The sequence below is a fragment of the Grampus griseus genome (assembly GCF_964374135.1).
Source record: "Grampus griseus genome assembly, chromosome: 20".
Classification (NCBI taxonomy): domain Eukaryota; kingdom Metazoa; phylum Chordata; class Mammalia; order Artiodactyla; family Delphinidae; genus Grampus; species Grampus griseus.
In genome coordinates, this window is record NC_139014.1 from 38,354,606 (window position 1) to 38,424,201 (window position 69,596).

General features: G+C 60.5%; 1 protein-coding gene across 10 annotated transcripts; it reads right to left on the reverse strand.

Annotated features, from left to right (window-relative positions):
- Window positions 1–693: 693 nt before the first annotated feature.
- On the reverse strand, window positions 694–48,753 carry PEMT (phosphatidylethanolamine N-methyltransferase). 10 transcript variants are annotated; one of them, XM_082679705.1, is made up of 8 exons: window positions 48,733–48,753; window positions 39,195–39,302; window positions 10,249–10,364; window positions 6,038–6,183; window positions 5,355–5,414; window positions 4,174–4,285; window positions 1,252–1,326; window positions 694–954 (listed from the first exon to the last, which is right to left on the reverse strand). In XM_082679705.1, exons 2-8 carry the CDS (start codon window positions 39,285–39,287, stop codon window positions 897–899), a joined length of 660 nt encoding a protein of 219 aa, XP_082535831.1. In that variant the 5' UTR covers window positions 39,288–39,302; window positions 48,733–48,753; the 3' UTR covers window positions 694–896. The 10 variants fall into 10 exon arrangements, 9 of the variants coding, with proteins under 9 accessions (XP_082535831.1, XP_082535829.1, XP_082535824.1 ...); XM_082679703.1 differs by lacking the exon at window positions 48,733–48,753 and adding an exon at window positions 48,184–48,237; XM_082679698.1 differs by lacking the exon at window positions 48,733–48,753 and adding an exon at window positions 47,773–47,946.
- Window positions 48,754–69,596: the final 20,843 nt, after the last annotated feature.

A 69,596-nucleotide genomic window follows, 5' to 3' on the forward strand; every position in this document is an offset into this window, starting at 1 on the left:
GCTTCCTGTCCCTGGAGGTATGTGAGCAGAGGCGTTGGGTAAGATCAGCCTCTGTGCCTCCTGTGGCCCCTCGAGCCCGGAGACCTCTGGAGCCCAGGCACCAAAGGGCACCCTTGAGGCGCTCCATGGCGGGGTGGGGGCCCAGCAGCTCCGGTGCCCAGGGCGGGCACGGCTGTGGCAGCCACTTCACAGGTGAGAACGCAAGGCTCAGGGCCAGGCGCACACAGAGTACACCCGTCTGCCATCCTGAAGGGAGGAAAGGCGAGTTCTGTGCCCTTGGAGGGCTGGGGGCTGTGCAAGGGAGGCCGGGCCCAAATGCGGGTCCTGCCCCGTCCCTGTGGCTCTGTGGTCTGGCCCGGCAACCAGCCCCGGATGGCCCCACAGCTGCTCCTTGTGGCCACACGAGGTCCACGAGGGATTAGGAGAGAAATGTCAGTACCCAGAGACACCAGGTTCAGCAGGGGGATGGGGGAGGGCCCAGTGCTTCCGACCCAGGAAGCCGAGGCAGGGCCGGTCCCGCTGGCCCCCCCCAAGGGGCAGAAGTGGGGTGAGGCTGGTGGCACAGGAGGCCCAAAGGCCTGGGCAGTCCCCCCCATTCAGCGTGGATGGCGGCGCCGCTCCTGGCTCACGGACCCCCTCCCAGACCCCAGCCTGCCCCTCCCTGGCCTGGACAGACAGAGACCAAGGAGGGGCTGGGGTCAGGTGCCTTTATTGGTCAGGATGTGGTGGGTGGCAGGGCAGGGGGCTCTGGGGCCACACGGCACCTTCCAGGCCCCCAAGCCACGTTTCCAAGGCACTGGACGGCCCAGGCCAGGCACCGCTCTCCCCCTCCCCTCGAGGGGCGTGTGCTCGGGGCAAGCCCGAGGTGGGGACCCCCACGGAGTGGCCGCAGTCCGTCAGCTCCTCTTGTGGGCCTGGGAGGCTTTCTGCCGGTAGATCTCAGCGGTGAAGGGCCTGTGGGGGTGGGAGAGAGGCTCACTCAGCTGGCGTCGAGGTTGACGCTGCCACCCAGGCCCCCCACCCGGCGTGGACAGGGTGAGGGGTCCGTGTGGGAGCAGGAGGGTCCAGCACCACCTGCCCGGCACCCGGGCCACCCTGTGCCCACTCTCAGCTGCTCGTCTGCCACCCTGACGGTGACTCGGTGTGGCCAGCTGCCCAGGCCCCAGGAAAGGCCTTGGAGGGAGAGGCAGGGCTGGTGCAGGTGACGCGTACGGTACACGGCAGCCCTGGCCCGAGACGGCGCCTACTCACTCCTCGTACAGGATGGCGACCGTGTAGGTGAGCGCCACCACCGTGGTCAGCAGCAGGCCGGCGGGGCTGGCGTGCCTGCGGGGAAACGCGGGTCAGGGGCAGGCCCGGGTCCAGCCTTCTCTCGGACCGGGGTTCCACGGTCCAGGCCCTGACCCGGGGACTAGCTCGCCACTGCCCGTCCAGGCCTGGTTCCTTGTCCACAGGCCTCCAGCCCCAGTCAGGAGCTCAGAACAGTGATGTGAGGAGGACGGAATGGCTGGCCTCCCCAAATCACTTGAGTGGTCAGCGTGTCTTCTGCACAGGAGGCTGTCCCGGGGCAAAAAACGCTCTCCTTGCCCACCAGAGGTGATGTGCTCAGGCTGTTTTCTAGAAATGGGTCCAGGGCCGCCAAAGCCAGGCGGAGCGTCCCTTGGGCCCCTTCACGGGCTCTCTCCTGGTGACTGCTGTGGGGGCTGAGCCCCTGCATAGACAGTCGGGGAGGAGAGAGGTGGGTGAGCTGGCTGGTGGAGCCCAGGAGCCAGAGGGGAACGTGAGCCCCAGGCCAGGGGCCCCGAGGCACAGGGGCTCGAAGACACACGAATACCCTTTGGGGACCCTCTGCCCTGCCCACTCCCCTCCCGCTGGGACATCACACTGTCCATCTGGGGGCTCCAGCAACAGTGAAGGGTAAGTGTCCCCTACGAAACCGCCAACTCCCGTTCCATGGGCTCCATTCAAATCAAGCTTGAGAGGCGGACTGGGCCGCTTGGCCTTCGGCACTGCCACGTGGAGATGCCAAGGCCACAGATGCTTTGGGGCTGAAATGAGATCTGCCCTCCTGAGGCTCTGCTCACTGGCCCTGGTGCTGTTTCCTGAGTGGGCAGGGCTTCCCCCGCACAGCCAGGCAGCCCAGGTGCTGGGGAGGGGCAGGCTGGACCCCCCAGGGAACCTCAGGGCCAGGGCTCTGTGGCCACTGTATCCCTAAGGCTGACGGCCCCTGCCTGGGAAGCCGAGTTAACTAGGCTCTACGGAGGCGAGGGTCGGGGCAGCCGGTGCCTGGTCAGCCCCGACATGGGCCCTTCTCCGTTCCGTCCACGTGAAGTTTCCCACCTTCCAAGACCTGTCGCACCTAACAACCTATGTGGAGATGATCATCCCACACTGCAGATGAGGAAACTGAGGTCCACAGTGACCCACATGCCAGAGCCCAGGCCTGGCCCCGAGCCTAGGGCAGGTGGGGTTGGTCCCTGGGACCTGGCTGTGCATACTGGGGAGGGCGCGTCTCACTCGGGCTGACAGGCCCAGAGACAGAAGGCCCGGTTCCTGGTGCCCCCAGAATCTTGCTGCTCTGGGCCTTCTGGGGCTCCCACACACCTGGTTGCTTGGGTACCCGGAAGGCCCACCCGTGGGGCTGCAGGTCGGGGACAGATGGGCTGCGGAAGGCCTGGGGCAGCCCTGCTGGGTCAGCGTCTGGCGCCCCGGGTAATGGCTTGTCTCTAATGAGCTCTCAGACAGAGGGCTCCATCCCCAGCACAGCCGAGGCCCCCTCCTCATCACCGCATGGCTGCTGTCCTCCTGAGGGGTCTGTGGGAGCCTGGCCCCCCTAGGATCCCTCACGTGTTCCTGAGAGCCTGGCCTGACAGCCCTGAGGAGGCAGCGACCTCTCACTTCTGGGTGCCAGGCACTGCTGGGGCACAGAGAGGACCCACTGTGTGGCTCTGCCCTTGGAGGCCCCGTCTGAGCACAGAGACGGGACGTGAGTGTGTGTGTGTGTGTGTGTGTGTGTGTGTGTGTGTGTGTGTGTGTGTGTGTGTGTGTGTGTGTGTGTGTGTGTGTGTGTGTGTGTGTGTGTGTGTGTGTGTGTGTGTGTGTGTGTGTGTGTGTGTGTGTTGGGGGCATGTGGTCAGGGAGGACTTCCTGGAGGAGGGGACATCTCCAGTTGGGTTTGGAAAGACCCAAGTGGGAGGGAACATTGGGTGTGCTAGCAGGGCAGGCTGCAGGGGGACCTGCATGGGGTTCACCCTGCCAGTCTCATGTGGGAGATGCTCTGGGGAGTGGGTAAGTCAGGGATGTGAATGAAGCCTGCCCCACTGGATCCCACTGCCTGAGTCCAGGTGAAAGGGGCCAGGCTGAAGGCAGGTGGGCAGGGGCTGCCTGGTCTGAAGTGGGGCTGGGGTTGGGGGGTGTCCCGCAGACCCACACATGCCCCTCTAGCTCCTCGTCTCTCAAAGCCCAGTGATTGGATCCCGGGCCACCCCCGAAGGTGGGGCTGGGAGGGGACGTCTCGCTCGCTCCAGGCCTTCCACCATTGATTCATTCCTTTGGGTCCTGTCGCCCTTCTGGTCTCTGGGAGCACTGGTAACCTTCTAGGTAAGTGGTTTTCAAGCAGAACACTTTCTACAAAAACAACTTTCTATGGAAGAAGTCCTCATCCAGAAAATGGACGAACGGGAGCTGCTCTGGGGGGCGAGCGGCGTGATGCCCTGTGCCAGCCTCTTTGACGGCGGGCCGCTTGCTGGCATCCATAGCCGGCGACGCAGACGGAGGTCGGCTCGGGGCCTCATCCGCAGGGCGCGGATCCCTGAGCCTGGCCGTGGGCAGGGAGCCTCCCAGCCCAAACGTTCCAGCACCGAGTCAGCAGCCTGCAGGCCCCGGGCCAAGAACAGCTTTTACAATTTTAATTGTTTTAAAAAATCAAAAGAATATTTTGTGACTCGTGAAAATTACGGGAAATTCTAATTTCAGTGTCCATGAACAAGGCAGTGGGGTCCCCAGCCACGGCCATTCCTTCACCTGCCTGCAGCCCGGGGACCTCCCACTCTTGTAATAGGGAGTTTACCGACCCCAGTTCTAGGAAGGGGACCCTGACCAGTGCCCTGGGCTCCACGGTGGCACGAGAGCTGACCCATCGCCCAGGAGGCACAGAGGGAGCCCGGGACTTACATGATGGCCCAGCCCAGGTAGTTGGCTGTGCTGCCCCAGTACATGGGGTTGTCCAGGACGCTGAACGGGAACGTGGTCACTCTGGTCTCCTTCAGGATCCCGAAGTAGTCGCCTGTGCACAGGGTGGGCAGGACGGGGGGGGGGTCACACCCTGGCCACCCCATCCCAGGCGAAGGGGCCTGGGGTCCCCAGGGGCCGCGGCACTGTGAGTCTCCACGCCCACCTGCTCCTGCCTCTGTGCCTTTGCACACGCCGTTACCCCTGCCTGGGGTGCCTATTGCCCGCTCCCTGCACACCTCTCCTCTGCCATCTCCCTCAGCTCACATCCCCTCCTGTAGACCCTTCCCCCCACACTGTCCAAGGCAGGCCTGCCTGCTATTCACCGTCTCTGCCTCCATCTCCGCCCTCCGCCCCCCACCAGGCTGCCCCCCACCCCGGGCCCCACCAGCCGGCCTGGAGCCGCTCACAGGGGAGCGTGTGGCCGCCCCGAGAAGCCTCCCTTAGAGGCATGAGACACAGGCACAGTGTCCGGCGCAGCACTGCTCACTAAGGCCCCCTCTCCCCGATGTTCCTTGAGCTCCAGGCACAAGTAGGGCAGAAGGAGTGGCAGCGGCGTCATCGCTGTCTGGGGACAGAGGGCTCGGGGCCGGGGAGCCGCGGGAACCTTTCTTCCCGGTGGCACAGAGACCAGCTTTGGGGTGACTCACGGAGGGAAGCGGCCGCCGTGCCCTACATCCCAGAGTCTGTGGGCCCCTTGAGTTTCCACACCGTTTCTCCGCGGCAGCAGCTGGTATCTGGGCCCTTCCCCCTCCCTCCTCCAGACCCTGCGCTGCCCCCGCCTGCTGCCCTCTGCTGTGGGGCTGCTCACCCCGGCTCTCCTGACCTGAGGCGACAGCACCACCCTTCCCTCCCCCTCCATGAGGCCCACACCGTGGTCCCCACCTCCTCCCTGCCCCCTAGCCCAGCTCGGACCCACCGGTCGCCTCCTCGTTGCTGGGAGACCACGCCTGTGGCCCCCTTCTCCCCGGGAGTGACACCTCAGTCCCCTGCATGGCTCTCGGGACACGTGCGACGTGGCCCCCGGCTGGCCTTCCACTCTGGCCCCACTGGCCCTTGCACACCAGCCACCCTGCCCTCCCGCCCGCAGCCCTGCACCCCACCCCTCCGGGTTCCGCCTGCACCTGCACACCCTCCTCTAGCACCGGGCTCCCTCCAGCTGCTGCCAGGTCCTCGCCCAAGTGCTGGTCCCCAGAGGACGACAAGTCTCATTTGCCTTCCGAGGGTCTTCTGTGGGACCCCTGCTGCAGCCCGCAGAGCCCCAGGCCGCCCCAGGCACTGCAGGGAATGGAGGCCAAGACTCCACAGCTGGCTGGGGCGAGGGGAGGAGGACCCAGGAGCCCCTGACCAGGCCGTCAGAGCCGGGTCACCTCCCTGTGCCCCGTGTGCCCGGAGGGCACTCTCTGCGGCAGTGGCCCCCTCCCCCTCCCCCAGTCCCGGGGCTGCCCTGGCCCCTGCAGCCCCCACCCCGCCCCCGGGCTGCTCCCCTTCCCGAGCTTCCAAGCTGCTGGGAGTTGACGTCAGGAGGACATCCAGCCAGGCCAGCATTGGGCTCCCAGCCCCAAAGCACCGGAGCCGCAGGCAGTGGGGAAAGCAGAAGGCGCAGCGCCCCCCATGGGTTGCCAGCTCCGGCTCGCAGCCCGCACACAGCGAACAGAAATCCCGGCCTTCCTGGCGGCCAAGCAGCTGGATGGGGTTTGAGAGCCCGGCCTCCCAAACGCAGCAGGGCAGACCAAGGCCTGGAGGAGCAAAGGCGGCCTGGAGCTGGCGGTAGCCGGGCCCCGGCCCCCCGCCCTGGGGGTCTTACCTAGGAAGGTCCCTGTGAAGCCCAGAGCCAGGAAACTGGAAAGGACAAACACACCGCCCACTCCCAGGAGTGCCAGGCCCACGCGGTAGGCCAAGGGGTTGTCCAGGCTCTGCATCCTGGGCTGGCTCAGCATGGCCTGTGTGAAGCTGCGGGGCAGGGGACGGGAGAGACAGGTCACTGCTGTGCAGAGGGGCCACCCTGCCCCCCCCCGCCCCCACCCCCTGGGGTCCCCAGAGTAGCCGGGCCAGGAGTGTCGAACTCGGTGCAAGGCGGGTGCCGAAAGCGAGTGAAGTGGGCTGCAGGGGGCCCCCGAACTACATTCAGCCCGTGGAGAACAGCGGCGCCTCCTGCCCCGAGCATCCCCCTGGCCCCAGCCCACGCCAGGCAGAAGGGGTCCCAGTACGTGTTCAGTAGCCAGAGGAAAAGCAGCCCCCTCCCCTCGCCTCCCCTCCCCGCAAGGGAAGAAGGGGGGCAGGGAGAGAGGGAGAAGCGTCTGTTTGAACAGCAAACAGGACGCCGTGGGCAGAGGCCTGCATGGTGACCTGTCAAACAGTGGCACACATGTGTCAGGGCACACCTGGCCACCGGTCATGCTGCCCACACCCCCTGCTCTCCACCCACCCCTCCTGCTGCCCGGGCTCAGGGTCACCCTGCAGCTCCAGGCTGAGCCGCTGGGATTGGCTCAGGGCCGCGCACACGCAGTGTTGTGCTAGGTGGCCGAGCCGTGCCCCCCTCCCCACCCCCAGCTCCGAGAGACCAGCAGCCTCCGCCCCTCCCCCTCTCCTGTCTGCAGGCAGTGGAGTGGGAGGGGCCGGGCATGGGCAGCAGGTGGGCCCTGGCCCAGCAGAGCCCACCTGCAGGCCCCTGGCTCCTTGGCCACCAGAGTGCTAGGGACCACGCGGCAGAGCGAGTGTGCGTGAGTGGGGTGGGGGAGGCGCTCAGGCCTCCACGCGGATGACCCACTTCCGCTCAGCCCCCGCCCAGGCTGACCCCCGACCCCCAAACCTAGGGCAGCGAGGCATGCCAGGCCCCCCCCCCCGTCCATCGCTAGCCTGCGGCCCCAAGTTCTAGTGGGGGCACCGCATGGCGACCCGATGGAAGCGCCGTGGGCTCAGGCAGAAGAGTGGCACTGGGTTCAGACAGGCCTGGGTGCCCCAGGCTCAGTTTTCACCCCTGTGATGGTGACACTGGGAGGTATGTGACCCGCTGCGCTCTGCCCACAGAGCTCAGGGACAGGGGAGTGAACTGAGGGTGACCCCATGAGATGAAGCAGGACAGGGACGCTGGGCGGGGCCCGAGCTGTGAGCCCACGGAGGAGACGCGGTTTCTTTTGGGGTTTTCTGTGCTGGGGGTGCGAGTGGAGAGCCTCATCCATGTCTCTAGTTCTGCTTTTAAAACCTGGACTGAGCTTTTGGTCACCAATGTGACAAAGCTGTCTGCATTCTGCTCCCCAGAAACCCCGGAACATGGGTGGAGATGGGGAGGGGTGTCCCACTTGGTGCCCATTTCTATCCGCAGCCGATAAACCCAGGGAACCCCAGCCGCTCGGGGACGTGGCCGCGACACCGTCTCGGGCTCGGGGCACTAAGCTCCCGGTTCTTCAACCCACACCAAGCAAAACTGTCCACGAGAGTAGCATCTGACAGGCTCACTTGTGTTTTCTAACACACATTAAAATAAGCATACAACCACAAAATCAAAAAAAATGTTCACAGGGGTAACATTTTCCACCTGTGAAGAACCATGTGGAATTTAGGGCTCTGATGCTGTACTGATTCTGTACACTTGATCAACACATCACCTTTCCAAAGTGTTCCCCAAACCCATCACAGCCAAGAGAGGGTCTGTGGTCTTACAAATCCGCCCGGTTGGGGAAAGGAAGGGGGAGGAGCCCAGGCTGATAACCAGGCTCACCCTGCTCTGCATAACCCCACAACCCCTCCCCTGGAGGGTGGGCTGCCCTGTGAACACCAGGGGTGCCAGTACCTGGTGGTGCGAGGTCAGGGCATTTCACCGAAAATGTTACCCTGGGGCCCTTTCAAAGAGGCTTTGGAGGTCAGAGAGACTCTCCCGCTGGCCTGGAGGAAGGCGACCGCCTTGCTGTGGGGAGGGCACAGACTCCAGGATGAGCGCCTCGGTCCTGCAGCCACAGGAGCTGAGTCCTGTCCCCCGCCCATGAGCCTGGGGGAGGCCCCACCCGATCTCTATGTGCTCCCCCCGCACCGGCTGCCCGGCCTGCTCTGCAGTGAGCTGTTCCCGTCTGTCTGCCCCATTCACTGCTCCTTCGTGCGGCCACTCAGCCATCAGGCCTGTCCTGACCATGTCCTTGAGCAGCTCCAGCTGGACTCTGATGCAGCAACGGCTGGCACCCAGATGGCCACAGGGACAGAGCCACCCGTGCTGACACCCCGCCAATGCGCTGGTCCACACGCAGGGACCTGCCCTCAGGCAACGAGCACACAGGTGTGGGCGGAGGCTTGCTCCCCCCAGCACAGCCCGGCTCCTGTCCGCTGCGCCTCAGCCCGTGACTGACGGACACCCATTCACATGGTGAGGTCCTGAGCACCACAAAACTACACCTTAAGATGGCTGAAACGGGGACGGACACACACACACACACACACACACACACACACACACACACACACACACACACACACACACACACACACACACACACACACACACACACACACACACACACACACACACACACACACCTCTGCAGGAACCACATAAAGCGACAGGTGAAGGGTGCTAGGGAAGGGGGCGGGACTCCCACAGAGCCCCTACGCAGAGCCCCAGCCAAACCACCCAGACCTGTCAGCAGGGGGCAACCGGGAGGAGGAACCGAGAGGGGAGAAGAGGAAACAGGCCTGCGGGGGGCGGGGGGGGGGCATCCTTTCTCTCCCCCCAGATTCCCTGGGTGGCCAGCTCAGCCACACACCAGGCCTGGCCGGCACTGACACAGGGGCCTGGACGGTGGGGAGGGCGCTGGACCTGGGGTCACTTCCTCCCAGGCCTCCTAAGGGCCCAGGACACAAGAAGAAACAGGAGGGACAGGAAGAGGCCGTCGGCCCTCAGGGCTTGGCCCTCAGGGTACAGAAGCAGGACGGACAGGGAGAGGGGCTCGTCTAAAGCCACCTGCCTCTACGGAGCGCTGGCAAAGGGGGGGGCTTGGGTCGAGGCCCCAGGGGGCCCCCTTCAGCCCTTGGGCCGCCGGGCTCTCCATCACCTCACCCTCCGCCCCTCTGCTGCCCTGGCCCCCGCCTGGCTGCCCACCTGGGCGCAGCCCACCTGCAGGGCGGGAGGGACTGTCAGCCTCCACCCCCCAGAAACAGCAGCTGGGGCTGGCCCAGGGTTCTGGGCCAGCAGGTACCAGGCTGAGGAGAGCCCGATTGGGGTTTTCTCTTTACATCTTGGACTCAGGAAGCCAAGAACGCAGAAGTCTAGAACCGGAAACAGCACATTCTGTTCGGGGAAAGGCAGGTCCTGCATCCTAAACAGACTGATGTTTCGGGAGCTCTAGATGCCTCCTCGGTGACTGCCAGGAAGAAAGCGGCCGGCGGGGATGGAATGTGCCCACTCGGGCACTCACGCGTTCGCTCACCCGTTCATTCATTCATTCACTCATTCAGAAGGGCCAGAGTATCTGCAAAGGCTCGTTAGGGAAGAAAACAGGGAAAAAAAAAAAATTCAATCGAGCTGAAAGGTAGCACCTGGGCTGGCCTGCAGCCCAGGTGGGGCCGTTTGGGTCGCCTCTCCCCCCAGGCTGAGTTTCTAGAGAGTAACTGGGGGAGGAAGGCCGGAGTGCAGCACAAACGCACCAGCAGCCAAGCCCGCGGGAGGGTTTCAGGAGCCGACACAGAGCCCGCAGGGCTGTCCTCTCCCCCACCCCCCGAGGTCACTGCTCGCTGCCCTGTGCGGGCACCTCTCAGCCAGCAGAGCCAGGCGAGCGAGGTTAGCCCAGCTCAGAGCAGCCCCTGCACAGTGAAAGTCAACAGTCCATCCGTTCGCTCCCTGGTCGTCATCCGTTTGCGCCCCCCACCCCCCAACAGCTCGCGGCTCCCGTTTTCCTTCCACGTCCCGGGTGCCGCCTGACCCCCGCACGAGCCTTCCCGGGCGGCTGGGACTCTCGTGGAGGGGACGGGGTTCCGTGCGGTCGGGCTGCCCCTCCCGCAGGCGCGCAGGGCGGGGGGCGGGGGTCTTACCAGTGGGAGCGCAGCACGTTGAGAAGCAGGATGGCGCCGCCCAGGGTGCAGCAGGCCAGGTGGGGGGACCCGAAGGCCCCGCTCAGCTTTCGGGTCTTATGTTCCCATCTCGCGACCTACGCAGCGGAGAGAGAAGCAGCCTGCGTGTGAGGCCTGCGCGGAGGGTCACGGTGCAGGGCGGGAGCGGGGTGGAGGGATCAGGAGGAGGGGGGATGGGGGGATGCGGCTGGCAGCCGGGGGTTCTCAGCCCAGCCCCGTGGGGCATCCACCCTGCGAGTCCTGTACGGACGGACCACAAGGTGCTCCCGGAAGCAGCCTCTCCCGGCAAACACGACAAACACGGGGGCAGGGGCGGCCCTGAGCCCGCGCGGCCCGCTGCCGCCCTGGCTTCCTCTGCCCACGGCCTGGCACACACTCGGGTCGCCCACTGCATGACACAGGGGACCGCGGAGGGCAGGGAGCCTGTGGACGTGGCCCAGCGCCACCATCCACGGGGCGCTCCCACCGGGTCCGGGGCCCTCAGCCCTACACCCCAGTGCGCCGCCAGAAACGGACTTTCTAGCTTTTAACTTTTAGCCACAGAAGCCTGCCTTTATTTTTTCAAGCTCGTCACGCCTGAAATCTCGACCTTCGGCAGCCGACAGCGGAGCCAAGTTGAGGGCGGCCCCTCAGCTCCCTCCCACCTCTGCCGTCTCCACGGCTGCCTGCCTGTCCCTGTGGCATGAAAGCCAGCCGGGCCAACTTGCTCAAAGTCGCGGGGGCGTCTGGGTGGTCGGCCTTCAGGACAGGAACCTGCACACGTTTCCTTCTGGGGCCCCTGGGGGACAGTCCCCTCCAAAGCAGCTGGACCAAAGGGAACCCACCGAGGGGTGAAGGGAGGTCCTTGCAGGGTGACTGTCCGTCGGGAAAGTGGACGCAAAGTGTCCTTGGCCGGAGGAAGCAGCCTGCTTTCACACATGGGCCCGAGACTCAAGCCACAAGGGTGCACGGGACGTCCAGGCAGAGTGAGCTAGGAGGGGCGCTGATGTCCCAAGAAGCGAGGGATGCCAACGCCAACAATAAAAATCACAACCATCGATTCAGCACCTGACGATTTAAGTGCTTTTACCTGCGCTCGCTTAACACTCAAAACAAGCCTGGGCCGATAGCACTGATGAACATGGATGTAAAAATCCTCAACAAAATACTAACAGACAGAATCCAGCAGCACATTATAAGGATCATACACCAGGATCAAGTGGGGTTTATCCCAGGGATGGAAGGATTCTTCAATATACGCAAATCAATCAATGTGATACACCATATTAACAGACTGAAGGAAAAAAACCGTATGATCACCTCAACAGATGCAGAAAAAGCTTTCGACAAAATTCAACACCCTCCAGAAAGTAGGCATAGAGGGAACCTACCTCCACATAATAAAGGCCGTATATCACCAACCCACAGCCAACATCGTTCTCAATGGTGAAAAACTGAATAGCTGATTCACTTTGTTATAAAGCAGAAACGAACACACTGGGACTTCCCTGGTGGCGCAGTGGTTGAGAATCCACCTACCAATGCAGGGGACACAGGTTCGAGCCCTGGTCCGGGAAGATCCCACATGCCGTGGAGCAACTGAGCCCGTGCGCCCTAGAGCCTGCGAGCCACAACTACCGAAGCCCGCGGGCCTAGAGCCCATGCTCCGCGACGAGAGAAGCCAACGCGATGAGAAGCCCGCACACCGCAATTAAGAGCAGCCCCTGCCCGCCGCAACTAGAGAAAGTCCGCGCGCAGCAGCAAAGACCCAATGCAGCCAAACATAAATAAATAAATAAATTTATAAAAAAAAAAAAACTAACACACCGTTGTAAAGCAATTATATTCCAATAAAGATGTTAAGAAAAAAAAAAGAAACAAGCCTGGGGTGGGTGGGATGAGGTCCGTTTACACGTCGGGAAGACGGGGCCCCTCAGAAGTGACTGGGGTGGGGGGGGTCACTCAGCCACAAAGAGGAGCACCCGAGCGACCCCGAGACTCCGGGCCCAGGGTCCCTTCTATCTGAAGGGGCCCAGTTGTCCTTCAAACATGCTGTCTTTGTCACAAAACCTTGTTCCTGGTATGGGATTTCAAGATGCAGCTTTAAAGGCCATTGATTTTTCCTCCCAGCTGACGAGCTAACGCTTTCAAAAGGACACTGAAATGGGTGGGAAACCGCGTAGTACCACGTCCTCACCCCTCCTGCAGGCCCGGTGCGGGAGCACAAGCCCCGGGGGCCAGACCCAGAGTCCCCCGCGTTTGTCGGTGCAGGCATGTTCCGCGCTCTCCCCCCACCCCGAACCGGCCACCCACCGAACGGGGCACGCGGACGAAGTGTGGTCCACCCAGAGGACGGTTGTCATCGGCTTCACGCAGCGCAGGAGGGGCCTCCATCCTCGCAAAGGCCTGGAGGGCAGAGCCCACCACGGTGATGAGGCAGAGCCGCGGCGGCTGGGCTGGGGGTCTGACTAGGAAGGGGCGGGAGAGCACGTCTGGGGAAGGAAGGGTTAGGGTCTTGATCAGGGCGGTGGTGGCACAGGCGCATACATTTGTCAAGACTCAAACTACATTAGAGTGTGTTTACTGTATTGTATACACACTCTAGCTCAATAGAGCTGATTCCTGAACATCCCGTCCCTGTCGAATCTGAGCTCTAGGGACAGATGAGAACGGCCACACACGTCACCCACCCGGGCAGACTCTTCTGCTCACAACACGCCGGGTCCGGCCCCTGAAGGAGGGGCCCCTCCCCTGTACCCAAGGGGGCCGTGACCGGCTGCACCCCAGCCCAGAGCCCTGGGCAGCGGAGGGGGCCGAGCTTCAGCCGATCGAACCGGGCGCTGGGACCTCCGGACTCCGGGCTGGGCCCCCCGCTGCTTCGCGGACGGTGGAGCGTCTTTCCACCAAAGGCCCTTTGGGGACCGCTCTGCCAGCCTTGGCCTCCCAGATGGCCCCCCAACGCCTGCTCCTTCACCTGGGAAACGGCGGGGTCATAACTGCACTTTCTGAGCAACCCAGAGACAAAAGGTGGGAGAGGGAGGAGGGGAAACAGCGAATCCGATTCGCCAGCAGCTGTCTGCCTCCAGGCTGGCCAGCCTTAGACGGGTTGTTATTTCAAGGCAATCAATAAAGCAGCAGCCAGGAGCCTCGCTGGGTCGGAGGTTAATGTCCCGCCTGGCCTTCCTCGGGGCCCAGCTGCACACTTCATCGGATTAGGGGCCCGGAAGCAGGCAGTGGAGCTGAGCACAGGGGACTGGCCACCACGGGCTGGGCCGTGAGATGAGGCGGGTCAGCACCCCGGGGGCCGAGTGACTGGTGCGAAGCGGGATGACCAGACGCTCTGCCGTCACCCTCCTGACTTGGCCTGGCTTCTAGGTTGCCAGGACCCCAAAATGGAGATGCCCTGGCCCAGCCCCTGGCCCTACCCCACACTCACGTTCTCTCTCCCGAGGGCTGCCGGAGAAACACAGGCCCCCAGGTGAACCTGGATCTCACATAAAGAACAAATAATTCAGTACAAGTTGCCCCAAATGTAGCTCCCATTTGTTGTTTCCCTGAAATCCAAGTGAACTGGGCTGGTTCTGCGTTTGCCACCTTGGGCCACCTTGCACGCACCCCGGGCAGGGTCACCAGCTCACCTCTGTAACGGGTAGGCCTCTTCCCCAAAATGTTGATTTTTTTTTTTTTTTTTTTTTTTGCACACCTCTCCCACAGAATCTGGGCCAGGAAGGAGGCTGCCGGGGCAGGAGGGGACTGGGATGGATGGAAATCGGGGGAATTTGTCCCTGACCGCCAGCCGCCAGCTGTACATTCCGTCAACCGAGTCAGCAGGGAAATGCGACAAACGGGCCAGTGACTCCTTATCCACCTCCCAGTGTGCGGGGAAGAGCCAGCGGGCGATGGATGGCCACACGCCAGCACCAGGGCCTCGTCCGGGTGGAGAGGGCCCCTCCCCCAGGGGCCCTGATTCCAAGAGCAGCCCCTGCGTCTCGGTCCCCTCCGGGTCCCACTCGGCCACACTGATGGTGCTGGGTCTGCCTGTAAAGGAGGTGGCTCTGTTCCCCCCAGCAGCCCGGGGCCCACGTCCTGGGGCTCAGAGGGCATAAGGCGTAGCCCAGAGGTGTTTTGGTCAAACTCACATTATTTAAAAATATCTGTCCATCAACAGAGGAATGGATAAAGAAGATGTGGTACGTATATACAATGGAATATTACTCGGCCATGGAAAAGAACGCAATTGGGTCATTTGTAGAGACGTGGATGGACCTAGAGACTGTCATACAGAGTGACGTAAGTAAGTCAGGAAGAGAAAAACATCGTATGTTAACGCATATGCGTGGAATCTGAAGAGACTGGTACAGACGATCTTATTTGCAGGGCAGAAACAGAGACACAAACGTAGAGAACAAACGTATGGACACCAAGGCGGGGAGGAGGGGCGGGATGAATTGGGAGACTGGAATTGACACATGTACACTATTGATGCTATGTGAGAACCTGCTGCATAACGTGGGGAACTCAGTGCTCTGTGGTGACCTAAATGGGAAGGAAATCCAAAAAAAGGGGATATATGTATATGTGTAGCTGATTCACTTTGCTGTACAGTATAAATTAACACAATATTGTGAAGCAACTATACTCCAATAATAAATAAATAAATAAATAATAAAAAAATATATTTGACCCAACAGTTCTACACCATTTAGAATTTCCACATTAAAACCCAGGCATCTGGGGTTTCCCTGGTGGCGCAGTGGTTAAGAACCCGCCTGCCAGTGCAGGGGACACGGGTTCGAGCCCTGGTCCGGGAAGATCCCACATGCCGCGGAGCAACGAAGCCCGCGCGCCACAACTACTGAGCCCGCGCGCCTAGAGCCCATGCTCTGCAACAAAAGAGGCCACTGCAATGAGAAGCCTGCAAACAGCAACGAAGACCCAATGCAGCCAAAAATAAATACATTAATTAAAAAACAAAAACCCAGGCATCCAATTTGAGGTGAAAAATCTGGACACTGAGGCTATGGGGGCTTCCACCCTGCACGGCAACCCCGGCCGCAGCCACGCCCGGGGTGGGAGCAGGCGTCCCATGTGGGGTCGGGCTCCTGCAGGCTCATGCGGGGGGGGGGCGGCAGGGAGACAACAGCCGCGTGCCCGCCGGATGGGCAGCCCCGTTAACCGCAAAGCCGACTCGCCAGCGTCCACAGGGAAGGAGAAAAAACACGTTCCCAAGACACGCAAGGCCTTTGAGCTAGGAGCCACCAGCTTCGCAGGGCGCTGTGTCCCAACACTCAGAGGAGGCCTGCTGGGTTTGAGGCCCAGGGATCAGAGTGTTGACGGGTAACGTCATTGACTCAGGACCTGGAACTCCTGTGTGTGAGCCAGGGGGGTCTCCGTGGGCTCAGCAGGCCTGGACCCTGGCCAGTTGTCACAGACTGTGTGCCCGTGGGCCGTGTCCTCTGACTGAAACACCAGTGGTACTGACCACAGACAGTCACAGGGACAGCATGCTCGCCCAGGGCCAGGCAACAGTGTGTCCCCTGGGACACCCTCACACAGGGAGGCTGACAGCCCAGTGGCACCTGTTAGAACCAGGACCCGCCAAGCGTCCCGCACTGTCCGAGCATCTCACTGGGGACACAGTGAGCGTGGGTGACAGCAACTGAAACGACGGGGCATGGGGGTGAGGCCACAAGGACAGAGGTGGACTTGGGGGGGGTCTTTTCAGGGCCTGTGGTCCACAGAGCAGAGCCTCCAGTGCTGGAAGCATGAGAAGTCCTTCCTCTCGATCCATCCACCCACCCACCAAGCGCCCATGTATCCATACGTCCAGCCCTTACTGGGGGCCCTACTACAGGCCTGATGTTGAAAAGAAAATGGGGAAAAAACCCAGGAAGTAAGTGCTTGCTTTGATTGGTACATGTAATTTAACAGTGATAACTTAAAGCCCAGATGGGTCCACAGGACAAAAGCCAGGGCAGCAGGAGGAACCTGTGCCCCGAGCACCTCTACAGCGCGGCGGGGGGGGCTGCTCTGGACCGCCCCCAGCCTCTCAGACGACCCACGTGTCCGTGAAGTGAGGCAGTGGTCCCCACGCTCCTTAAAGGACTGACTGCTGAGTGGGGACCAGCGCCCGGAGGACGGCAGGTGGGCTGGGTGCCGGCTCCCGGGTTCGCCCACGAGCTCCTCTGCCTACCAGCTGTGTGACCCGGGGGCGTCGCAGCCCCTCTCTCTGCCTCAGTTTCCTGACCCGGAAGAGGGAGCCAAGCAGCGACGTCGCACCTCGTAGCGCTGCTGTGAGAGTCCGGGAGTTGACGCGTATCTGGAGGAGACTGCGGCGCTGTCTGCCTCCTTCTGGGGGGGACAAGCGGGGGCGGCGGGGTGCCGCTCACAGGTGAGGACAGCCTGCTCTGCCCGCGTCCCGGGCGGTGAGGGCCGGCAGAACTGGGACCACGCGGGCACCCGTCTGCCAGAACCTCTCCCTGCAGCCCCCGCGGCCCTGAACCCGGCAGGAGGGAGGCCGGCCACCGTCTAGTCCGGGCTCTCCACCTGGGGGCCTGGGCGTGTTCCGGGGCTCAGTAAACATCCCCAAACGGAAGCAAAGGCCGAGTGCTTTTGCATTTGTAGCTTTTGCTGAGAAGGAGCCAGGGTTTCCTTGCATTTTTCAAAGGGGCCCACAGCCCAGAAGCACGAACCACCTGTGCACCACCACCCCTCCAGCTCGGGTGGCGGTCCCCTCCCACCAGACACACAGGTGCTCCAGCCTGCCTGCGATGCACGCCACGAGCTGCCCTGGACCACCCAGCACAGTCAGAACCTCCCGCTCCCTGCACCTGGCTCCACCGTCAAATGACACCCCGCCTCTGTCTGTGCTCAGTGTCATATCCGCACGCGATGCAGCCAACAGAGGGGGCCCCTGCGAGCGCTGATCTCCACGCGCGGGTGGACGCGGGGATGCACGACAGCTCAGCGGCCTCCCACCCAGCCTGCTGGGTGAGGGGCTTCCCTGCAGCGGGGCTCGGTGGGGCCCGCCCAGCTGGTTCCATCTAAAAGTGGGCGACGGCCTGGCCTGGAGGGACTGGGAAGGGTGGGAGCTGGGGGGCTCCGCGAGAGGGAGTCCCAAGCTGCGCCCTGTCGCACAGGGTGGCGTCCAAGAGCTTCCCCCAGCCGAACTGCCCCTTCACCACTGTCCATGAGCTCGCTCAGCCATCACCTGCTCACTGGACACCTTCCACCAGCTTGTCCATCGACGCTGAGCAGCACGCAGTCTTCCCCCAGCAGTGAATTCCCATCTGGACTCGAATGCCTGGGAGACGGTCCCCAAATCCTACTGCCCACCCCAGACAACCTGAAAGCTTCCCGACACGGCATGACGGAGCTGAAGCGTCACCATCTGCAACTCCTAAATGAGGACCCAGGAAACTCTATCATCAGGGACAGGGCGGAGAACCTGGCCGTGAGGGTCAGGCTGACCTCCTGAATCCACTGGTCAATCTCAGTGTCATGCAAAGTGGCGCTTCCTGACAGGCTGCGACAGGTAGCGTGACGTGGAATGTCTGGACACGGCACTTGGCAGGGCAAATAGTCAAATACTGGCGATTTCACATGCTTCAACCGAACACGCAGCACGTTTACGAAGAGTTCTTTATAACTATCAGGTTCAGGAAATATAGGGGAACACGTTAAAAAGCATCACAAAGATATAATCGCCCAAACTCAGAAAATTCTACTGGACGAGTGATTCAGTTTCTTCCATAAGTAAATGACATGGAAAGAAGGGGTGGGACACTGGTCTGGGCAAAAAGGGCTCGGGAATCACATCGACTGAATGCAACGTGTAGACCTTATTCAGATCCGGATTCAAACACACCAACTGGAACAAGATACTTTTGAGACAATTGGGGAAAACTGAACATGGGCTGAGTACTGAATGGTATTAAGCCATTACTGCTGTCCTTTCTACTTCCAGCTAAGATGGATGAAGCTTAGCCTCTCACCCGAAACCACCCAAAACAGACAAATATACAAGGGCTTTCCAGACACCAGACATGAAGGAATGGAGGACGCTGATTTAAACCTACCCCATCAATAACATTAAATGCTAATGGCCAAACATCTCAATTTAAAGGCAGAGATTGTCAGGACTTCCCTGGTGGTCCAGTGGTTAAGGCTCTGCACTTCCACTTCAGGGGGCTCGGGGCTGATCCCTGTCGGGGAAGTTCCACATGCCATGGGGTTCAGACAGGAAAAAAAAAAAGAAAGAAAAAGAAAAAGCAGAGATTGTCAGATTGGATGAAAAAGCAAGGTCCAACTGCATGCCGGCTCCACAAAATACACTTTGCTTATAAAGATACAAACCAGATCAAAGTAACAGGCTGGCACAAGAGACATCCTGCTAACACTGGTCAAAAGGAGAGTGAGTGGTTACGTTGATTTCACACAGAAATCAGAGCAAACATTATTCCTGGGATAAAGAAGATCGTTTCATGATTATCCAAGAGGACATAACAACCCGAAACATCCATGCACCCGATGCCTGAGCTTGTGGTCCATGAAGTAAAACTGATAAATCTGCACAACAGAAATAGTTATTTCAATGCCCCTCTCTCCACATTGATAGAACAAGTAAGGACATAGATTTGAATACTATCAACCAACTTGGTCTACTGACGTTTATAGAAGACTTCACTCAACAACAAGAGAGGGACTTCCCTGGTGGCGCAGTGGTTAAGAATCCGCCTGCCAATGCAGGGGACACGGGTTCGAACCCTGGTCTGGGAAGATCCCACATGCCGTGGAGCAGCTAAGCCCGTGCGCCACAACCACTGAGCCTGCGCTCTAGAGCCCGCGAGCCACAACTACTGAGCCTGCGTTCCGCAACTACTGAAGCCCACACGCCTAGAGCCCGTGCTCCGCAGCAAGAGAAGCCACCGCAGTGAGAAGCCCGCGCACCACAACGAAGAGTAGCCCCTGCTCGCCGCAACTAGAGAAAGCCCGCGCGCAGCAATGAAGACCCAACGCAGCCAAAAAATAATTAATTTAAAAAAAAAAACCGGTAGAAATTAGTTTCAAGTGCGCACAGGACATTTACCAAGATAGACCACGTGCCAGGAAATAAAACTAGTCCCAGTAAGTTCAAAAGAATTATACATCACACAAAGTGTGTTCTCTGACCACAATGGAGTTAATTAGAAATTAGTAACAGCAAGATCGCTGAACAAAATCCCCAAACATCTAGAGACTAAGTAACACATTTCTAAAAAAAAAGCAACTCACGGGAAAAAGAAGAAACGGAAAGGGCAACTAGAAGGATTTTGACTTGAACAAAAATGAAAGCACAACATACCAGCGTCTGTGGGATGCTGCTGCTTGACAGGGTTTATGGCACTGAACACCCACAGGAGAGAAAGGAAGGTCTCCCATCACTGGTCTCAACTCCCACAAGAAACTAGAGAAAGAAGAGAAAATGAAACCCATGTAAGTAGAGGAAAGTTTGAAGTGGGAATCAATGATAGAAAATAGAAAAACACTAGAGAAAAATCAATGAAACCATGAGATGGTTCTCTGAAAAGATGAATAAAACCTCTATTCAGACTGATCTGAATAGAGATCAAGGGAAAAAGACACAAAGGCAAAAAAAGGAATATGTGAACAACTTATACCAATGAACTGGATCAAAGCTCACTCAGGAAAAGAAGCAGAGAGTCTGACCAGCACGCACTATACCCATCAACATATTTTAACATATAGTCAAAAACCTTCACGAGAAAACGTTCCAGGTCCAGACGGCTTCACTGGTGAATGCTACCACACATTTAAGGAAGGAATAATACCAATTATGTACAAACTCTTCTCAAAAACTGAAGAGGAAGGAACTCTCTCCAATTCATTCAATGAGGCCAGCATTAGCTGATACCAAAACACTGCAAGAAAACTAGAGAAAAATACCCCTCCTGAACAAAATGCAAAAATTCTAGACAAAATGTTAGCAAATTAGCAAACAGAATCCAACAACATACTAAAAGGATAATACATCATAACCGAGTGAGATTTATACCGGGAACAAAAAGTTGGTTTAACGTTTGAAAACCATTCAATGTAATTCACCACATAAACAAAGTAAGTAAGAAAAAACACTTCGATCGCCTTAATAGACATGAACATTTGACAAGAATCCAACATACACTCCTGACAGAAACTCAGCACATGAGGAGTAGCGGGAAACGCCCTCGTCCTAACAAAAGGCATCTGTGAAAACCCTACAGCTGACATCACCCCAGATGCTCCCTTAGACCAGAAAGAAGGCATCATGTGAAGTAAACTGTGGCACATGGTCACCTACATAAACGCTGATGAACCTGACAAATAACGCCGGACTGGCACCCCGAAACCTGTTAAGCTTCGCCGAGAATTTAAGAAAAGACCTCAATAAACGGAGAGATACAGAGTGTCCGTGCGTCCGGAAACTCAGTACTATGAAGATATCAATTCTCCTTGCTTGGTCTACAGATTCAACGCAAACCCAATCAAAAGCCCAACAGGCTTTTTGCTACAAATCGACAACCTGAATCTAAAATTCTCATGAAAATGCAAAGGACTTAGAATAGGCAAAACAACTGAAAAAGGACAAAGGGAGGCTAAGTCGACAGGTTTTGAACCGTATCATAAAGCCACTGTGACCAGGACTGGGGTGCTGGTGCCAAAGTGGACAAACAGACCATCGGAACAGGACAGGGAGTCCAGAAATAGACCCACGTGTGTAAGGTCCACCGATCTGTGATGAAGTATAAAGGTCATTAATTCAGGGGGCAGGGGACAACGGCACTGGGTGTCGTGCGCAGAAATCAGACCACGTACAAAAATTAACACAAGTGGGTTATAAATCTAAACATAAAAACTGAAGCTACAAAATTTTTAGAGGAAAACAAACTAGAAAATCTGTATGACCTCGAGACACGCAGTGATTTCTTAGATACACCGCGAAAAGCACAATTCGTAGACGCGGAGATGTGATGAATGGTCGGGTTCCGGCTGACGGCTGGAGGGCTGGGCTGTTGTGGCTCTCCCCGGGGGGCGGGGAGCAGCCCCCAGCGCCCACACCAGCTGCCTTCCACCTGCACAAATGCCCGCCAGGCCCCCTCAGCCCTCCGGCGCGGCCTGCGGCATCCCCTGCCACCTCCTCGGCCTCCCTTCACCCACGAGACCGAGGCACAAGACCCCCTCCTGCTCCTGGGCCCTGGGTCCCCTGCGTCCCCTGCGTCTCCTCGCCCCTGCTGACACCCCCGAGGGCAGATCCCGTCCGGGCAGGTCCCCAGGCCCCTTCTGCCCAGGGCGACCAAGGTCACCTCATCAGGGCAGGACACAACTGCCCCGCTGTGCCGGCTCCCCAAAGTATCACTGTTGTGATGTCGATTACTCACACTCTGCCCCGTGGCCACCTCCCCCATCCCTGATGTTTGCCTCTGCGGGAAGGAAAGGGACCCGGAGGCTCTGCCCCCGTGGAGCCCGCCAGCCTCGGACGGGCCAGCCCTGGACCGGGCAGGCGGAGGACAGACGGCTGGTCCAGATCCTGGCTCTGCAGCGGGGCCTCGGGCCAGGCACTACTCAGGACGTGGCGGGGCTGGCGAGGGTCCCTGCCGCCACCCGGCCTCTGGGCGGCTCTGGGCGCCTTTGTTGACTCGGAAGGTGATCACAGCTGTGACTCGGGTGGGACCTCGTCTTGGGGTCCAACCTGCCAATGCAGGTAGTCCGGGAAAGAGGCCTGGGAGCTCTCAGCCAGCAAATCCATCAGGGGGGACGGCTCGGCTGTGAGGACCGCTCCCCACCCACCCCACCCCCGGGCAGCCCATCCTGTCTGAGCTGCTTTCCCTGTGCCTGCGACGGGGCAGTGCAGGAGGACGCCGGAGGGACCCCACCCATGCACATCTGGAGAAAGAAGGGAAGCTGCCCAGCCCCCCCACAAGAAAGCCCATCACCCCCTCAATAGGCCATGCGGCGGCCACGTGGCCCGAGAGCCCCAGGCTGGGGCAGGGGGCACCCGTGGACCCAGCGACACAGTCCTTAAGCAGACCAAATACCTGTCTTTTCAGTTTTACATAATACACTAACGGGGCTGGGAGAGTTGACTCTGTTTTCTTTTTTTGTGGTACGCGGGCCTCTCACTGTTGTAGCCTCTCCCGTTGCGGAGCACAGGCTCCAGACGCGCAGGCTCAGTGGCCATGGCTCCCGGGCCCAGCCGCTCCGCGGCATGTGGGATCTTCCCGGACTGGGGCACGAACCGGTGTCCCCTGCATCGGCAGGCGAACTCTCAACCACTGCGCCACCAGGGAAGCCCGAAAGTTGATTCTTTATTGAAAGATCCGCTCGCTCGGGGATTCATCTAAATGTGCTGGTTTTCCCCCTACACTTACAATGTTTGAGTTACGCACAGCTCTTCAGGGTCTTTTTAAAATTTTAAATGAAACAAGGCCCACCTGTAGGAAGCCACTGGGAAAATAGCCGTGGAGTGAGTGGCTCTTCAACTACTAACCAAATACAGCACAAAACCTGGTCTGCCTTATTTGGTCAATATTTACACGGACTTCAGCCTCGGAAAGAAAACTGGGCCGTGCTGGCGCTCAGCTGGGGAGCTGTCTAGATACGCGGGTTCGATAGGCAGCTGGGCCCCCTCTGGCATCACAGGCGGGCGGGCGGGACACGCCACCAAGACCAGTGCCAACACCAGTGTCGGCACAGCATCCGCACCTGCGGCCAGACGGCTGTTTCTCTTTTTTTTCCTGAGCTAAGAGTAGTTTATTTTAGAAGGGGAGACTATTTTCGGTCAGCTTTAGAGGTAAAAGTAAAATTCTGTGAGACACAGGACACTTCCCGTCGCCCTGAAAAGCTCCCCGCGCCCCCGAGCCCCCGCCCCACGACCTGGTTTCTGCCCCGTCCAGCTTTCTCCAGCGCGTGTGGCCACCAGACCGTCCAGGGAGCTATGCGTGGATGGACCATGGCTGGCTCACGCACCCCAGCTGGGAGCCCTGCGTCACGAGCTCTGCTGGTGTCAGCAGAGCTGCTCCCAGGATTGTGTGCACTCACGTCTGCTGGGCTGAGGGAAGCGAGCCTTCAGTGGTCTGGACACCTGTGCCCACCCAGCCCGTGTTGTGCGACCCCAGGAGGGTGGGCTGGGAAGACTGACCGGGCAATGGCAGGGGACCCTCGGGGGGCACCTCCCACAGTGCACAGCCCGAGGCCCAGGTGGGGGCAGGACGTGGAGCCGACAGCGGGAGCGAGGAGCCAAGGCCTGGGGCACAGAGATCCCTTCCTGAGCCTGGACAGAGTCACAGGAAGGAAGGGGGAGGAATCACGAGACACAGGAAGGAAGCGGGGAGGAGTCACGAGACACAGGAAGGAAACGGGGAGGAGTCACGAGACACAGGAAGGAAAGGGGGAGGAGTCACGAGACAGGAAGGAAGGGGGAGGAGTCACAAGACACAGGAAGGAAGGGGGGAGGAGTCAAGAGACACAGGAAGGAAGTGGGAGGGGTCACGAGACACAAGAAGGAAGGGGGAGGAGTCCCGGGCAGGGAGGGCGGGAGGGCTGGGGGTGGGGGGGCCTCTGCAGGAGGGCGGGCCTGAGCCCCTCTGCCCTAGACCGCTTTCATCTGGGAAGCAGGGAGCAGTGCGGAGCCCCCCTGTAGCCTCCCCGTCACCCGCTGAGCCGGGTGGGTGAAGACGAGACGTCTGCCCCCTCTCGGCCCTGGGACCCCCAGGGGGCGGCAGCAGTGGGGTGTGGCGCCTGGTCCCCAGGTCCAGAGAGCAGACAGTGGTGGCATCTGTCAGGAGGCCACCCACTCGCTGGGCTTGAAAGGTCAGCCCCAGACCTGGGCTGCGTGGCGGGGGAGAAGGCAGATCAATATTTCTACAACCACATTCCAGGTGAAAACTGCAGTTCAGAGAGGGAAGGTAACCTGCCGCGATGCACAAAGTCAGGGCCGGGACTTGTCCGGGGGCTCTCCTTGTGAGCCCCCTGCCCAGAGCGGATGGGCATGTGCCGGAGGGCTAGTGAAGCTCCACCAGCCAATGTCACAACACTGGTGCCGGAGCCCGAGGGTGCAGCTAATCCTCTTATCCTCCAGGGCAGGAACTGCGCTGAGGAAAGTGCTTTGCCTAATTGTGCTCCCTCACAGTTAATCCAGAAAAAGAGGCCCCGTCTGCATGGACTGGCGTGACACGGCCCGCGGGCCCCCCGGCTCGGGACGGAGATCACCAGCTCCGTCCAAGGGTGCTCACCTCGCTGTGGCCCAGACCCCAGCTCACCTCCTGGTCAGGCGTCCGGAGCTGGGAGGGGCCCATCTCTTGGCCATCACCAGCCTCCCGGAGCGAGCTGGGCCACAGCAGGGACACGACCTGGCCAGGGCAAGGCATCGCGCTTTGGTGAGACTGTCTTTCGTGGAAGAAAGTCGCGAGTGTGGTCTGAACCTTTCCAACAGGACAGCACCCACTCCTGAACCTGTGTGGCATCCAGGTGTGAGCGGGGCTGAGACGGGCCTGGGGGCCCTCCCTGCTGTGCAGTCACTAGGTCTGAGGCCACCGGGGCCACGATGCCGTCCCTTGGGGACGCTGCCCCGTCTGGGGGACCTGACACCAGGAGGGCTTGGGGGCACGGTGCTGCTCTCTCCAGCTGCCTTCCCTCACAGGCTGGCCTCCTCGCTGCCTCTAAACCTGTTCCTCAAACCCAGAGTGGTCCGCAGACCGGCAGCTTGGAAGGCTCTCAGGACCTGCCCCAGACCTGCCGAGTCAGAATCTGCGCTTTAACCAGACACCCTGGGATGGCGAGGCAGCTGTGCTGCTCCAGGACACGGTGGGTACCCTGCAGCCGCTTGCTCCCGACGCAGCTCCCCCAAAGTTCGCTTCGGGCTCCTCTGTGCACACCCACGACCCTGCTGCACACTCGACTCCTCGGGCGTGCTGGTGTGTGAGCCTCTTTCCCGTCTCCCCACCCACGGGATGACCCCTGGAAGGTGCTGTCCTAGAAGCAGCCACAGAAGGCATCACACACACACCCCTTGGGCCGTCTGGGGCTCAGAGTACAGCTGCAGGCAGACGGCAAAACCAAGCTCCTGCCTTCCTTGACCTCTCAGCTTGACGGGGCACGCGACTCTCTGGGGACCCTGGTGGCCGTCAGGTCCCTGTAACAACAGGCTTTGCGCCTCGGAGGAGAGAGCTCGCAGATGGAGCTCCTGCTTTGGCGAACCTCGGGAACGGCCTTCCCAGGAGAAGTCAGCACCTCTCATGATGGCTGGATGGGATCAGAGCACAGCAGCTACTGTGTGCAGCGCCCGCCCGGGGACCTTCTCAGTCCTCGCCGCCACCCTCGAGGAAAGCACTTCAGTTTACACACAAGGGAACACAGGCACAGAGAGGTTAAGTGACTCACTCAAAGCCACACAGCTGGGAAGTGGGAAAGCCCAGCCTTGAACCCAGAGCCTGTCTCTAGCCACTAAGCCCCTGGGCCTCCGGGCTGTTCCCCCTGCCCCCCACCCCGATCTGCTGGCACCGATCTCCAGACAGGCTGGACTCCAACAGCCCCGCCAGCCCCGACGCCCTGCAGGGCTGGGCACGATGGCTCGGGGCCCAAGAGCCCTTTCCCACCGCACCAGGAGCTTCTGCCACGTGAAGCCTGGGCGGAGACGCGGGCAGTTTACGGCCCCCCACCCCCCCCAACCTTCAGTGTTTCTGTCAGTGGAGCCAGAAACATGCGTGGGAGGGAGGGGAGGCCGCGCTGGTGACGGAGGTGACGCTCCGGTGCCCCTTCCAGAGCCGCCATGGCCCCAGGCCCTTGGCCTCACCCGGCGTCTCCCAGTTCTGAGGGCCACCGGTGTCCCCAGCTGCCCCCGGGCGGCACGTTGCCGGATCCCCGACCAGGCCCCACCCCTCAGAGCCTGACCTCTCCTGGGCAGGTCAGGCGGGCCGGCCAGGACCACCGACATGGAGCCCAGCCCTACGGGCCACCCCCAGGCAGCCCTGCTCCGTGCCGGTGTCCCAGGCCACCCAGCGGCCACAGGCCCCGCGTCCCCTCACGTCCATCTGCCTGGACGCCACAGCTTCCTGCACGTCCCGGCCATCCGGAGGGGCTGCCCGCCGCCCTTTGCCTGCTGCTGGTCATGCTGAAGACCCTCCTCTGGCTGTCCCTCCCACCTTGTCCTGCATCCTGGGTCCAGGCCTCACCTCGTCCAGACCCTGGACCCCAGGGCCTTGACGGCCTCCCCTGTCCCTGGGGCCGGGGGGCGGGCGGCCAATGCCATGACTCACCCGCTCGTTCCAGAACACAGAACAAACCCTGCTCTTGCTTCCAAAGTTTGCTCACAATGTTCTCTCTCATGATAATGAGGTTGTGCTGAGGCAGGAAACGTCCTTAGCTTTGGGGATGCAACGACGCAGGGGCAGCAACCGTGCAGGATGTCCTGGGATCCAGGTGACAGCAGGCCCGTTCTCGCCACTGTTCCACATACTTAAAATTTGCAAATTAAATAAACAGTTCCCTCTGCCCAGGAGCCTCCCGTCCTCGGGGGTCTCCACTCTGTCCCCTCCATCCCCTGGGCCACATGCCGTCTTCCAAGTCCCGGAGTCTTTTCTGGAGGCTCCCCCCTCCTCAAGCAGCCTGGGAACCCCAGGGGGGGGGCCTCTTCCTCTCCAAGCCTCCCAGGCGTCCTGCGCTCGCGGACACTGGCCAAATCCCCGACCTGCTAAGTGCCCACGTCCACAGCCGCCTCCGTGTGGGCGGTGGGCGGGGGCAGGCAAAGCCGTCGCTCATGGGGAAAGAGGGGAGCAACAGCGTCGGGGAGAGCGCGTCCCGCAGCCAAGGTGCGGCAGGAACCTGCAGGGCGCCATCCTGCCCCAGCCCAGCAGCCCAGAACCCACTGGACGCACATTCAGATGGCCTGGGTGCCTCACGGGAGCAGCGGGGCTTTCTGTGCAGAAGCAGATGGGGCCGTGCACACGCGGCCAGGCTCCTGCTGAGTCTGCCGAGGACGCGAGCCTGCGGGGCTGCGAGTAGCAGCCTGGAGCGGCCCGTCCCACACACGACCCCGCCGGCCACCGCCTCTCGCCCAGGGACCAGCACTGGCTGGGAGGCCAGTGCAGCCCAGGGAGGGGGCGACCCCACCGTTCACCCCAGGCGGGGTGGGAATCAACAGGCATGCTTGTCACTCCAGGGTCTCAGCTAGTAAGAGGGGAAGAGGGGCTGCCATTCCAGGGGAGGGCTGACCCCGCCTGTGGCCCACGGCTTATGACCTGGAGGCCACCACCAAGTCCCAGCGAGCTCCTGATAATTGCTGAGCTTCTGTGCCGACAAACACGCTTGGTGTCCTCACAGCCGCTGAACTCAGCGCTGAGCTGGGATCATTCACTTTGCTGCACGCCGACCTGGGCCCTGTCCCCTGGGCTCCATTTGGTTTCCTCTCCTTTTAAAGGACAGAAACGAGGTGGCCAGGGGCTGGGCCTCTGCACAAGTCTACATGACCTTCAGGACTGAGCCCGGCGGCCCGCTGAGGCTGGGGGGCCGTGGTTTCTCCAGGACTGGAGCTGAGCACCCCCCTGCTCCAGGTGCTGGGGGCCAGGCACGGCCTCCTGGGGCAGAGGTTCAGGACAATTAATCCAGCACCGAGGGGCACCCGGGGGAGGTATTTACAGAGCAGCCGTGGCCAGGCCAGGCCAGTCTCCCCGCGCTGCAGGCCTGCCCCCCCGACCCCGGCAGCCAATGGGTACCGAGGAGACCAGGCCAGCGTGGCCTCTGCCCTCGGGGCCTCCAGGGCGGGGCAGATGTACTGGGGATGTGATGGCCAGAGAAGGGTGCTGGGAGGAAGAATAACTTGGGGTAGGGCCGTGGGAGGCCTCTCTGGCAGGTGACCCTCACTCGAGGCCTGAGGGCTGAAAAGGAGACCCACACAGAGCACAGAGAGATGGGTCCTCCAGCAGGAACACGTGGCCTGCAACGCCCCAGGGTGCTGTCCAGACCAGACCAGCGGAGTCCTGTCCAGCCGGCCAGGCCACGTGCCGGCCTGGGGGGTGGGGGGTGGGGGGCGGAGTGGGCCAGGGTTCACCAGAAAGCGCCAGAGACGCAGGGAGGGACACTGCAGGTGACAAAGCGAATGGGGGAGGAGCCGGCGGAACGAAGGAGCCAGAGAGAGAGGAAATCCGAAACCCCAGATGCCTGTGGGATCACTGGGGTCGAACAAGGAACCCCCGGCGGCCAGGGCCCACCGGCACCACCTGCTCCTCGCAGGAACCCCGGCTGATCAGGACCCGCCGCCCGCAGACCAGGCTCGAGGGCTGCTGCACCGGCAGGGAGCAGGTACGAGGCCGGGGGCCGCGCGGAGGGGCGCCCCACGGCGGAGGAGCAGAGCGGCGTGGAGAGGGCTGGGGGGTCATCTCGCCCGTGGCCCCCAGCGGCCCGGATACCCGCGGCCAGCGGCCAAATGTGTGGATGCAGGCCTTGAAGATGGGCGGGACGCACAGGTGCCACAGGCCGCGCACACGCCCGATCTGGGACATCCGTCCAGAGTCTCCCGGACCCAGCACCGGGCCCAGCCCTCCGCAGTGACGGCAGCCTGGTCTTTTACTCTGGAATCTAGCGGGTTCCCACGACAGCTGCCGAGACAGCGCGGCGGTCCCCGTGTCCTCCGGCCGCCCGCCGCCTCCCAGACCCACTGCGCACTTGTTGGAGCCACAGCCGAGACAACCCACCCCTTCCCCAGGCAGAGGCCATGCTGTTCTGCCGGGTCTCAGGGCTGGGAGGTGCGCGTCCTGCTCACGGCCACACAGCTCCCAGAGGTTGTGACGTCCTCACCGCCCCCCACCCCGCCCGGCAGCTGAGAAACACAAAAAGGCTGCGTCCTGATGGAAACCCAATCCCCTCGCAGAGCCCTGCGCCTGGGGACAGTCTCTCCTCACCGAGTACAGCCTGGGTCAAAATACCGTGTTCTGTGCTAATCGCCACGCTCCCCCCACCGCGGGAACATTCTGGGGCCCTGAGGGGGGGCTTGTGGCTCTGTGTCCCCCGAAGACGCGGCAGACAGAACACAGAACAGGACGGCCCCTGCCCGCAGCACAACAGCATGACAGCATGCTCTCTCCGGAAGACCCCGCACAGCCTCCCGAGCCGCTGCTCAGCCCGGCTGAAGCAGGAGCCCCAGGGGCCTCGTGGATGCACGGCTGGGGTGGCTCAGGGACTCCTGCAGCACCCAGGGGTCAAGGGTCGCGCTCAAGCCACCAGCCAGTCGGCTTCGGGATGTGGGGCCCTGGGCCTCCCTGCCAGCTCCACCAGTCACAGCCACATGGTCCGGTGACCGGAGGTTCCGGGGTCCAGAAGCAGATCCTGGACGTGTGCAGATAAGCAGGATGAAGACGTTTACTTTAGGGCTGTTTATGGGGCAAAGGGTGACATCAGCTGCTCGTCCACTGGTGGGGCCTGCTGAGCGAATGACAGGACATCCCCACAAGGGGCTGAAAGAGTGCAGAGGCCTCTGGGTGTGAAAGTGAATGGCCTCCGAAATCCACTCAGAGGGGCTGTGAGGACAGGGCCCAGCGCTTAGGGGACCCTAACAAAGGCCAGTTCCCACCACTGCTCTAAGACCAGCATGCTCTGCTTTCCCGAACGAAAGGATGAGGGACCTGCAGGGGCTGCGGTGGGGGCAGGTGGGCAGGTGGGCATCTCAGGGCACGTCCGGGGCCCGGGGCAGGGCTCAGACGGCCGCTCTCACCATCCGCCTTCCGCAGACGGTGGACGGTGCACGTGCGTGGCCAACATTTAAACCTTCAACGTCCTAAACTGCAGAGAGACTAAAGCAAGTGGCCGCGCCCAGGGGGAGGGGCAGACGGCAGGGACCCTGGGGTTGGGTGGCGGGGGGGCTGGAGCGATCGATCCTGCATCTTCGAGACCGACCAAGGGGAGGAGGGTCACGCCGCTCTTCCCAGGTGCCCCCCCGTGGGGAACGGTAACTCCCGCCTCAGGGGGACACGCTCTCCCTTCACGCATGACCCTAACAAGCCCCGAACAGCAGGTAAGTGGCGGGTCAGGAGGGAGACGTGGGCAGGGGATGTGACAGCCGGCGAGGGGTCAGAACCACTGGACAGCCCAGGACCTGCCTCCCAGCCCCGGGGCCAACGAGCCGTCTGACCCCTGAGCAGGCCGGGGACCTGTGTGAGCTGAAAGCTTCCCTGCGCACCAGCAGGTTTATTGCCCAAAGCAGGTTCCTCCCACGGTGCTGGACAAACGCAACTCTTCCACCCCATGACCTGCTCTGCGGCGTGGAGGCCTCCGCCCACCTGCTGGTCTGGCCCGCATCTCCGCTGAGCTCCGCCCGGGGAGGGGGGGCTCCTACCCGCCCCCCCGAGGCCACGGGCAGCCCTGTCAGGTGGCAGGTGATGCTCCCCCAGGGAACGTGCTGGCTTCAGAGTTAAGTGTTGAAGCCGGGCTGTCCTCGTTCTCTCTCTCTCTTTAATCATCCTGCTGTTTTGCCATGCACACCCAAGGTCTAAAATTAGGCCACTGGATCTCACACCTGACTTTCCAAGCTCCCTGTTGGGGGGGTGGGGGTCAGCACTGACCCGGGAAGGTGTCAGATCCGTGTGGGGGAACAGTGTCTTCTCAACACGCTGTCCCAGCCCCGCCTGCTGGAGGGCTGCCCGCCTGTGCACCACGGCCCGCAGGGTTCCAGCGCCCCCCACCACCCCCGGCCGCTCACCACTTCCACAAATTCAGGCCTGAAGGCGCCTGGCAGGCGGCGGGGTTAGAAAGGCTATGAGGTCCCCACCATCCCCACCGTGTCCTCGGGGCCGAGTGCTGAGACCCTCCGTGCAGGCCACGCTCAGACGTGGGCCAGAGAACCAGGATCAGGGCTCCAACTGCCCCCAGACGGGGAGACCCGGCCAGTGTCCTCCACCTGTCACCTGGCCACGGGGTCGCCGTCTGCGCTCCGCTGCGGGAAGGCAGGAAGCACCTGCCCTTTTCCCTTCCTTGCCCGTGAAGGTCCCTGCGACTCCCCCTGTTTCCTGAGGACCGCCCCCACGCCGGAACGCCTTCCCACGCCATCAGGGTTTGTTTCGGAGGGACCCGAATTCTGCACCCGTTAAGCCCACAGTGCTCCCGGGAAGGGCCCTGCCCCTGCTCATGGCATCCGTGTGGCCACCTCCGGGAGGACCACGGTGCTGCCAGCCAGGCAATCCCGGTGCTTTCAACCACACCCCTTCCTCTCCCCTTGTCTGTTTCTCGGGAAGCAGTTTGTGCAGGTATTTGGCCGTCAGGACAGGGAGACAGCATTAGGGGATCGGCTCCCTTCACCTCCACCACCAGCCGAGGTGTGAGATCTGACCTCTGTCCTTTAGCGAGCAGCCTGACGGTCGATGGGGCCGAAACTTACATGCTCCCCACCCTGCTCCCGGGCCACCTGCCACGGGCACAGGGGCACTGATGCGGCACCTGGGCACGGCTAACGTGGAGCACCTGTCCCGGCAGGTATGGTGAGGCCAGCAGGGTGGGGGCCTGCCCCAGGCTGGGCCGGCAAGTGTAGCCCTGTCACTGCAAGACGGCATCACTGCCCAGGCAGCCCAGCCACGAGGAACGGCCAGGGCGAGGCCGACAAAGGGCACCAGGTGGCCGGAGAGGAAGGAGGGGCGGCAGCTGCCGGCCGGCTCCAAGCGAGGTTCTGTGCCTTTTTACAGATGAGAAAACCAAGGCTCAGAAAAGCGAAAAATCCTGCTCAGGTCCCGGCCAGGAGGCAACAGCAGCAGGACAGGCTGGTGTGCTCAGAGGCCCACGCCCCTCCCCGGGCCGCGAGACAGGCAGGGAGGACTCGGGGGCGGGCGGGGGGCACGGCTGCACCGGGCTCCTAGGGCCAAGCAGGCCAAGGACGGGACCAAGGACGTGCAGCCGCCCCTTCCAGGTGGCTGCCCCTCGTGGGCGCCCCACACGCGGCCCTGCCCACAGAAAGTCCACGTGCCGTCATAACACTGACACAGGTGGGGCGGGGTGCACACCAGCCAGGAAGCTGGCGCGGGGCACGCTCGTGCACCCCAGGCTGCAGGGTCGTGAGGGCCTCTTCGGCCGTCAGGGCCCTAGGTCCTGCCCAATCTGGGCCAGGCCAGGCCGACACATAGGGCTGTGTCTGCACCAGGCAGGCCCTCCGGGGGGTGGGACGGAAGCGGGCATGATACACAGGAGCGGAAGCCGCAGCTGCCAGGCCCAGCTCTTGCCCTTACAGCTGTGTGACCCGGGCAGGTCAAGCCACCTCTCTGGTCCTCAGCTGCTGCTTCTGAAAATCCTGGGGTTGACCCGCCCCCACCCCGGGTCTGCACATCAAATCTGTTGGGGGGTGGTGACAGTAATTCTCACTCCCAGGACGGCCATCACCGAGTGTGCCCCACCCCCAGAGCCCCCAGTCCCAAGGCTGTCCTGCCCGTCACTGCGGTGCAATCCCTCAGTCCCCTCCCCTCCCCAGGGCTGGTGGGGAGATACAGAGCAAGGCACCACGCCCAACAGCTGACTGACCCTCGCAGGCGCCCACGCCCAGCCACCTCGCTCATGACCTGCAGGACAAGGGATGGACTCTTCTTACTGTAATTCACAGAACCCCCTTCCCACCCGTTATTCACCTGGAGCCCTGTGGGTGGACAGGTGGGGCGCCAGGCGAACAGGTGCCCGTTATGTGCCAGGAGCAGGCCCCTGTATACACACCTGTGGAAAGTGTATGCTTCCCAGGCTATTTTCCTACCTAAGCCGCAGGATGACCCTGAAGGAGGATAACCCTGTCCAGCCAGGGGGCTGAGGGGCCCTCACCATCCTCACTGCGGTCCCCTCTGCCCACAAGCACAGCCCTGGAAGGCAAGAGGACCTCGCATCCCTTGTGCGCCGTCTGGTGGCCAGTTGGGGTCAGTCCGATGTTGAGCTGCAGTGGCCCTCACTGTGCTGCAGAGCCACCAGCCCCTGGGCCACCTGGGACCCTCCGCAGCAGGGGCGGCTGGACAGAGCGAAAGGTAGCAGAGGTGTGTACAGGCGGGGCGACCCTCGCTCCCTGCAGAGGCTGGTACCCAAGTACAGGGGCTGCCCTCTGAGGCTGGCCAGGGCCTCAGACAATAGGCACCGGAGCCGGAAGTACCGTCGGGGGAGCTGTGCAGGCTCCGCCCCGCCCTCTCCTGATTCCCTGCTGCATCAGGTGGCCTGGTTCTCCGTCCCTCTTTGCCCAGGACCCCTGTGTTCCGGCCCCCCGACTCTCGTGATCTCTGCCTCCCCGGAGCCCACACTCCAGGCTGACGCCTCTTTGCAGAAACTACAAGAATCTCAGATCCGGCAACACGGCGAGGCCAAGGGCCTTCCCTGAGGTGCTGTGGGCATCCATCGCCAGGGTCTTGGGGCCGGCACTTGACCACCTCGCTTCCTAGCCCTCCTGAGGCTCAGGGTGCCAGGGCAGGGGACCAGGAGGCGGGATCAGAGGAAAGGTGGCAGGCCCCAAAGCGGGCAGCGGCCGGACACCACGGGGAGCCCACGGCACTTCCAGGCGCTACGCGGCCCGGCGTCGGCCAGTGACAAGCACACCCATTGCCCCTGCATCTCAGAGCCTCTCCCAGGCCAATTCCTGATTCCTGGAGGCGAGGAAAGGGTCACCAGCTACAAAACACTCTCCAAGATGTATCCCTAGGCCGTGGAGCATTTCTGGGCATAAGACTCTGGGACAAGTGAGAGCACCGGGCCTTCAGCTCAGGCAGCAGCTCTGGGAGTTTGCGCTGATGCAAGAGCCCTTCCAGACGCACCTGCACCCGGGACGCACCTGCACCCAGGCGGCTCCCATGGCTGCTTCTCCTCTGGGCCAAGTATGCCCGGTGCTTCCAGACCCTTTCACACCCACTGCCCTCCCCCCACAGCCTGGCAGCCCCCCTTGAGAAAAGTTCTTCCAGAACTAAGATGAGGCAGCTGAGGCCCAGGGCAGAGCAAGTCAGCAGTGAAATGAGACAAAAACCCAAGCCTTGGACATCTTCCCCGGAACGTCAGCTGGCCTCAGAGGAAGACCAGGGAATGGGGCAAAGCCAACGACACAGCCAGGTGGGCACCGTGCGGCCAGCGAGAGGACCTAGCACCCCTCCACCAAGTGGAGGGACTGCCTGGCCCACGGCACCCCGGGCCACTCTGGGCTCACCTGCGATCACACTGGGCCTGCCCTTAACTCCAAGGCAGGAGCCCTCGGTCTAAGGTAGGAGGTGAAACGTAAACTCGCGAGCAACAGCGACCACAGATCTGCGGGTCAGGGAGGCTGGAAGGGAGCTGGGCCACGTCTGCTCGGGGCCAGGGCACAGGGAAGGCCAGTGAAGGCCTGGGAGGGAAACAGGAGGCAGGTTGGTGTGGCGGAGCCCTTCTAGGAGGGAGCAGGCCGTGCAAAGGCATGGGGGCACGAGGAGACCAAGCCTGCTGATGGCAGAGGGCAGACACCAGAGCTCCAGGGAAGGTCATAGCAGACACCCTACGGAGGTGTGGACAGGCCCTCGAGGCTGCAGGGCCTACAGGAAGGTCGAAGCAGGAGGGCTGATCTGTTGGGAACCCCAAGGGGAGGCCAGGTCATCAAACTGCCCCTCGTGTGGGAGGGGCCCGAGAGATGACCCACCAGGAGCCCTCCCGCCGCTGCAGCCACCTTGTCCCACCCAAGCTGCTGCGCAGAGGCCGGTCGTGTCCAAGTGAAGCGTCGCAGGAAGCGCGTCCTCTACCCACACGGCCCCCAGCAGGAGGCGCATCCTCTACCCACACGGTCCCCAGCAGGACTTGTGAGGAAACTCAGGCTGCATCCCTGGAGCGTCAGGATCCAGGAAGGAGAGGAAGCCCAGCTCAGGTGGGGTCTCACCGGGGCTCCGGGTGGGAAAGCCTCCCGCCTCACCCCCTCAGCCTCCGCACGGTCCCAGCAGAAGGCAAGCTAGCCGCATTCCAGCCGCCACGTACGCTTTACCGCCACGATCCTCGGACACCTGAAGTTAGCGCAGCTGCAGCCCGTTGCCCACAGACGACGCTGCTGCCTGGCACGGCTCTCCCTTCAGAGGGATGGGGCCGAGGGGTGGGCAGGGCTGCCTGCACCAGAGGACACACGGCTACTCCTCGAAAAGCACACCCACGCACACGCCACAGGACATCCTGCGCTCGAGCCGATGTCGCGGCCAGAGGAGCCAGCATGGGTCCTAGTGACAAGGGGCTGACTGTCCCCACTGCAGAGCCAAGGCCAGACACCCATCAGCTCTGCAGGAATCCAGCTCTGAGCACAGCTCGGGCGGACAGGGGAGCTGCTGTTCCACGGCGTCCTGGGCGACATTGGTCGGAACGGACGGCGGCCGGCCGGCCAGCCGGCTCTGCTCAGAGGAAAGCCCTTGCTGGGCCACGGGCCCTACCAGGAAGCCCCACTCAGCATCCCTGCAAACGCAGGACGCGCCTCGTCTAGAAACTCGGCACAGAGCCAGTGGGTACGTGGCCGTGCCCTCGGAGCCGAACTTCTGAGCCAGACGGGAGCAACGGTGTCACACAGCCTGTCCACGCCCGGCCCCACTCCCCCGCACTCACACGGGCACACGCGTGTACACCTCGCACACGTCCGTCGCCGCCGGCTCCAGCACACAACTCGGTTGCAGGCCAGCACTCAGGGCCCTCCCGCAGGGGACCGGCCGGCCTGTCCCCTTCTCCACCTGCACCGCATCCCAGCTCCTCCAGCAGCCCAGCCTCCGGCTCATCCCCTCGCAGCCCCCAAGCCAAGGAGCCGCCCAACCCCTCGCCCTGCCTCCTGGACAAGCTCCAGACACCAGCTTCCTTGTAACCAGCTCCGACGTTTGGATTACAGGTCTGATGCCCAGTCTTACCTCGCTGCCAACTCCAGGAAGGCAGGCCACCCTCTCCCAGGGGGCCTGCGCGGGGTCACCCCAGGGGGGCAGGGTAAGCCGAGTGGCTGCGGTGCTTCAGAGCCCAATGGGCCTCCATTCACAGATGGAGAAACCAAGGCCCAGAGGGGGCGTGAACACAGGGGCTGGGACCCCAGCCTCTGCCCTTGCTTCAGCATCCGCAGCATCAGCTTCCCGGCCCCTGTGGGGGTCCCCGGGGCAGCCGAGCCCACCCCACAGTGGCTGACACTGAGGCAGACATGGAAGCCGCACAGCAAACGCCCACAAGGTTGCAGGGACCCCCCCTCGCCCTGGCCTTGCCCACAGCGCCACCTACCATCCTGCTGCCCCCCCACCCCGCTCCCTCGAGAGCCCGCGGCCGCCAGGACTCAGCCGGCAGAACGCCCCTGTGCCAGGGCCCCCCAAGGCGCATGGGGAGCGCCCCCCTTTCTGGGGAGGTGCGTCTCCCTGCAGACCAGGTGACCTAGCAGGACGAAAGGCTCTGGGCACGCGGGACACCCAGGGATAAAGCGGGTCAGCCATACCGCTCACACTTTGTCCTAGAAGGCGGGGTGCGAGGCGATCCCTGGCCCTGTGTTTGCGGGGTGAGAGCACGAGCGGAAGGTGGAGAGGAGCGGCTGGTGGGGCCACGCTGAGCAGGGGGACGGGGGCGGGGCGTGGGCAACCGCGAGCAAGGAGGGCAGGCTGGTCCAGACCCTGGCACAGGGCGGCCTTCTCCTGCAGGTGGGGGAGGGAGCATGTCGGGGAGGTGTGGGCCAGGGCCAAAGAGCGAGCTCTCTGCGGGGTCTGGACGTGCCCAGGCGCGGCCGAGCACCCGGACGCAAGGTCCTGGCACTGAGGAGATTCTGGGCCAGACAGAGACACAGGTGACAAAGGAAACGCCCCAGCTGGTCCCTCTGCAGCACTTATTCTTCCCAACATTAACCCATCCGTACACCTCGTGGGCTCATCCCCCCGCCCCCGCGGGCCACTCAGCACCCCAACAGCGGGCTCCCCAAGAGCACTTGTGGGGTGAGTGAGTGAAGAAGAGGAGGTCATGGCAGAGACGGGGTCAGGGACACCCCACGAGAGAGGGCGGGAGGCCCCCTGCAGGCACAGCAACAGGGGTGCTGGCGCCAGGTGGGCAGGCAGGGCAGCGCGTCCAGAGATGGCCCAAGAGCTGCGGCCCAGCCCCGGGCAGCCACTCCCCAAACCTGGCTCCACCTGGAGGCCCTGGGGCAGGTCTGAGCTCCCCACAGCCCTCGCCTCCACCCCGCTTCTGCACCAATTTCCACGGGAGGGTCTTCCCCACACGTCCGGACAATGCTGACATCAGCCAGGTGTGCTACAATTCAGCTCAATTCCAACACTCTCCACCTGGCGCGCAGGCCTCTGGAGACCAGCTCACCCACTAGATGACAGGTGTGTTAGGCAGGAAGCTACAGCATTCAGACCCACAGCCAGGGGAGAGGCCTCGGCGGGAGGGGGCCTGAGGGGACGGAGCAGCTCTGAGGGGCGGGGGACCGGAGCTCGCTTTGTGGGGAAGCATCTTCAGGCCTCCTGGGGAGCTTTGGCCCCTCCTGCCTGAGTGGCCCTGACCTGACACCGGCCCCGGCCAGAGCTGGGGTGGCCCGCGCCTCGCCCGCCCCACGGTGATTCTGCTCTCCCCCCACCCTCCCCGCGTCCCACCAGTGCACCTTCCCCTCCTGCAGCACCAGACAATGAAGGGTAAAGGGTGTGGCAGCTGAAAATCAGGCTTAAATGATGTCCACGTCCTGACCTCAGAACTGGTGGAGGTTGCCTGCCCAGCAAAGAGGGGGCTTAGCTTGCGTTCAGGGTCTTGAGGTGGGAGTTGTCCTGGGTCGGCGGGGCCCTGACTGCTGTCCCCCCCCCCCGCCGTTTCCTTATAGGAGGGAGGCAGGTGGGGGGAAGATGCTGGCCTTGAGGACTGGAGCCGGCTCTCCTGGAGGGGACCCTCCCCTGGAGCTGGGGAGCGGACAGCCCTGCCCACACCTGGATCTTGACCAGTACTGGTTTCAGGTTTCTGGCCCCCAGAGCCAGGGGAAAATATATTCCTGCTGTTCTAAAGTCCCCAGTCTGTGGTCATTTGTTACAGCGGCACAGGAAACCAGCGGGGCGTATGAAAAAGGCCGTGTGTCCATCCCGGAAAGACCAGTCAGTCTGTCGGGAGGGACGGCGTGTTGACTGCAGCCTCTTTGAGATGAGCAGCCTGCCCCCACCCTGCTCTCCCCAGATGAAGAAAAGGCCTAACTCGTCAACCAGATGCAAACAGGTCCGTTCTGCCCCAGGGACCGAGCGGCCACCTGAGAGGAAGACAGCTCGGAACGGCGTGTGCTGACGCCCGCGTTCAGCAGGCCGCCCTCGAGGTGAGCACAGGACGTCCATGCTCTGCATCGGCAGACGCCTCGGGGGCGGCCCGGGGAGCACGTCTACCGCCCCTTCCAGCCCACCAGAGATGCTGGACAGCAGACCAGAAACCCCAAGGGCTTCCCCCACATCCTGACAGGGGAGGGATGTCTCCGAGAAGGGCTGGCAGGAGGGACTGCTCAGAGCCCACTCCCCCCTACCTCCCACCCGGCCAGCCCCCCAGGCCCCCAGCCTCCGTGCAGCCCCGCACCCACAGAAGACCTGGGCGCAGACCTGCCTCCCGTTTCACTTGCTGTCAGCTCCTTCCTGCCCCCAGCACCCCTCAGCCCGAGGGCTGCAGATGACCCTGCAGGAAGCCTCGATTAGGAAAAGTGATGATGTTTATGGAGCACACCTGCTGCGGGGGGCTCCTAAGAAGGCAGCTGCCCTGTGTGTGTGGCAGGAGGGGAGCAAAGCCCCGCAGGGACCTGCTGTCCGCTGAGGCCAAGATGTCGTGGGACCCCGCGGTGAGGGGCTTCCCCGGTCCATGTCCTCCCTGGGTGCCGACCTCGATGGGGAAGCAGGACGATGCTCCCATGCTGGCCAGAGACAGACGAGCAGAGGGAAGAGCCACCCGTCTGTCCACCCATCCCTCTGCACAGCCTGTCCTGCGGCACTTACCACGTTCCAGAAAAGCGGATTGAAAGCGATGGTGAGGACTGCAGCCACAAAGTGGGGTTCTGAGGGGTCCACGTAGCCCAGCAGCCGGGTCATAACGCAGAGGTCTGCCTGCAGGGACAGAGCCGGCGTCAGCGGGAGACCTGCCTGCCCTGCCCCGCCCCACCTGGACAGACACGGGAGCGAGTGACAAGCCCCAGAACTTGGAAACAAAGTTACCCTCCAGGAACAGGTCAGGAGGCTTGGGCACGTCCAAGTCCAGCAAAGGTTACTACAATGTAATCTCATAAAACGGAAGATAAAAGCCGAAACCCAACCAGCTGTGTCGTTCCTGTTGGAGAGCGGCCGGGCCAGCAGCGGAAGCACAGAGAGGAAACCAGCAGCTCTGAGGATGAGTGTCCAGCACGCTGGCGGGGCAGTGACCCCGCCGGGACCCGTGTCTGCATCACCAGGGTGACCAGGACCCAACAGAGGTGTTCAGAGGCCCCAGAGCCAACCCGAGGGGCCAACATCCGTGTGAAGATGCTCAGCCTCCGAGACCCAGGAAAATGCAGATGAGCTCTTCCCAGCCCTGGACCTGGGTATGGGGGCTCCCAACCCCGGCCCCTGCCCCGAGAGCTCACACAGTGCACAGCTGTTCCTATCGGCAGCCCCTGGACCGGCGCTCCTGGGCATGGGGGCTCCCAACCCCGGCCCCTGCCCCGAGAGCTCACACACAGTGCACAGCTGCTCCTATCGGCAGCCCCTGGACCAGCGCTCCTGGGCATGGGGGCTCCCAACCCCGGCCCCTGCCCCGAGAGCTCACACACAGTGCACAGCTGCTCCTATCGGCAGCCCCTGGACCGGCGCTCCTGGGTATGGGGCTCCCAACCCCGGCCCCTGCCCCGAGAGCTCACACACAGTGCACAGCTGTTCCTATCGGCAGCCCCTGGACCGGCGCTCCTGGGTATGGGGCTCCCAACCCCGGCCCCTGCCCCGAGAGCTCACACACAGTGCACAGCTGGTCCTATCGGCAGCACCTGGACCGGCGCTCCTGGGTATGGGGCTCCCAACCCCGGCCCCTGCCCCGAGAGCTCACACACAGTGCACAGCTGCTCCTATCGGCAGCCCCTGGACCGGCGCTCCTGGGTATGGGGCTCCCAACCCCGGCCCCTGCCCCGAGAGCTCACACACAGTGCACAGCTGGTCCTATCGGCAGCCCCTGGACCGGCGCTCCTGGGTATGGGGCTCCCAACCCCGGCCCCTGCCCCGAGAGCTCACACACAGTGCACAGCTGCTCCTATCGGCAGCCCCTGGACCGGCGCTCCTGGGTATGGGGCTCCCAACCCCGGCCCCTGCCCCGAGAGCTCACACACAGTGCACAGCTGGTCCTATCGGCAGCCCCTGGACCGGCGCTCCTGGGTATGGGGGCTCCCAACCCCGGCACCTGGCCGAGAGCTCACACAGTGCACAGCTGTTCCTATCGGCAGCCCCTGGACCGGCGCTCCTGGGCATGGGGGCTCCCAACCCCAGCCCCTGCCCCGAGAGCTCACACACAGTGCACAGCTGTTCCTATCGGCAGCCCCTGGACCGGCGCTCCTGGGTATGGGGGCTCCCAACCCCGGCACCTGGCCGAGAGCTCACACAGTGCACAGCTGTTCCTATCGGCATGCGTGGAACAGGTGTGCACTCCGGGGGCTCGGGTAAACCAGATGCGCCGTCCCCAAAGCAGCTAAACCAGCGAACTGAAACAGACCAGGTCTGTGTCAAACTGCCATGTTCTCAAACACATGTCAAATGGACAAGGACGCTGCAGAAGCCCAGAGCACCCTGTACCCACCACACAGCGCTGAGTGCCCCTCCCGTATGTGCCAGGGCCAGCTTTGAGGGCCAGCTTTGAGCCCCAGATTCATTGCCCCCTGTGACCGGGGCGGGTCTCCCCACCTCTGCGCTGTCGACCCTCAGGCCGGTCACTCTTTGTGGCCCCCACCCACTCCATGCCGGCCGTCCTCCCCAGCTGTGACAACCGAAAATGGCTCCAGACGTGGCCCAGATGTCCCCGGGGACAGAACTAAGACCCTGCCTCTAGGGACAAGAGGAGGAAACAGCTGGATGCCTCCAATGCCAAGTTCTCCCTTTAAAAATCGTGAGACACTGCTGACGTTCTGCGTGGTCAGTGTTCACTGAGTCCCTGCATTACTCTTTGTATTTTTCTTTTTCTTTTTAGAAATTCATGGCAACTCTCCACATGCAATTCAGAATAACAATAAGCCTCAACTGGAAGGTAAGTCACAAGCCTTGGCCTGGGGTGGGGGGGTGTGGAATCCACTCCAGGCGGGCCAGCCGTGCCCAGGGTGCAGAGCTGGGGGCCAGCCGGGTACATAAACCATGCTTCCTGCCAACGGCCCCCAGCCCCCGCCTGGCAACTGAATCACCACATCCAGCTTAGGGCCGCCCACAAAACATGCTTCTCACCAGTTACGGACTCTGATGACAGCAACAACTCCCACGGGAGTTGATATGGCATTTCTGCAGACAAGGGTGTCATTGTCAGCCAGACTCCCTTTTTTTCTTTTTCTTTTTTTTTTTTTTTGCGGCACGCGGGCCTCTCACTGCTGTGGCCTCTCCCGTTGCAGAGCACAGGCTCCGGACGCGCAGGCTCAGCGGCCATGGCTCACGGGCCCAGCTGCTCCGCGGCATGTGGGATCCTCCCGGACCGGGGCACGAACCCGCGTCCCCTGCATCGGCAGCCTCGCAGGCGGGCTCTCAACCACTACGCCACCAGGGAAGCCCCAAGCTCCAGATATTTTTAAGAATTCCACTGCTCGTCATTCAGCAGACGCTGAGCACCCCGGGAGGCTCCACTCTGGGGGTCTGCGAGCTAAGCCCCTGAAACAAGGCCAGTGCGCACCTATATAAGTTCTCACACCTCACCTTGGGCCACCACCCAGCAAGACGAGCGCCGCTGTCGTGCCAGCTCAGAGAGCCAGAGGCTCCCGGGGGCCAGGCCAGGCCAGCGCTTCCGGATTCCAGATTCCAGATTCCGGGTTCAGGCACTGGAGTGAGGATGAGTCCCGAACGCTCCCAAGGAGGCCGGGCAAGTGAGCGGGAGAGAGACTGCTTCTTCGCCTTTAGGAGAGCAGAGGCGGAGGGGAAACTGAGGCAGAGCGGTTAAGCAGTGACACTGGCTGAGGTGGCCAGCAGCAGACATCCGGCCCGGGCTCCCTGTTAGGGCTGAACTGGTCAAAACTGGAACCTCGGCCCCCGCCCAGGTCCCAGGGCCCTCGGTCAACCTCTCATCCAGGAAGTATCCGGTCACCTTGAGGGGGGATTTGCGTTGCCCAGAGAAGGGCCCACCGAGCAGGAAAGAATGACGGACAAGTCAGGTGGCAGCAGAGGGCCCCCTCCTGGCTTCCCGCTCCAGAGGCCTGCAGGTCCCGTCCTGGTTGCTGTCACCCCCAAAACCCGCTGGAAAGGGTGCCCTCCCGGGTCAGGCAAGAGCAGAGCAGGAGGGTCCCAGACCCCCGTCCCGTCACCCTGTACCCCTGTGGGCCACCTCGACTAAGGGGAGGGGCCCACCGGGGCCCACCCACCCTCTGCCCAACCTGATTAAAGCAGCGGAAGTCCTGGCCTTCTGCTCCCAGTAACCCTAACAACGGAGCCCCCCTCTGGCTCCAAGGCCGCGGAGTCCTGGCGCTGGAACAGAGAGGAGATGGGCTACCTACCGCTGCCCGGGCAGCACTCCCGCGAGGGGCTCAGCGGCTAGAGCCCATGCCGCTCACCGTGCGAGGGTCAACAGCACCCAGGGTCACATTGTGACATCCAAACAAACAGCAGGGGCCCAGGGAATCAAAGTCACATCGACCGCAGCTGGGACCCACGTACCGCTCACTGCCGGGGGAAGGGGACGGGGTGGGGGCAGCGGGGCGGGCCTCCAGCTGGACCCTCCGTCTCCGGGCCTTCTCGGTGATTCAGGAGACATTTACTGGGAAACTTCTGCTGCAAGCCCCGAGCCTGGCGCATACAAGAAGGAGCGGCCACGACCCCATGGCGGGGGCACCAGGCGCAGAAGGTCTCTGGGCAGCGGATAATCCAGGCTGGGCTGGGGGCTCCCCCTCACCCTCCAGGACGGACCACAGGAAGCTCCATGACCCACCTCCACCCTGGGGGATGAGAGGGGAAAACAGGTGCCAGGATACAAGGGGCAGAGGGTGCTCCCTGTGCGCCTGATGCCAGCGCTCAGACATGCTCTCTGGAGGGGCCCTCGGGGAATGCTCCCTTCTTAAGGAACAGCCAGCGAGGGGTGCGGCCCACACGCTGGGACGGGGGGCGAGACAGCACTGGAGACCACCTGAAGGCTCTGCTTTCCTACGGTACAGACAGCGGCCAGCGACTGCCCCGGTGTTCCGAATCCATGACTCCTTCCAGGAAGCTGATTATTCACACTCTTCCTGCGATGAGCCTGTCCTGGGCCATGCGCCGCGAGGCTCTGAGGGCCCGTGGGGTCCCGCGTCCATGGGGCAAAGTGGGCCCTTCCTGGGAGTGGGTCTGGGGCCTCCTCTCCTCTGCGGGGGCCATAAGCCGCAGACCTCTCTCTACATTCGCCCTCAGGGGCCCCGGACAGGTCCCCCCCCCCAACGCTGGTGCCTAAGGCTATTTACCTAAGGACGCAGTTCTGTGTCCAAGGCAGTGGTGACAGGAAGCCAGCTGACCGAGCCCTGGGCCAGGGCTTTGCAGAGGCGACAGAGCCTGTCCTGAGACAGGGTCCGATGCCCTGTGGGAACCTGGGTAAACTTTGACGGGGGTGGCCCCTCCTTCCTGGGACCATCAGGAGGATTAAGTGAGATGATACAGGAAGCTCACTTATTACTCTGTGACTGAGTCCGCCCACAACCCTGTTTTTGCCCATTTTTCAGACTAAAACACTGAGGCTAACACATGAAGCCAAAACGGGTAGGCAGAAAATCGGTGAGGACAAGGTGGGCCAGAGCACCAGCCCCCATAACAGCAGGAGGCTCATCCCTCGCAAGTGCTCATAAAAGAAAAAGAAAGAAACAGTAAAAGTGTGTACGTTCTTGAACCAAAGCAGAATCAAACTAGAGATCAGTACCAGAAAGGTCCTTGTTAAAGACCACAAGTAGGGGGCTTCCCTGGTGGCGCAGCGCTTGAGAATCCGCCTGCCAATGCAGGGGACACGGGTTCGAGCCCTGGTCCAGGAAGATCCCACATGCCACGGAGCAACTAAGCCCTTGCGCCACAACTACCAAGCCTGCGCTCTACAGCCCATGAGCCGCAACTACTGAGCCTGCCAGCCACAACTACTGAAGCCCGCGCGCCTAGAGCCCATGCTCCACAACAAGAGAAGGCACTGCCATGAGAAGCCCGCGCACTGCAACAAAAAGTACCCCCCCCGCTCGCCGCAACTAGAGAAAGCCCACGCGCAGCAACGAAGACCCAATGCAGCCAAAATAAATAAATAAATAAATACAATACGATAAAAATTAAAATAAAATAAAGAACACAAATAGGGACTTCCCTGGTGGCCCGGTGGTAAAGAATCCGCCTTCCAATGCAGGGGATGCAGGTTCGATCCCTGGCCAGGGAGCTAAGATCCCACATGCTGCAGGGCACCTAAAGCCCGCGCAACAATTACTGAGTTTGCGTGTCTCAACTAGAGAATCCGCGTGGCGCAAACTACAGAGCCCACGCGCTCTGGAGCCCACACACCACTATTAGAGAGAGAAGCCCGCACGCCACTACTAGAGAGAAGCCCGTGTGCCACAACAAAAGATCCCACATACCTCAACGAAGATCCCGCGTGCCACAACTAAGACCCAACGCAGCCAAAACACATAATATTTGTTTTTAAAAAGAAAAGAACATCCATACTGACAGACGGATGAGTAAAGCCCCACGATCACCTCAACAGAGGAGAAGAAACCGAGGTTCTGCCCGCTTACGTGACTTGCCCAAGGTCTGGACTCTGACTCAAAAACACTGAAGACAAAAATTATGTCCTTGAGAACTTCACACAGTAAGTCGTCCAGAGAAACAGCCTGCTGTTTATTCTAACTAATGTGATAACGCCAAAAGAGTTTGAAAAACAACTCAGTGCAGCAGGCAAACATCTCGCCCCGGAAGGCAGCTCCTACCTGCCCCTGGGATTTGCCTCCCAAATGGTCACAGATGAGTCACAAACAGGGACCGCGCAGCCCAAGGGGCCTGTCGCCCAGCATGGTCTCGACGCTGCCTGAACACAGCGGCCTTGCCTTCTGAAGAGCACCCACCCTCAGGTGGGCTGCACTTTACAGCTGACAAAGGTCCCATCTCACAGAGCAGGTAACTGAAGGGCCCCTCTTGACACCTACACCACAAGGGCTGGAGAACCATCTGGATATGGGCATGAAAGGGGCCCCCCGACTGTGCCCTGGCAGCCTGTGCTCCCAAAGAAGCCAGCACCCCGAGGCCCCACTGGAGCCCTTCAGTCCGGCTCCATCGCCCACCAGCCAGCGGGCTTCCCTCAGCTGCCCAGCTGAGGAGCCTGGCTGAGTCCCGGGCAGGGAGAGCCTCGGTCAACGAGGCTGCAGCGGGGACGCGCCTCAGCCCAAGGGGGGACTTTCTAAGCTCAAAACAAAGCCCAAATTCCGCACCAGCTGGAGCAGGCCCAGGAGCTAGTGGTCAAGGGCACCGTGCCCATGCTTGCACGTCAGCATACGTGTGGCTGCTGAGGACGTGCGGTGCCACGTGATGAAATGACATATTTTACGTATTAGGTCAAATATATTGTCAAAAGTGATTCACTGATTCTTTACTCTTTCAACTGTGGCTACTAGAGGAGTTTAGATTCTCAGCGTGACATATTACCGCCAAGGGACGGCGCGGGGCCAACCCGCTGCCATCATGCAGCTCAGACGCCCAGCTGCAGAGAAACCATCCCGAGGATGACATCTCTCAAAACCAGAGGTTTTCACTGAGGGAGGAGGGCTGCCAAGTAGGACAAATACACAACGTTCAGCGTTGTTGGCAACAGGAAGCTTAACTGTACCAATAGGGCTGCAGTGGAAAAAACGGAATGTTAGCCAACGAGGGTCACCCTGACCTGTCCCCTGAAAGGTTCCCAGATCGCTCCAACTGCACAGCCCCACAGGGAAGGGAAGAAGGGCAGAAAAGACCTTCCCCCCAACACCCAGGAAATCTCCCCCTCCCCCGCTGCTAGGTCTAGAACACAGGCCTTGCCTAGACCTGAGGGCAGGACCCTAACCCTGCAGCGGGGCCCACTGCCCCCTTGATTTCCACCAGAAGCCCCGAAGGCTTCCCCACCTCCAGTTAATGGTGCCCCATCCTTCCCCCGTAGGTCTCACCCATGAAACATCCACCCCAAGCCAGGCAATGCCGAGGGTCCCCTTGGGCTAGGCTTCTCTTTGTTCTTGAACAGATACTCCTCCTCAAGGCCTTGGTCTGCCAGCCCCCCACCAGAGCACCTGGGCCCCCACCCCCCCAGGGCGTATCACTCAGGGCTCAGATCAGAGGTCACCTCCTCAGATAGGGACCAGCTATCTCAGGATCTCAACCCACCTCCCCACAAGCCAGTTTCTAAAACATTGACCAGTTTTATCTCCGGCAGAGAATTTTCAATTTCCAGCCTCAGTGGAGTGAATGGTCAGTGAGAGCCGACAAAGAATGCCGCCTGCCATTCCGGTAAACAAGGGAAGTCGCCCCCCATCAAGCCATCGGCTGCTGCTGCCAACCCCACAGTTCACCCTGAGGGGGGATTCAGGATGGAGAAAAACAGGAGACAGGCCCCAGGCAGTTAAGATGCAGTTCTGAGGAATAATTTCAAGGAGCCCAGACTCTTGCATCTTCCCACAAATAGAAAAGTGCTAAAATCATGTACAAGATGTCTGCTTTTTTGTGTTTAGCAGTAGTCTTTTGATGTTCGATGTGGGTTTTCTTCCAGCAAAAACTCCTATATATCCTGGCTCCCCCTCAGAGCTACTGAGAGGCTCTTTCCTGGGCTAGAGTCCTCAGTAAGGTCCCCAACAGAACACAACTCGCAACCATTAGGTTGTGCGTTTTTCTTCAGTGGACACCTGCTCTCGATCGGTACCGGCTGTACCAATGAATGGACCACAAAAGGCGGCCTCGGGCAGGGACCTCTTGGGAGCTCCACGGGGAGTGGCTGACGCCGAAAAGGTTAATGTCTTGTCTCAGAGGAGACTCTAAGGGCCGGGGCCAGGGGCCCGGCTGGTCTTCAGAACCAGGTCCCGCCTGGCCCATCCCGGTCCGGCCCGTGCGGGGCTCCGCAGGCCGCAACTCCCCGCCAGTCCACCCGGGAGGAGGCCTGTCCTCCGGCCTCAGCTCGGGGCACCTCCTCCCCGGAGCCTAGCGATCCCGTAGGTGCACACGTGTACGCACTCCCACGCGCGGTTACGGGTGCGCACACGCGCACTCGCACTCACACGCACGCACCCGCGGCCCCGCCCCGCCCCCGTTGCCTGGTAACGGCGGCACCGCCCGCGGGCGTAGGCGGTGGCACCGCCCGCCGCGGACCCAGCAGCCCTAGCGACCCCCCTCCTGGCCCGGCTGCCGGCGCGGTCGGTACCTTCCTGAAGTCCAAGTTGCCGAGGCCCCCGCAGCAGTCGGGCGCCGCCACCGAGCTGCGCATGGGCCCCGCCCGGCCTGGCCCCATCGGCCGCGGGCCGCCTTGCAGGGACCAAGCGCGGGCCTCGCGGCAGCCCCCAACCGCCAAGACCGGCCCCATCACGCCCGGGAAGCGCCGCCGGACGCGGCGCTTTCCCGGTGACCGCGCTTCCCCGGCCTTCTGGGAAATGTAGTCCCCGTCCCCGCGCAGCGGCGCGCTCCCGGGCTCGCACCAGCCTCTCGCGGAGCCGAGAACTACAAGTCCCAGGGCCGCCCGTTGCGGCGCCTGCCAGTCCCGAGTAGGCCACGGGGCTGCTGGGCCCCCACCCGCCGGACCCCGGACCCCGGCTCCCCAGTCGGTCCGCCAACTGACCTAGTGTCCCTGTCCTTGGCCGGCTGCGGCGGGTCGTAGGTTTAAGTAGCGCGCTGCGCAGCCCCGCGGACCTGGACTTTGGCCGGCTCGGCCCCCCGCCCCTCCTCAGGCTGCCTGTGGCGGGGGGGCGGGCACACCCCGCAGCTCCCGACCCCCCACCCGGTTGCGACCCCTCCTCCACTGGCCCTCGAGCACTCACCGGGGCTGCCCTCACTGTCCCCTGGGAGATGAGAGCCGAGCAGCACAATAAAGGATTATAGCTTGATGCGGGCTGGGATGGCAAAGCGGGGGACACTGCCCTGGAATGCTCAGGGAAGGGCCCGAGGGAGGCCTGTGCGCCGGAGAAGGTGGCAGACATGCAAATTGCGGGGGTGGGAAGAGGGACCACCTGTGCAGGTGCCTGGAGACCAGAGGAGTCCTCAGTAATCCGGAAAAGGCTGGAGTAGTGGTGGAGGGGGGACAGCGGGAGGGAAGGGGTTTAGAAAAGTAGGTGGGATTTTAGCTGGTTGGGTCCCAAGAGAGCCCCTTTGGTAGCTAGGTGTCACATACCTGGGAGCCCTGGCAGTCCCTCTGCTTCCTGATTCCGGCCCACTTCTCTCCCCCTTGGCCCTCAGCACCTACCAGCCCAGAGCATTTGTGAGCTGCCACCGTGTGCCCACCCCTGTGCTGACCACAGCCTCCCTAGGATGGGGCAGGCCCACCAAGAGACAGGAAGGATGCTGGCATCTAGCTAGCTAGGTGCACTAGCTCTGTGGTTGCAGGCAGCTTTCGTTTTCTCAAAAGTAAAAGGGAAATAGCTGCTGGTAAAACCCACTGCACAGGACCTGACCCGTGGGAAGTGCTTGAGAACCACTGGCCACGAATGGGCTGGGTGCACAGCAGGTGCTGCAGGGCTGGTTTGCTCACTGACCACCCCGTCAGGGTGTCCAGGCAGGGCCTTCCGGAACCAGAGCCAATTCTGGAGAGCCCACCAAGGGGGAGGGCCCCCAGGGAGCACTCCCCCCCCCAACTACAGTCTGTTTCACCCAAGCCCCAGTTTTCTCCCCACCTACCAGGCCACTCTCCTCCCCCCCACCCCCCATTCTTTTATTAAGCCAGGAATATTAGTTTTTGTGTGTTTGGTTTATCTGGGAACAAAGAAAGGTAAATGTCAGAGGTCACACCATAGCTGATGCAACTAGAGGAATCCACTCCTCCACCGCTAACCCACCCCCACCACTCTGGCTCCATGAAAGGAACACACCCAGATGTGCAGAAGCCAAACTCAGCTTCCAGTGTGATCGATCGGGACTGTTCAGATCAAAACCCTCCTGCTGAAGAAATCTGGGGGCAGAAGTCTTGCCTGGCCCTTTGAAAACTCCCAGGTGTGAGCTTGCAGGGGTGTCCCCAGGCCGACCTCTCTCCGGGGAATATGCCTTTTCCGGCAACCCTGGCAAACAGAGAAGTCACTTCTGAGGCAGCGTGCTGCTCTGTCGGACAGGATGTTTGCTCCAGATACCGACCCAAAGTCCCTCTTGCTGCAGCTTTAGCAAACAGCCCCTTTCTACCCTCAGGGTTATCTCTCTTTGCCCCTTGATAGCTCTTCAGATATGGGAGCCATTTATCATGAGTGTCTCCCAGGCAGCTCCAGGACAAACATCTCCAGATGACCTCTCTGGCCAGGAGTTTGACCTTTGCTGGGAGGGGATCAAAGCTAACAGCCATTTCTTTGCCGTCCTCCCTCCCCCAGTGGCCCTGGATCTGACTGCCTGGCTCCCAGCAATCACCAAAAGCAGCTTTTATTACTAAAATTAACATTTGCTTATTGAGTGGCCTTGGGTAAAACCCAAACCTTCCCCTACTCTGAGTCTCTTTTCTGTTCATAAAATAGGTACGATAGTATCTCCCGATAGGATCAGCCCGGCACGCAGTAGGTTCTCAGCAGATGCCTGTCTCCCTCCTTTCCATACAATCAAGACTTGCCTAAGATCATACTCTTGACGCGCATGAACACGCTGCGGCTTAGGACTGCCCATGACGGGGGCCCAGCGGAGCCGGGTACTAGCTAGGAGGCCTGCGAGTCCCCGGGAGGACGTGGGTGAGGAGGCAGGCTGGGCAGCGTCCCCTGAGGGGTGGGAAGCAGGGGGAGGCTGGGGCGGTGGCGGGCACCGCAGGTCACCGGAAACCAGGTCATCGCGAGTTCTTTAAAACCAGGAGGGGACTGAGGGGCCGCGGCCATGATGCCCAGCTCCCCTCCTACATCCAGGCCTGATTGCCCCCACCCTAACCACGGCAGGTTCTGTAGGAGCCGGGTGGGAGCTGGGGCAGGGCAGCACCGCTCATAAAGAGTAAACTCTCCCTTCCGCCGGGGCTTGGGGAGGAGCCCCTTCCCCAGAGACCTCTGTTGCTGGGAGGAGGGCTTCGCAGCAGATTCACCTGAATTCAAGGCCCAGGAAGCACCAGCAATCGCTGCGGGCTCTTTGCTGGGCCTGGAGCACCCCAGGCACACTCTCACCTCAGGACCTTTGCACACGCTGTGCCTTCTGCCTGGAATGCTGCTCCCCTAGATGTCCTAAGAGCCCCTCCCTCACCTCCTTCAAGTCAAGGGCCACCTTTCCGCTCGACTGGACTTGTCAGCCTCCCCCCACTCTCCTTCCCCTTCCCAACTGTATTTCTCTCCAAAGCCCTTGTCACCACCTAACAAATGTATTTGGTTTACTTATTTATTCTGTGTAGCATCAGTCACCCCCAGGAGGATATGAGCTTCCCGAGGGCAGGGTTTATCTGTTCCTACACCACTCTGTCCCTGGCACCTGGGTCACTCCTGGCACAAAGCAGGCACTCAATAAATAGTGAATGAGTGAATAGTTCTGCCATTCCCATATTTGGGGCATCCTTGGGCAAACCACCTTTCTGGGCCTCAGGGACCCTGTCAGTGGAATGGGGAGGGTGAAGGATCCTGGCTGTGTGGCCTAGGGCAAGCGACTTACCCTCTCTGACTCTTAGCAGATGAGAAAATCCTAACCATAAAAACAAGAGCTAAGATGTTTGAACTCTTGCAAAGCTGCAGGCCCAGCGCTCAGCACCGTTTTCTCTGAGCCTGATAACAACCCAGTGAAGGAGAGATGGCAAGCTGACTCACGTGGAAGGGACCACAGTCACACAGCCAAATGAGTGACGGGCTTGGGAACTGCCAGCCTAGAGCCAAGCCTGGTCTTTACCACCAGAATGGAGCAGGTGACCCAAAGCCCAGCACAGGACCCACTGCAGGAGCCAGCCCTGGTTCAGACAGTCAGTGCTCAACCCCACCAGGTTTCTGCCCCCTTCTCAGCTTCTTTTCACCACATGCACCCTTCACGGGCCAGTTAAAGCTTTGTCTTTTCTGAGAAGCCTCACTGCTCCTATAATAGGACGAGGGCAAAGCGTGATCCCTCGCCCACAAGGTCCCAAGTGGCCCAGGTGCAGCCGCCTCCCCAGCCCTTCTTGCTCCCTGTGCTCCAGCCATGGGGCCTTTGCACATCCCTCTCCCTCTGCCAGGCACACACTTCCCTCTCTTCTTGGAGAGCAAGGGCGTTTCCTGCACCTGCACACACTCAGCACCAGTCAGGGCTCATCAAATACTCACCCAGCAAACGAATACATGAGTGAATGACGGTCAAAACTGAATTTCAGTCCAGTGAAATTATCCCTCAAAAATGAAGACAAAGTAAAGGTGTTTTCAGACAAAGGAAGGTTAAGAGAATTCATCCCCAGCAGGCTGGTCGGGAGCCTGGGAACGCTGGAAGGAGTGAAGAGCACTGAAAATTAGCCGTTAAAGCTAATCAATATTGGACGTTTGTAACAATAGAAACATCTTGTGGGAGTTAAAATATTTATCTTGGTCACTGAGAGAAAAGTCAGGGAAACCCCCATAGGGTTTGATTCCCCACAAAACCTCCTCCCATTAGCGGCAGAGTATACGTTCTTGTCAAGGTCACGCAGAGCATTGGCCAATGTCGACCACATGCAGAGGCACATAGAGCAAATCTCGATAGATTTCGAAGGATTGCGATCACATAGTTTATTCTCCCAAACACAGGTGGATTAAGCTAGAAAACAGGAAGGCAACTACCGCAGCCCCCAACATTTGGGAATTACCCAAAACATTTTTTTTTTAAACCCCAGAGACAAGTTCTAGCTGCTTCGAGTTCCCTGGACCCACCAGGCACTTTACCTGGCTGGAGTGGGTCAGGCGGGGGACACGGCTTCGAGGAGCCTCTTGGAGGAGGGGCCTTTCCCGTTTAATCCCAGGTTCCAGGAGCGGAGGAGAGGGGTTGGGGTGGGGCGCTGGGTGCTCTGAGGGCTGTGGGGTGTAATAGGGGCTGAGCGTGTGCACAAGAACCAGCAGTCCTGGCCCAAAGCTCAGGGCGAGTGGAGTCTCAGCAGGTCTTCAGGCTGAAGACTGTGCAGGCTGCCCCTCGGGCACAGCCTGAGCAGGAGCTGGAAGCGACCATGATCAGCGCTGAGGACGGGCCAGGGCCTTGCGCACAGCGTCAGCTCCACGTGCAGAGTCTCGTTTAGGACTGTTGCCGGGAGCACAGAGGATACAGTCAGCCCAACCTCTTTCCACAGGTTTGTGCCTCACTTCCTCACCAGCATGGGATCTTATTCTTCCAAATATACTTACATTAATTTAATAGTTGAATAATTATACCTTATTTAACGTGTTTTTTCCCCATTATATGTGATGTTGGACGTTTTCCCATGTGCTTTTCTTTTTGATCAGAATAGTGTTTCATTTGCACTATTTAACAGTGCACCTCCTGGGCTTTCTTTCAGAAAGAACTGTGAGCCTCAGTCTTAGCAATCTCTTGAACTTTTAAATTAAATGAATGGGGCCGTTGTAACTCTTAAGTGATTAAAAATTTTTTTTACCTTGAAAATTTTCCAAGCCACAAAAAATTTGGAAGAATTATGCAATAAACACCTCTATACCCTTCACTAGATTGACCCATTTTCATTCTCCAGCATTTGCTTTATCTGTTTATAAGGAGTTTTATTTGGGGGGGGTGGATTTTTTTTCTTGGCCGAGCCACAAGTGTAGCATACAGGATCTTAGCTCCCCAACTGGGGATTGAACCCGTGCCCCCTGCAGTGGAGGTGCAGAGTCTTAACCACTGGACCTCCAGGGAAGTCCCTATATGGAGGGTTTTTTTTTAATTTTTTAAAATTTATTATTTTAATGTATTTATTTTTGGCTGCGTTGGGTCTTCATTGCTGCACGCGGGCTTTCTCTACTTGCGGCGAACAGGGGCTGCTCTTCGTTGCAGTGCACGGGCTTCTCATCGCGGTGGCCTCTCTAGCTGCAGAGCACTGGCTCCAGGCGCGCGGGCTTCAGGAGTTGTGGCTCGTGGGCTCTAGAGCGCAGGCTCAGTAGCTGTGGCGCACGGGCTTAGTTGCTCCGCGGTATGTGGGATCTTCCCGGACCAGGGCTCGAACCCGTGTCCCCTGCATCGGCAGGCGGATTCTTAGCCACTGCGCCACCAGGGAAGCCCTGGAGTTATTTTTCTATGAACTATTTGAGAGCACGTGCAGACTCTTCACCCCTAAACCCTCCAGTGGATATTTCTCCTAGGAACAAAGACATTCTCCTGGGAAACCTCAATACAATGATCAGAATCAGCAGGTTTATGGTGGATACAGAGGACAGCTAACGCTGAGGCCACGTCCGAATTTCACCCGCTGTCCCGTTGAGCAGACTGGCCCTCAAGTGGGTTTTGTCTGGTGGTCTCGGGGCCAGAGCGTCCCCTCAGTGCTGCGACCTCTGAACCTGCTTCCAGCTGCCCTTCCCGGTGCCTGAGCTCGACCTCTGGGCATGGGCCTCTTCTCCGCAGAGATGCACGGGTTCAGCTATTTCCTTTCCTCTGTGTTACCTGCTCGGCCGTCGCCCTGGCCTGTTGTTCTTACCAATTCACAAAACTCCTGGGGTTTCATAGTCCAAGTCAGGAGGGCAGCTCAGAGGCAGCCAGGGTCCAGGCTGTCACCCCAGCCCCTGCTGCCTGGTCCATGAGTCCCTGGTATGCTGGCATCTCCAACATCTAAGGGGAAAATCCCTACGGAGGAGCCAGTGTCCCAGCAGCCAGCAGACCCGCTGGATCTGTGGGAGATGCTGGGTCTCCTCCTGGTACAGCCTCTGCCCCTCGCAGGCCAGATAGGAGATGCCCGGGTCAGAACCTGCTCAGGTTTCTGGACAAGGGCAAGTGGGACAACGCTCTGTGCTGTGGGCAAACATGGGCATCCCTGGCCCTCACCCTGGAAATACACCCCCAACCCGAAACGCCCCACAAACCTTTCCAAATGACTCCAAGGAGGGGTTTGTGGGCCCCTGTTGAGAACAGCTAGAGAACACTATGTATTGAGGACTTCCTCTGAGCTGGCCTTGAGCCAAGCACTTGAGACACTTTATCCCGTTTGTACTGCCCAACTGTCCACTGTACAGATGAGAAAAGTGAGGCCTAGGAAGTTGGAGCCGGGACCGTGACCCCATAGGCCTGACCCTTGTGTCCCCCCCGTTCCCGCTGTCCACAAATGGAGGCCACGTCACATGCTCGTGTGGCCCCAGGTTCTGAGTTAAGCCCAAGCAGGAGGTTGGATTATCGCTCAGCAAACACTGGCCCTCACGCTTCCCCTCTCACTGAGGGCAGAGCGGATGTCCCTGTGCCGTCCACCTGGGCCTGGGCCTGGGCCTGGGAGCTGCTCGGGCTGATGCAACCATAGCGGGCAGGACATACAGAGCCATTAGATGAGGCGAAGGCCCTGAATGTGGCCCATGTGATCTGCTCGGGCTCCTTGGGCCCCAGTGACCAGCGCGAGAAGCACATGGCCTGGACCCCAGAGCAAACACCCCTGGAGAAGGCCTGGACTTGGCCAGGTCAGGCAGCACCGCAGCCTGAGTGTAAGTCTCGTGGCCATAAGGCCCTGGTGTGGGCAGTCTTTCCGCAGCATCACTGCAGTAGTAGCTGACAGACACAGCCTGGCTCCAGGAGCATCTTGGGCAGGTGCTTCCGCCTCTGCAGAGCTCTGTTTCCCATCCGTGTGAGAGTCAATGACAGAACGGACCTTATAGGTCGTGGGGCGGGTGGGAGGGGCTTGCGCTCTCAGCGCAGGGCCCGGCGCACACAGAGCACTTAGTAAACGCTTGTCCTGCGTGACTACTGTCATAGAGCCGCCGCTCGTACCGTTGGCTGTGCCGCCCGGGGTCCAGTGAGGAGACCCAGGCTCTGCCCTCGAGGACTCAGACCGTTGGAGGTTTAATGAATTGGAAGCAGAGTTAGCCTTCAGCTACGGGGGCAGCTCTCGGAGCACCCTGCCTGGTCCTGGAGTTGCCCCTCCACTGATCCCAACTTGCCCAGCGGCATCTAAAGTGGGCTGCCTGGGCCCCAGGCGGCCACGTGCCCGGTGGGGAGGACCGGCCGGGTCACAGTGACCCACAGACCACGGGAAACTCAAAGCCAGCCTAGTCCCACCCCACCCCGACAGGCTTCCCCCTCTGTCAGCCCAGCTCTGGGCCCAGGCCCTCAGGTGTGTGTCATGTGATGGTAGCGTTTGGTTCTGTTTCAGTGTGCGTGTGTGTGTGTGTGTGTGTCTGTGTGTTTCCAGGCGTGTGCAAGTCTGCTTCAGCATCCACGCATGTGTGTGAATGGGTGTGTCAGTATGGTCTGTGTATGCCGGTGGGAGTGTACTTCTGTGTTTCCAGGGCCATGGCTCTGTATCTCTGACTCAGAGCACTGCCATCCAGAGGCCAGGAGCTGACCGACAGCAGCTCCCCTCCTGCCCACGCGGGGACCGGGCACACCTGGGGTCTGCCCAGATGTGCACACATGCACTGACTGATGCCGGGCGGATGCCTTTACCTCTCTGGGCCCCCAGTTCCTCACGAGCTTGTTGTGAGTGTCAAAGGCAGCAGCCCTTTATCCAGCTCCGGGCAGATGGCCTCTGAGGACCGTGCGAAGCTCAGACTTCGCTCAGGAAGAGGACGGGGTGAGCTGGGGGGTTCGGGAGGCGCGGGCGGCCTTGACGACCCTGAGCGCACGAGGGGGGTCCCAGTGCCCAGAGGCCTGCTAGTGGCACCGCGGGGCCCAGGGCCACAGACTGCACCCTTCTCATGGCCACTTCATGTTTTATTCTGCTTTTTTAATTAACAGACCTTATTTTCAGAATACTTTTAGGTTTATTGAAAAATTGAGCAGAATGTACAGAGAGTTTCCATACACTTAAAGAAGTTTTTGTACTGATATAAAATCAATCATTTTAACCGTGCTAACGTGTACAATTCAGTGCTTTTCAGCACATTCACAATGTCGTACGACCATCGTCACCAGCTCTTTCCAGAACACTTCCGGCATCCACGTGGAGACACGAGCCCATTGGCTCCCACCCCTGCCACCTGTGATCTACTCTCTGTCTCCATGGATTTGCCTGTCCTGGAAGTTTCATATAAACAGAACCAGGCGACAGGTGACCTTTTACATCTGGCGTCTTTCACTGAGAGCAATGCATCTGAGGTTCTCCCACGTTGTAGCAGGTGTCAGTACTTCCGTCCTCTTTACGACAGAATGACATCCCACCATGTGGATGGACCACGCTTGTTCATCTGATCACCTGCTGATGGACACCGGGGTCGCTTCTACCTTCTGGGGTCTGTGAACAGGGCTGCTGTGGACATTCACGTGCAGGTGTGTTTTTTTTATGGACACTTTTTTAAAATTTCTCCTGGCTATTCTCTAGCAGGGAAATTACGGACTCACATGGCAACTCTATATTTAGCCTTTGGAGGAACTTCCAGACCGTTTTCCACAGCAGCTGAACCACTTTCCGCTCCCACCGGCAGCACACGAGGTTTCCAGTTTCTCCACGTCTTCCACACTTACTTCTTGGTTTTGTGATGATGGCCATTCTCACAGATGTGAGGTGGTACCTCACTGTGGTTTTGATTTGCATTTCCCTGAAGTCTAATGCTATCGAGCATCTTTTCCTGCGCTACTGGCCTTCTGCACGTCTCCTGTGCAGACACGTCTGTTCGGATCCTTTGCCCATTTTAATTGGTTATTTGCCTTTATATTATTGAGCTCTGAGGTAAAGGGTAATTACACACCAGGAGTCTTTAAAATGGAAGGCGGGACATAGCTTCTCACGGTTGTCAGCCCCATCACTGGACACGAGCCCCTGTTGTGCGTCTCCAGGGAGGACGGAGCACGCCTTCCCCTGGGAGGTTGCTCCCAGGCAAACCCAAGGCCTTCCACCCAGTCAAGGGCTCTTAAAGTGTTTTTCCGGCCAAGAGCTGCTCTTCCTCTCAGCATCAGTGCTGCTGCCACCTCGTATGAACTGAGAAATAGTTACTGCCCGCTTCTTAAAAATAGAATTACATGCGCGTTTTCTCTGCCCGTCACTACACATGAATGACTTCTAATTTTCCATTTCTCATTTGACTTCCCTTCCAGATTCCTTCCACATGCTGAACTCCTCCCCAGCGTCGGGGGGGGGGGGAGCGGGGGCGGGCGGGGGGGTGTCTTCCAGGCACCTTGCCCGAAGCCCTCTCCGCTCCCTGGTCCCCGACCCAGCGCCCCTCCCCCTCGCCCCCTCCCTCCCCACCACAAGGAATCAGTCCTCAGAGTAACTGTTCCTCTGAGGCTCAGGCCTCATCAGCTCCCACCTGGACTATCAAGGTACCTGGCCTCCCAGCCTCCCCCGTTTCCAAAGCATCCTCCACCAACAGCAGGTGGCCCCTGCTCAGAGCCCTGCAGTGGCTCTACTGCCCAGACCGAGACCCAGTCCTCGCAGGCTGGCATAGGAGACCCTCCCGGAATCAGACCCTTCGCTCGTTGGTTCACTCATTCAGTTTTCTGAGCACCTACTGTGTGCAAGGGACTGGGACACAGTGAACAAAGGACAGGGCTTTGAGGAGGAGCAAGCCTCACAGGGTGGCCAGCGGTACAGTGGGCCTGGGGGACAGTGGGGACAGAGAGGAGGGGACCAGACCCAGTGAGCAGGGGGCTTCCCAGAGGGGGCAGCTCCCCAGTACCCACTCCCGCTCCTGCCACTTCCAATCACCTCCAACTCCCAGAATGCACCTGCCGTCCTTGCAAACCCACCAAAGCCACCCCCCCACCCCCGGCTCCCCACCCTTTGGCAAACTCTCCCAGCCTTCAGACCTAGTTGAAGTGACTCCTCATTTGCCGAGTCCCCCACCCCCTGTACGGAGCTGATCCCTTGGTCCTCCCGTTAAGACACCCCCAGCCCCACAGAGACCCCATCACAACGTTGATCTCACCCAATTATTATGTTAGCTGTGACGTTCTGGGAACTGAATCGCCGTCTTGCTGTCCTTTTCTGCTGCTATAGACACAGGGAGACACAGCCAGTCCCCCACCCCCCACCGAAGTCCAGGGTTCTCAATCAGGTGATCTTGCCACGTGACCACCTCCCCCAAGGACCCTGGGCGCCGTCTGGAAACACCTGTGGTTGTCACAGCTGGGAGGTGCTGCGGACATCGGATAGGGCGAGGCCAGGGACCCTACTCAGCCTGCTACAGCGCGGGGTCCGGCTCCACAGCCAAGATCATCCCGCCCAGGGTGTGATGGTGCGGAGGTCAAGGAAGCTTCTAAGCCGGGACAGCCAGGTGTGGTTTGGGGGAGGGCAGGCCTGGGGTCAGGTGGGCGTGGCGCTGGGAGTCGCAGGTGCATCCAAGGCCCCGGGCGGGGGCTGGGGGTGGAGTGGGGTGGGCACGTGACCGTGTCCCAGCCAATGAGCGGGAGGAGGTGGTGCCCTGCTTGCTTCCGGCCTGGCCGGTGCGCCCAGCTCAGTGTGACCCTCGTGCAGCGGCTGACTCTCCGGTCCCGGCCCGCGCGTAGGGAGCCCCTGAGACGCCGGGTGTAAACCAGGCCCAGACTCGGACCCGGACGTTCCTGGGTCCGCGGGGGTGTCAGGCGTGCAAGGCCAGGTCCCTGGGCTTTTCCAGCTGAAGCCCCCCCCACCCCGTACCCCGTGTTGACCATGAGCAACCCCACCTCCCTCATCACATTCTTGTGCAGTTTTTCCAACCCTGCCACATGGGCACGAAAGTAGGGTTCAATCTGATTTTCAGAAGAAAAGGGCTTTCCTGCACCCCGAGAGCTGGCAACAGTTCTTATCAGTTACACAATTTGTCTGTCGTGTCTTTCGGTGGACTGTGACCCCCTGAGGGGAAGGTCTGGGCCTGATTCACCGGATGTCACCAAGGACCAGCAGAGGCCCCAGCACAGGGCAGTCCCAGGAGCTGTTTGTGGACCTCTGAGCAGGGATGGCCCTCACAGCTGCCCACCCTGCCTTCATGTCTGTATCAGTTAGGAACACATTTACCTGCAGAACACCAAAATCCAACCAACAGAGGCTTAAACAAATTGACAGGAGGTTCGTTTTTCCACAAAACACAACTAGAGGCAGGCAGTTGCTAGCACCAGGGACCCCGACTCCACCATCCCTAATAAAACTGACCTCTCAGGCTTATGCTTTGGCCTCATAGTCACAAGATGGCTGCCATAGCTCTAGTCATCACACTTGGCTTCCAGACAAGCCAAAGGTAGGGGAAAGGTCAAGGGCCACAGTAGCTGCACCTGTCTCTTTTCATCAAGTGAGCGAAAGCTTTCCCAGAAATGCCCCGCAGCAGACGTCCACTTTAGGACTGATCGGCCAGAACTGGGTCACACAACCAGCATGAGACACTGGGAAATTTGGTAACAAAGTGACCATGACTGGCTTAGAACACCGTATCAAAAACGAATGGAGGTTTTGTAAGCACAAAAGGAATAGGTGTTAGGAAAGAGGCCAACGATGTCCTCTTCTCCTAGGATCCAGAGGGCTTCCACGCCTGGTCTTCCGAAGGCCTGAGGCTGGATGAATCCGCGGGACCCTCCCACGTCCGCCCGCAGCTCTGTCCTGGTGCCTCTTCCCAGGAAGCCTTTGGTGTAACCTCTACAGCCTGTACAGATGGGCTCTCCCAGCAGAGACTATCCCAGTCACTCAGCAAAGCTGGACTCCGTCCCCAGGAGATGGAAGGAAAGTCCGTGAGTCATTCCCCCAGTGAAGGCGGTGGCTGAATCAGTGGATTCTGCAGAATAAACACAGCATTCTCAGTTACTCCTATCTGAGGGACTGTCACAGCGCTCCACCGTAGCTGCAAATAACCACTGGGCTCACAGGTAGACTCCAGAATTCCGAGGAAATGGAACTAAAAATAGCCGGAGGCAGGAGGATGTGGTCCCAGGCAGACAACGTTCAACCAAATGTGGGAAACAGAGGGAGGAGTCCGGGGCTGACAACAGGGTGACAACAGCGAACTCGGACCAGGCACCTACTGTGTGCCAGGTACTGAATGGGGCTCGTCCAGGCATCAGGGTCTCATTGGAGCCTCCAGCCAGCCCAAAGAAGTTCTGTCATCTCCCCCATCCACAGACAGGGACACCGGAGCTGTCAGGGGTTATGATGTGAGCTCTGTGTTCTCCCAGCTTGTGGTTCCCTGGCTGTACCTGAAACCCTTGCACCTCAGTTTCCTCATCTATAAAATGGAAATGATAGCAGTACCTACCTCATAGGCTCACCGGGAAGACTCGCTATATTAACACAAGTAAAGCTCTCAGAAAAGGGCTGGCAGGAGATAAGCCCTTGAGCTACATGACTGGAGCAAATCCCTTTAAACCTCAGTTTCCTCAACTCTTATATGGTGATAATACCTCCATTCTCATGGGGTTATTGTGATAAGACGGTCCGGGTGAAGCGTGAGCACAACTCCCAGTGGCTGGTTTATGAGCCCTGAGCTGCTCGTTCCCACCCATCGCTGGGCTTTGCAAGGCTGTTGTCTCCCACTCCACAAGCTTCCCTTTGACGCCTCCAAACCATCCCTGTATGACAAGCTCCAGCTCTGGGTTGACCTTCTTGAAGAAACAAAAGAAATGTTTAAACACACCACTGTTGCTGGGAGGAGGACCTGCACAGATGCTCGCTGGGAGGTGGGCCGTCAACCTCCACGTCCTTTTTTGTGGGATGTATATCAACAAGAAGGTAAGCACACCTGCCCACTCACAGCTTTAGGGGACCCACTCACCTGTGCACCTAGTGGAGATGTTTCTGGGACTCAGGGCCACCATGCCCAGTTGCACAGGTTGGGCACTGTGCAACACAACAGGGGTACATTTGCAGACCTGGACATGACGGACATCCTCCCTAGGGTTAGGCGGTGCACAGCTTGCACAGTGATGCCTGGCAGGCGTGGTCAGTGTGGAACTGCTGTGTTTGGAAGTAAAGGAGTTTCCTTGAGAGATGGGAATGTTTGTGAGAAACAAGACAGTTTTCTCTGCTTCTGAAGGTCAAGTGAACTCTGGCATTTAAACACAGCTGCTGGAGTCACCCTACATTCTGTGTTTTCCTCCTAAGAAGGAAAGCTTGGCCAGGGAAACGTCAGCTCTGAGGTCCACGCCAGCCTCCGAGGAGCTGTGTTGCGTCGCCCTGTTCACCTGGGCGGTGGGACCCCCCCCCCACCAACCCCCCGCCTCGTGCATGCAGGACCTGACTCCTCACAGGCCAGGCAGGCCCCGCCTCGCTCGGCCTTGGGACTGCCGCGCTGGGCCGCGCGGGCTGTGCCCACACATCAGGAATCTGCAGTGGGCACAGCGCCCCCCGGAATTGTGCAGACACGACCTGCCCTCCAGACTTGGGCTGGAATCCCAGCTCCACTGGGGCTGGCTGTGGGACTTCTCTGAGCCTCTGTCTTCCTCTGCAAAGTGGGAACTAGAGATGGAGCTGCTGGAAGGGATGGGGTGTGCGCGGGGGGCCCTGGCCGGCCGCAGGAGCTGGGTAACCGTAGCCCTTGTCATGATCCCTGTACTCATTCTTGGAACACGAGGGAGACACGAACACCGACCCGCACACAATCCCAGCCAGGCTGCACAGTCCTCCAAATGCCCGTCCTAAGCCAGCACGTCTGACTGACTCTTTTGTTCTTCCTTTGTAAGAAAAATACCTAAAATGCAAGAAAATGGAAAGAATGATAAACAGCCAGATTTCCATCACTCAGAGAAGTCCAGCTTCCAGGCAGGCAGCCCTCAGTGGGGGGACCCGCTCGGACAGAGGCAGTGCTCCCCTGCCTGCCCACCCAGCTTCCCCTGGGGATGGCCTGGGTGAGGTTCGGGGGCCGGCGCTGCAGGAGGCAAGGGGGCAGCCTCCCTGGTTAATCTCACAAAGACAGAAGGCCTGGACAGCATCACGGAGGTGCCGAGAGGGTCACATCCTGTGGTCCTCACGCCACCACCGTCAGCCCCCTTGGCCGTGACGGGAGGCTGTCTGGGCAGGAGAGCCCTGCAGGCCGTGTCCACCACTGTCCCCGGATCAATGCCAAGTGTTCGTCCTGTTGCTGCTGCAGCCCTGGGGGCGGCCTCTAGCAGCCCCTCCCATCCTGGGGGTGGGCGGGGACCTAGCAGCCCGACGTGATGGTGCGGCATCACTGAGGGGACCGTTGTGTCAGGCTGGGGGCCCGATGGACCCTCGAGGGCAGGTGTCTACTGGGTATTTGGGTAAGGGAGGACCCTGGAGGGGTAAGTGAGGCCACGTATGTGACTGGCCTGGCCCACGTGGGGCTCAGCAGTGTCTCAGGCTGGGGTCCCCTCGGAAGCAGACCCCAAGACGAGGGCTCCAGAGCAGTGACTTCTGTGGGAGGTGACCCCACACCAGGAGCAGTGGGAGGAAGGTGAGGCAGGGAGGGAATGCTGGCCACGCCAGCAGCTCTGGGGGTGAACCCAGCCCCCGACACTGAGCCCCAGGGGACGAGCCTGCACGGGGGCCAGTCAGGCCCAGCCCAGTTCCTGACTCTGCCGCCTCCTGGCCACTCTCCTGGGCTGGTTGCCGAGACTCTTCCCCTCGAAGGTGAGCTCAGGCCTCATAGAACAGATGCGAGGGCACGAGGGGAACCACGCCAAGTGCTTGGGGCAGAGCCGGCCCTCAGGACGCGCTCAGTGGACACTCCAGAAACCCGTGGCGGGTCAGCTGTGATCCCAGGTGCTGGGGCGGGACCTTCCAGGTGGGGTTGGAGGCCAGCAGGAAATGCATTTCAAGTGCAAACCCCCTGAGGCCCCGTCCTGGCTGCTTTCGGCACCAGGCTCCGGGTGGGGGTGGGGGGTGGCAGGGAAAAAGGGCCAGGAGACAGCGGTCAGAGTCTGGCCTGGCCCCGCGGCCACAAGGCCGGTCACCTCCCAGCACAGCCCCAAGCCCACCCCACCAGTGTCCAGAGAGCAGGTGGCCTCGAGGAGCAGGGGGTCCAGGCAGTGAAGCCTCAGGGAATCGGGGCTGCGGGGAGTCCAGACGGCAGGCCCTGAGGGAGCCACTGAGCCCTTGGCCCGGGAGGGGTCGGCACTAAGTGATGGGGGAGAGGCTGTGCCGTGCCACTCAGAGGACAGAAGCCAGCCTGCAGCCGGGTCTGCATCCTCGCCCTGGCCTCCATGGGCAGGTGCACTGGGGGGCCCGCAGTGGTGGGAAGGGGCCCCAAGCTGTGGACTATCCCGTTCTGATGCTCAGCTTTGCCAGAAGATACAAGCAGCTGCACATCCCTGCTGCTGGGACCTGCATCAGGTTCAGTGTGGAGCTGCAACCACACTTACGTGCTCAGGACGGAGTGGCGGACTGCTGTTCATTTATTGATTGAATGGTGAACCGGCCAACTGGGTGGCTACCACGGGCCAGGCTGGGGCCTGCTGGATGCCCTCACCCGCCGCCTTTAGGCCTCTGCTTCAACATCCCCTACCTGAGACAGCACCTCCACCCTGGACACGTGCCGCAGCTGAAACACGCCCCAGACACGTCCACGTCCTAACCCCCGGAGCCTGTGAATGTTCCCTTTTACGGCAAAAAGAATAAATAAAAATAAAAAATAGAGGTTTCCAGGTGTGACTAAGTAGAGGATCTTGAGATGGGAGTTGTCCTGGGTCGGCGGGGCCCCGCCTGCTGTCCCCGGTTTCCTTATAGGAGGGAGGTGGGGCGGAGGGGGGTGAGATGCTGACCTTGAAGACTGGGGGGGTGGACACCACGGCCAAGGGGGGGTCAGGCGCTGAAGCCAGAGCAGGTCTCCTGGAGGGGACCCTCCCCTGGAGCCTGGGGGCAGGCAGCCCTGCCCACACCCGCATCTTGGCCCAGCAGTACTGGTTTCAGGCTTCTGGCCCCCAGAGCTGGAGAGAATACGTTTCTGTTGTTTGTGTCCGTGAGTTCCAGCGGGAACAGGTACTCTCTCTGTCTCTGATTCCGCTTCCCCAGCTTCCAGCTCTTCTTCATCTGCGGGTCTCCTCCCAATGGGGGCTCCACACCGAGTCCCCTGCACTTGCCGTGGACTTGGGGCCAGGAAGCCCACAGTCCCCGCCATTGAGGGATTCGGGACCCTCTATTTTATCAACCAGACAGGTAGGGAAGGCAAGCCGTGAGGGGAGGGGAGCATGGATTTTCCCAGAAGACCGGTTTCCTGTGGGGTGAAGGCCGGGAGCAGATGTGAAGAAAGAGGTGGCCCTGCAGAGCTGTCATCTGAGTGGGGCTGCAGGCGGAACCCTGGTGTCTCTGGCCCTTTAGAAAATGCAGAAGGGACTTCCCAGGTGGTGCAGTGGTTAAGAATCCACCTGCCGATGCAGGGGACACGGGCTCGAGGTCTGGTCCGGGAAGATCCCACATGCAGCGGAGCAACTAAGCCCATGTGCCACAGCTACTGAGCCTGCGCTCTAGGGCCCGCGAGCCACAACTACTGAGCCCACGTGCCTAGAGCCCGCGCTCTGCAACAACAGAAGCCACCGCCGTGAGAAGCCCGCGCACCGCAACAAAGAGTAGCCCCCGCTCGCCGAAACTAGAGAAAGCCCAAGCGCAGCAACAACGAAGACCCAACGCAGCCATAAATAAGTAAACAAATAAACAGATGAACAAATAAATTTATTTTTTAAAAAGGATAAGGGAGGGAGTCATTGCCAGGGGAGCAGCGCCACCTGGTGGACTGCGGGGGCATGACCAGCACTGCTCTTTGGGCGGCCGGTGGAGGTTGGTCCCTGGTGCCCCAGGACCCCAGCCTCGCCCAGGCCACCGACACTGTGGCGCTGGTTCCTCTTTTCCTTCCTCCTGACGGGGCTTCCTGGGTCTCTTCCCCCACACGGCCACCACCCCAGGTCCCTGTCTGGACAGGCCCATCCAGCTCCGAGCGCCTCTGACAGGTGGGTCCCATGCTGCCCCCTCCCCACCTGTGCTGACAACCAGGGCCAGGCGTGTCACCGACGAGGACACGGGGCAGCCACGCACCTGTCCTTCCTTGGGCCGGCCTGCTGACACCTGGCACCTTGCCCCCTTTCCCTTCCGGAGGCCCCACGTGGACGGCCACTCACATAGGGGTCGGCAAACCTGTAAAGGGCCAGTGAGCGGATATTTCCGGCTCTGCATCCCACACGGTGTCTCTGGGACCACTGGGCCCGTGTCGTAGCCCTTAACCCTCAATTTGGACTTGGTTCCATCCCCTTACAGGAATCCCCAGGCCTGGGAAGCCAGTATTCTGGAAGAATTCCTCAGTTTCCCCTCAATTCTGCCGATCAGGCAGGTGACCCCTGCTCCCCGGGGACACTGACCCGGCCATGACCGGGAAAGATGGTGACCACGGTCCTCAGCCTTCCAGGTGACTCTGTGTAGCATCTCCCCCTTATAAGGACACCTGTCATTGGATTTAGGCCTCGCCCTATATCCACAATGATCTCACCTTGAGATCTCTACCTAAGTACATCTGCAAAGACCCTGTTTCCAAAGGAAGTCACATTCTGTGGGGCTAGGTGCCCATGACTTTGGGGGGAATGCTCTCCGGGACCACAGCCAGGATCAAACAGTAATCCATCTCTGGACCCCACCCCACCCCTCCCCACCCCTCCCCACCCCTCCTGCCCTCTCCAGGGCCAAGCTTCGCCCTGCCCTCCCCTCAAGCGCCCTCATACTTTGCCACCTGCCCATTCAGCCCCCTCCCCTCCCACCAGCCACCCCTAGCCTCTTCTGTTGGTAGCAGTGCTCCCTGGCCACCCCTACTGTGGGCCACAGCCAAGTGGCCCTCAGCACCCATCCCCCATCCCCACCTCCTTCTCCGCCCCCCTGGGCAGCGAGGCCAGAAAGCTGAGTCCCTGTTCCCGATCCCCTGCGGCCAGCTTCTGGGTTCGATGTTGCTCTGGCCGTTCAAAGAGCTGATCCCCAGACCGGGAAGGAGAGGGAGGGAGGGGCTCCTCCCTGCCTGGGGGCGGGGTGTCGGCTCCAGGATCCAACGCTGGGGGCTGCTGTGGTGGCAGCGGCATCCTGGCCCAGCTTTGGCAGGGGGCGGGGGGTCCCCGACTCCCCACTGTCTGGATTGTAGCAGAGCTGGACGGTCTGCTCTGGAGCCTGACTCTGCAGGCCAAGCGACAGTCCTGTTCTAATTGCTGCATTAGTTAGGACACACGAGGTTATGCTGCCGTAGCAAGCAGCCCCGAAACCTCAGCAGCTTTTAAGCCTTAAGAGAACAAAGGCTGAGCGATGACTTTTCAGATACAACACCAAGTCGTGATCCATCACAGGAAGAATCGATGAGTTGGGCCTCATTAAAATTTAAAACCTCTGCTCTGTGAAAGACACCGTCGGGAGGATGAGAAGGGCGGAAAGGACGAAAAAGAAAGAAGTGATTTCTCGCTCACGCTGCACATCTGACCCAATGGGCAGGGAGACACCCCACGTCAGAGTCACCCAGGCTGCCGAGGCTCGATCTTGGTGAGGGTGGGCAGGTTCGGGCAAAGGGAGAGGGAAGAACTGCAATCCCTCTCTGGAAGCTGCTTCCTGGAGCGCGATTTCATTGGCCGGAGCAAGTCTCCTGCCACCCTGACTTCAAAGCGAGCGGGGGCGTCGTGCCACCGTGTCTAGTGCCAGGAGGGGAAGCAGAGCGCCCGTGGTGGTCACAGACGTCACGTTCTCCGGGGGACCACACGGAGCCCTGCCTCATGCACACGACACACGCACGCCCACCTCCTCCGCACCCCCTGACATTCCGGCGCGGCTGTTCCTCAGCTGTTGAAAACAAGGGCCCTCAGTTTGGGGAGGGAATCGTTTCCAAAGCAGTCAATCAAACCTTCATTGAGAATGTTTGGTTCTGCTCTCACAGCCAGATGAAGGCCCAGGCGGCCGAATGGAACGGGGCCGAGAGTGGTGTCTCCGGAGGTCCCTCCGTGGCTCTAGTGGAGGGTGGGAAGTCATGAGCCCCAGGCTTTGCGGCTGGATCAGTACAGTGTAATGACATGCAGTTAAACTGACCGGTTTTTAGTGTACACTTCTGTGAGTTTTGACAAATATGTAAAGCCGTGTAACCACCACCACCACTGTCACGACACGGAACACTTACCTCACCCCCAGAACGTTCCTGGGTGCCCCCTGGGTTGACCTTCTCCCCACCCCCGGGCCCTGGCAGCCACCGGGTCCATTTTCTGTCCCCGTCATTTCCACGCTCCCAGAACGTCACGTAAACAGAATCACAGTTTGCGGCCTCGCGATCCGGCTCCTTCCGTGCGGCGAAACGCGTGTGAGATTCACTGATGGCTCTGCCTATCCCGCAGTGCATTCTTTTTTATTGCTGAATAATATTTCACTGTAGGGATGTGTCGCATTTGCTTATTCATTCATCAGTTGACGAACATTTGGGTTGTTTTCAGTTTGGGGCAATTATGAATAAAACCGCCACAAGCATGTGTGCAGACATATGTTTTCCCTTCTCTCGGGTAAACACCTAGGAGTGGAAAGGCTAGATTGTGTGGTAAGCGTATATTTAACTGTATAAGAGACTGCCGGACTGTTCTCCAAAGTGGCTGTGCATTCCACATTCCCACAGCCTTGTGTGAGCGCTCCCCCGGTCCCGTGTCCCGGATCCTCCCCTGAACTTGTGTTACCGTTTTTCCCTTGTAGCCGTCCTGGCGGCTGTGATGGGCATCGTCCCCTGCGCTCACCGTCCCTCTGTACCTCTTCTGTGGGGAAGTGTCTGCTCGGGTCTTTTGCTCACCTTGATTGTGTTGTTTGTCTTCTTATGAGTTGTGAAGGTTCTGGGTTTGTTTTGCCGAGCAGAGCTTGCAGAGGGGCCGGAGCAGAGTCACTCCGGGCAAGAGGAGAGGGGAGCTGTTTGCCACCAGCAGACAGCTTTGTCACCCACCTCTTTGTCACCCACCACTTGCGTCTTCCACACCAGTCCCCAGGCTCACTGGGCCTTTCCAAGGTGAAGAGCTGTCCAGGCTTCCTCGGCCTTAACTAAACCCCCTCCCCAGGCCTGGCATCCAAGGCCCGGCCGGCCCGGCCCTGTGGACAGCCCTGGTCCCTCTGTTCCCTCCCATCAATGCCGGTGACCTGACACGCCCCTCGCTGTGGAGCCCACACTGCTCCAGCACATCGGCCCCGCAGCACCTGAACCTCAGGGCCTTTGCACTTGCTGGTCCCTCTGCTTGCATGTCCCTCCTTCCTCTGGCCTCTGCTCACAGGCCTGCCCCCTGACCACCCATCACGCACTGTCCTTATTGGCTGACTTGCGTGCTGTCCATCTCCCATCAGGCTGAAGATTCCCAAGGGAAGGGACTTTGATCGTTGAGTCCACAGGGCCTGACACACAGTCAGCCCTCAATAAAGACATGTTGAATGAAAAACGTTGCCGTCCCTGGACTCACGTGAAGATTATGTGAAATATCGGCTGCGATTGCCTTTCACAACCTCCTGTGTCCACAGAGGAGGAAACTGTGGCTCAGAAGGGGTGCCCACGAGGGCCGCAGTCAGACACTTGGGCCACCCCTCGCCCACCCGGCCTCAGGCCAGAGACACACGCTGCGCACACACTGCCCACATGTCTCCACGTGTAGATTCGTGCAGCCTTGCGCACAGGTGTGGCGCACACACACACACGGGCGCACAAGCCACTCACGCCCGCGTCCCACAGCCCAGGCCCAGGTGACTGACAGCCCAGGACTCCAGCGGGCCTCCATCGCTATGACAACGGACAGCGTCAGCTCGGGCTGTGCACAGCGGCCAGGAAGGATTCAAACCATGTGCGTCACGGCTGTGGCGATGCTCCTGGGCTCCCCGCAGACCCCTGGTGCCAGCCCTTCCTGGCCGTGAGCTGACCTCTCAGACGTGTGTGGAAACTGCGCTTCCTCACCCACCTCGGGGACGAGGCTCCAGCTCCCCAGGGTCTGTGCCGGGTGCGGCATGGGCCCAGCGCTTCACACACGTTTTCTCCCTGCGTCCTCAATGTCCTCCAGATGAGCACTGCCAGGGAACCCATTCCACAGGTGGCAAACTGAGGCTCAGAGAGGGCAAGTCTCTCGCTCAGCGTCACCCAGTAGGTAGCCAGCAGGGCTGAAAGCTGGACCACTGCC

Excerpts from the sequence above, each read along its gene's own strand:
- PEMT (XM_082679698.1), bottom strand. The coding sequence starts at position 47,931 with ATGGGGCCGGTCTTGGCGGTTGGGGGCTGCCGCGAGGCCCGCGCTTGG. Across the intron at positions 5,415-6,037 it reads CTTCACAGGGACCTTCCTAG|CACTTGGGCGAGGACCTGGC; the intron begins GTAAGACCCCCA and ends TCTGGGGACCAG. Across the intron at positions 955-1,251 it reads GTCGCCATCCTGTACGAGGA|GCCCTTCACCGCTGAGATCT; the intron begins GTGAGTAGGCGC and ends CCACCCCCACAG.